A 72089-nucleotide genomic window follows, 5' to 3' on the forward strand; every position below is an offset into this window, starting at 1 on the left:
AGTGAGATGACGAACTTCGTAAGAAGGATTATGAGAAAAAGCCGAAGATACAAAGGAAAAGGTAAAACTAATGATCAAAATTTTGATAAATCTAATGTTATATGTTATGAGTGTAGCAAGAAAGGACACATTCGGAGCGAGTGTCCGAAATTAAAGAGGAAGGAGGAACGAGCCAAAAAGAAGGAGGAAAGAGTCAAGAAGAAGAAGGCTCTCAAGGCCACTTGGGATGAGTCCTCATCAAGCTCATCGGAGGAAGAAGAGAAGATGGAAAAGAGCACACGACAATTAGCACTCATGGCAAGGGAGGTTTCGGACTCCGGAAGTGAGGGAGATTTGAGCGACGCTTCAACCGCGGCTTCATCATCGTCGGATGATGAAGAGGTAACCTCTTCTCATATAGAAAAGTGTTATAAGACTATCACTCACTTATCTACATTGCTTAAAAAGTCAAAAACAGAAAATAAATTGTTAAAAGAAGAAGTAAAAACCTTAAGGACCCTTAGGGAAGATGAGGTCGATGACCTACATCTAGAAGTTCTTGAGGATGAGAACAAGGCTTTAAAGGGTGAGGTTGAGAAACTCAAGAAAATACTTGAGAAGTTCTCAACTAGCTCTAAGACTCTAGACATGATTCTAAATGCCCAAAGGGCAGTCTACAACAAGGCCGGGCTAGGGTATCAACCCAAGGAGTCGAGTTTCATTTCTCTAATGTCTAGAACTCAAAATAGTAGATCACATGTTTCTAGGGCTCATGGAACTAGGAAAGGTATGACCAAGGCATGAGTTCCTAGGTCTTTCGTTGTAGAAGCATTAGGTCCCAATATTTGGGTACCTAAAACCTCTATCTTCCGTGTCTTGTAGGCATTGGTCGAGGGGGAGCATCTATCAACTTGGTTTGTTGATAGTGGATGCTCCAAGCACATGACCGGGGACAAATCACTGTTTACAACCATTCAAAACAAAAGTAGAGGTAATGTGTCTTTTGGTAATAATGGTAGCCTTAAGGTTGTAGGAGTTGGAGACATTCATATATCTGAATGTCTCCATATCAAGAATGTCCTTCTAGTCAAGGGGATGACTTTTAATCTCCTAAGTGTCAGTCAATTGTGTGATACGGGTTACACAATTGAATTTCATTCAAGTCAATGTTTGGTTAAACACATTGACACACTTGACACGGTACTAGTAGGCACAAGGGTTGATAATATTTATCAAGTATCGTTTAAAAGTGCTACTAATGCTTTGATTAAGTGTTTCATGTCGAAAGAAGAAGAGTCTTGGCTATGGCATAGAAGGTTGGCACATGTAAACATGAAGAACATCCGGAAGTTGGCCAACCAAGGATTAGTGCGAGACTTACCCAACATCAAGTACCACAAGACCAAACTATGTGATGCATGTCAAAAGGGTAAGCAAACAAAAGTTGTTCATAAAGGTAAAAGCACCGTAAGTACATCTACTGCTTTAGATTTATTGCACATGGACCTATTTGATTGCAGTAGTGTAATATCATTGAATGGAAGTAGATATTGCTTGGTAATCGTTGATGATTTTACTAGATACACATGGACTTTCTTCTTGAAACATAAGGACCAAACTATAGATATTTTTATTTCTTTTTGTAGAAGAACTGAAAATGAAAAATCGACAACAATTAAAACCATTAGAAGTGATCATGGTGGGGAATTTCAAAATCATAGGTTTTTAGAGTTTTGTCAAGAAAAGGGATATAGGCATGAGTTCTCTACTCCAAGGACCCCACAGCAAAATGGGGTTGTGGAGAGAAAGAACCGAGTCCTACAAGAGGCTGCATGCTCAATGAGTACTCACTACCGAGCTACTTATGGGCTGAAGCTGTGAATACAGCTTGCTATGTGCAAAATCGAGTTTTAATACATAGGTTTTTAGGAAAGACTCCCCATGAACTTTGGTTTGGGAAACCGCCTACAATTAAACATCTTAAGGTGTTTGGTTATAAGGTGTTTATCTTGAACACCAAGGATCATCTTGGGAAGTTCACGGCTAAGGCTGATCAAGGGATACTGGTCGGGTACTCTCTTACCAGCAAAGCTTATCGAGTCTACAATGAGAGGACTAAATTGATTGAAGAGTCCTCGGATGTAGCTTTCGAAGAAATCCCTAATAATCAATCAAGGAATGTAGAAGAAATTCAATTCGAACTTAGAAGGCTAGGTTTGAATGATCCAAACATGGAAAGAGTCGAAATTGACTCTGATGATGATGAGCAAGGGCAACAAAGAACTCAGGCAACCCGTTGCCTGATACTGAGTCCTCGCCTGTGCCGAGTGAGACCACTCATGAGGCACCGCCAACACCAAGGCAGTCTAGGTTAGCCTCTAGTCATCCCCAAGACCAGATTGTGGGAGACATCCAACAAGGGGTTATGACTAGGTCATTCATTAGAAATGAGTCTAATGAAGTCGCATTGATTTCAGAGATTGAACCAAAAATAGTTGATGAGGCATTGCATGATCCTGATGTTGGTGCAACATCCCTCAGGTCAAGGTTGACCTGGTTGACCAAGCTGAGTCTTGGTTTGAGTTTAGATGTTTGACAATAAGAAATTGATTGAAGATGAGTCAAGTAGGTCAAGGTTGACCGGATACTTGACTGTGAAGTCCTAACTGGGATGTTAGGTAGAATGGAAGTCCTGGTGAGTGAAGCCAGGCAGAAGGAAAGTCCTGGTGAGTGAAGCCAGGTGAAAGCCCTAGTGAGTGAAGCTAGGCAGATGGAAAACCCTAGTGAGTGAAGCTAGGTGAAAGTCCTGGTGAGTGAAGCCAGGTGAAAGCCCTAGTGAGTGAAGCTAGGCAGATGGAAAACCCTAGTGAGTGAAGCTAGGTGAAAGTCCTGGTGAGTGAAGCCAGGCAAGGGAAAATCCAGATAGATCAAGGATGATCGGACATCTGGTGTTGGGAAGTCCAAGTAGGTCAAAGGATTGACTGGATACTTGGCACGAGGAAATACAGATAGGTCAAAGGGATTGACCAGACATCTGATGGAAGTCCAAGTAGGTCAAGGGAGTGACCAGATACTTGGCATCAATAGAAAAGTCCAAGTAGGTCAAGGAAGTGACCAGATACTTGGCATGAATAGAAAAGTCCAAGTGGGTCAAAGGGATTGACCAGACACTTGGTGGGAAGTCCTAGTAAGTCAAAGGAGTGACCAGATGCTAGGCATGATGTACCAAAAGGTCAAGGTTGACCGGATGTTGGTTTGAGAGGCTTGGGACTTGGTTTTGGGCAAAAACCAAGTGCTGGATCGATCAGTGGATCGATCCAGGAGATGGATCGATCAGTGGATCGATCCAGGAGATGGATCGATCAGTGGATCGATCCAGGCCTTTCCTAAGCGAACAGAGAGCCTCTGGATCGATCCGTGGATCGATCCAGATGTCCCAATCGATCAGTGGATCGATTGGGACGCGGCTGCTTCGCGCGATAAGCGCTGGATCGATCCATGGATCGATCCAGGCGTGTTTCCAGAGCACAGAGGCGCTCTGGATCGATCCGTGGATCGATCCAAAGCCTCCCCGATCGATTGGGAACATTCGAATCGATCGGGATCCGACCGTTGCGTCGGGTTTATAGCCGCAGGCGAACGTTATCTTCGGCATCTCTTCGCAGATTCACTTCAGATCTCTCGCCAACTCCTCCACAACGCTCTCAAAGATCAGATCGCCAGTTCTTGAAGGATCTTGGAAGCTTTCCAAGTCAAGAGGCGGATCAAAGGCAAGAAGAGAAGCTAGGGTTAGGGTTTTATGTACTCATTGTAAGCTTTACGCTTGTATTTTGTTTCCCTTTCCTTTCTTCTTGTACTGAGAGTCTTGTAGGGCTTCTCCGCCCTCGGTAGTTACCGAAAAGGAGTGTTTTCATAGTGGAGGGTGCGTGCGTGGTGTGGATCCTTGGACTAGTCACCTCTTGTGAGGTGGATACCAAGTAAACCAACCGTGTTAGCGTTGTGTGATTGTTTCTTTGTATTTCCGCTGCACATCTTTGAAGAAACAAGCACCGCCGAGCACCGAGCGAACGCGACGAGCTATTCACCCCCCCCCTCTAGCTACTTTTGGTCCTAATAAGTGGTATCAGAGCAAGGCCGCTCTTCACCGGAATCATCGCCGGAAGGGTCAAGCATAACAAGAAAAGCTAGAGGGTGAAGAATTTGGAGCAAATTTTTCAAGTTCAAGACTTTATCAAGCTCAACTTCAAGATGCAATTCCAAGATGGACTTGGATTTGACACAAGGGTGGCTCCACTTTACACATCCACAAGCTTCGATTCTTGGAAATCAAGAATCGAAAATTTTCTTATGATGGAGATAGAGCAATGGTTTGCTCTAATGGAAGGCTTCAAGGCTCCAAGAAATTCAAAGGGCAAAGTTCTCAAGAGGAGCAAGTGGAGCCAAGAGCAAGTCCAAAGGTGCGAGGCCAATGACAAAGTGACCAAGCTTTTGGTCAATTTATTGCCAAGCACCATCCTTTGCAAAATTGGAGAATTTGAAGATGCAAAGGAATTATGGAGCAAATTGGACAAGCTTCATGAAAAGATCCCCTCCACTGTACAAGATCATGAAGAATCCAGAGAGGGTGACTCTTTGGAGCAAGACCAAGAGGAGGACTCCGAGGTTGAGAGATGCTCAACCTTCGAAGAAGAGGAAATCCTAGAAGCTTCATCCTCAAGGGAATGCAACGAAGGGAACAAGGAGGGAGCATACTCCTTGTTTCATATTCAAGATGATGAAGCCTCCACCTCAAGGATTGAGGGGGAGCAATCCTTGGTGACGCCGGATCAAGAAGAAGGAGAAGCTTCTACATCCGGGTCAAGAGACGAAGAGGAGGAAGAAGATTCTACCTCCACAAGTCAAGAAAAATCAAATGGAGGAGAATCAAGGTCCGATCAAGAGGAAGCTTCTACCTCCGGATCCAAAGGAAAAGATGCCACCCCTACAAGCAAAGGTATAAATATTTCAATTAATAATAAAAATCATACTATATGCTTTGAGTGTAGGGAACATGGGCACTACAAGAGCAAGTGCCCTAAATTGGCCAAGAAGAAGGGCCAAGTGGCACAAAAAGGTAAGGTGAAGCCCAAGGAGACCATCCCCGGAACAAAGAAGAGCAAGGAGCACATTGTGTGTTTCTCTTGCAATCAAAAGGGGCATTATCGGAGTCAATGCCCTAAGGGGAAGAAGATGGTCAAGGCTCAAGGAGGAAGCTCAAGTCAAGGGGGAGCCTCTAAGGTAAAAAGGAAGGTAACTTTTATTGAGCCTACCCCGTTAAATTATGGTAAAAAGCATGATAGTTCTAACTTATATCATTTTAATGCTATTTACCATGAAAATAGAAAGCATGATAGTGTTAAGGAAAAACATATAGCTTTTCATGCTAAAACCACCACACCTAGGGCTAGGAATGTAGGTAAAAGTCTAGGCAAAAACTCTAAGGATTTTATCTACGAGCCTAAAAATAAAAATGCTCATAAATTTAATGGAAAACTAAAGACTAAGGACTTAATGATAGAAAATCAAGTCTTGAGGTCAAGGCTTGATAAAATGGAAAAGACCCTAAAAAGGATGAAAAATATCCTATTAGGGCAAAATGAGCATAACTTAGGGTTAGGAAAATCAAAGTCATCCAATAGCAATAGAGGTTTGGGATACAAACCAAAGGCTAAGAAGGATGTGCCTAGTTATCATAGGGTTCCATATAGTTATGGAACAAACCCTAGGTCTAGTGGGCAAGTCAAAAATACTAAGGAAGTCATCCCTAAGAGTGTTTTTGCAATAAATGTGGCTAAGGCTTCTAAGAAGTCTAAGAAAGTCACAAACAAGGTCACAAGGGAGGCTATCCCTAGAGTTGACCTAGAAAATGTGACCAAGGCTTCTAAGAAGCCCAACAAGGTCACTAGGAAGGTATCTAGGGAAGTTATCCCTAGTGAGTACCTAGAGCATCCAAGGAGCACCAATAGGTGTTGGGTTCCGAGGAGCATTTTCTCTACCCCATAAATGGGTTAGAGAGTGTCAACTCCAATTAGAAGGGTAGTTAACCCAACTTTGAGGAAATTGACACTCAAGGAGCATTTTCAAGGTTTTGTTAATCTTTGAAAATGAAATGGAATTATTATTTACTCCTTGAAAGAGTAAAATGTGCCTAATGGTGGAAGAATTGATTTTAATCTTAAATGACACATATTGGGAAATTCATAAGAACTACAAAGTTGGGATTTTGGTATGTTTTTAGGAAATTTAAGGCAATCCGGGCCTTAATTTAAAAGTGCTACTCTTGTGGAAAAATGAAATATGCCAACATTTGAGGATATGCTTACTTTCAATTGGCATACATTAATCAAGGGAATTAGAAATGCCAATTTAGGCTTTAGCATTTTCTTGAAGCACTTTAGGGCAATCTAGGTTAAAGTTGTAAGTTTAGCTAAGATTTTAAGGATACTTAGATAGTTAATCTAGGTATACTTTATTTATGCTAAATCTTGCCATGATTGTTTGCCCATCATATGCCATGACATCATGTCTATTTTTGCATTCATGTTTTATTATGCAAAATCCAAAAATACCATGTCATGACATTCATACATCATGTAGTTATAGGAATCTTTCTTTTGAAAGTTATTTTATTTTGATGTATGCCATAACATTGTCATGCATTAGTTTATTTCCTTGTAATTAAGGACAAATGGCATTTAACAACACTTATTAACAAGTAACATCCTAGGTGGATGTCTAATATCTTTAAAATGCCTAGATAGACATGCATGATCCCTAGATTAGGGCAAAACCAAAATCTACATCTCACAAAGACTATAAGGTGACTTGTATGTGCTTTAGTGCACATTAGATACAAGTGAGATGTTAGGAAGATGAACAAAACTCAAGATGTTGATTTAGTGCATTCTTTTGAGTTTTAGGTTCATCAAAACACATAGTTATGTGTTTTCCCATCATTGGGAAAGCTAATGTACAAGTCATGTGCATTATGCCCAAGGAATATGATGGGATATTGGTTTTAAAAATGTTTTTAAAATGCTTTTGGAAAACCATGGTGAAAGCTATCTTTTGATAGTAATCACCATTGAATAGTTAGACACAAACTTGAAGAAAACGCTAAAGTTTTAGCAAGTTTTCAAGCTTGTGTCAATTTTTGAAAATATGATGTATTTTCATAGAAAACTATTTTTCCATGATTAAGTATGCCCTAAATAATGTCTACACGAAATTTTATGATTTTTGGATTTTTGTAGAATTTTCTAGGGGTTTCTGAAATGGAATTTCAGCAACTATCAGAACTCCGATCGATCCATGGATCGATTGGAGTGCCTGAATCGATCCGTGGATCGATTCAAACGGTAATTCCCGCGAGCAGAAGCTCGCTGGATCGATCAGCCGATCGATCCAGGTAGTCTGAATCGATCAGTGGATCGATTCAGAAAGGTTCAATCGATTGGAACCCAACTCCAATCGATCCAAGTTGCTGATTTTGGCTGGGAAGGCCTGATTTCAGCATCTTTGAACCTCTGTGAGTCTAGGTAACCATTCCAAACCCCTAAAATACATTTGTATACATACAAAGGGTGTTTTCATGTGAAAACAAGGATGGATTGGTTAAGGAAGGCTTCATTGAAGTTTAGGTTGAGGTTTGCTTCAAATTTTGAGTATTTGAACCTCAAAACTTCTAAATTTGGGTTTCCTAAAGGGTTAGGGATTCCAAGTCATTGTTGGTGCAGTGACAGAAGTTACCACCATGTCTTTAGGGGGAGGGACTCTTTAAAGGCATGAAAATTATTTTTCATGAACCTTGGAAGGTGGTTAACCTTCTTTAAAGAAAATGCTCATGGATGAGCTTTTGAACTTGAAATGGGGAGTGGATATCCTCATTATTTCAAGTGGGAACTCAAGAGGTTAGAAAATGCTCAAGGTTGGGTATTTGTCTACATTGAGGAAGAAGTTAAGGATAAATGAAGGGTATGAGACCTTCATTATCGTGTTGGTTCAACGAGTGAAGTTGTAACCAATGATGAGCAACTCTTCAGGGGGAGAGTTTTCAACAAATGGATTTGTTGATGTATGCCCAAAGATGGGTTGATGTGTGCCAATAGGGGGAGAATGAAAGGACCTGTGAATGGGTGTAAGTTAGGCTTTCATTACCTAGAGGGAGTGTGCCCTCTTAGGGGGAGAATGAAGAGCTTAATTTATGTGTTCATTACCCAGTGCATGAAGATTGAGGCTATAGGATTAGCCTAACTTACATGTGGTATTGTAAGTGTTATTGTGGTATTGTCAAACATCAAAAAGGGGGAGATTGTTGGTGCAACATCCCTCAGGTCAAGGTTGACCTGGTTGACCAAGCTGAGTCTTGGTTTGAGTTTAGATGTTTGACAATAAGAAATTGATTGAAGATGAGTCAAGTAGGTCAAGGTTGACCGGATACTTGACTGGGAAGTCCTAACTGGGATGTTAGGTAGAATGGAAGTCCTGGTGAGTGAAGCCAGGCAGAAGGAAAGTCCTGGTGAGTGAAGCCAGGTGAAAGCCCTAGTGAGTGAAGCTAGGCAGATGGAAAACCCTAGTGAGTGAAGCTAGGTGAAAGTCCTGGTGAGTGAAGCCAGGTGAAAGCCCTAGTGAGTGAAGCTAGGCAGATGGAAAACCCTAGTGAGTGAAGCTAGGTGAAAGTCCTGGTGAGTGAAGCCAGGCAAGGGAAAATCCAGATAGATCAAGGATGATCGGACATCTGGTGTTGGGAAGTCCAAGTAGGTCAAAGGATTGACTGGATACTTGGCACGAGGAAATACAGATAGGTCAAAGGGATTGACCAGACATCTGATGGAAGTCCAAGTAGGTCAAGGGAGTGACCAGATACTTGGCATCAATAGAAAAGTCCAAGTAGGTCAAGGAAGTGACCAGATACTTGGCATGAATAGAAAAGTCCAAGTGGGTCAAAGGGATTGACCAGACACTTGGTGGGAAGTCCTAGTAAGTCAAAGGAGTGACCAGATGCTAGGCATGATGTACCAACAGGTCAAGGTTGACCGGATGTTGGTTTGAGAGGCTTGGGACTTGGTTTTGGGCAAAAACCAAGTGCTGGATCGATCAGTGGATCGATCCAGGAGATGGATCGATCAGTGGATCGATCCAGGCCTTTCCTAAGCGAAAAGAGAGCCTCTGGATCGATCCGTGGATCGATCCAGATGTCCCAATCGATCAGTGGATCGATTGGGACGCGGCTGCTTCGCGCGATAAGCGCTGGATCGATCCATGGATCGATCCAGGCGTTTTAGCCGCTGGATCGATCCGTGGATCGATCCAAAGCCTCCCCGATCGATTGGGAACATTCGAATCCATCGGGATCCGACCGTTGCGTCGGGTTTATAGCCGCAGGCGAACGTTGTCTTCGGCATCTCTTCGCAGATTCACTTCAGATCTCTCGCCAACTCCTCCACAGCGCTCTCAAAGATCAGATCGCCAGTTCTTGAAGGATCTTGGAAGCTTTCCAAGTCAAGAGGCGGATCAAAGGCAAGAAGAGAAGCTAGGGTTAGGGTTTTCTGTACTCATTGTAAGCTTTACGCTTGTATTTTGTTTCCCTTTCCTTTCTTCTTGTACTGAGAGTCTTGTAGGGCTTCTCCGCCCTCGGTAGTTACCGAAAAGGAGTGTTTTCATAGTGGAGGGTGCGTGCGTGGTGTGGATCCTTGGACTAGTCATCTCTTGTGAGGTGGATACCAAGTAAACCAACCGTGTTAGTGTTGTGTGATTGTTTCTTTGTATTTCCGCTGCATATCTTTGAAGAAATAAGCACCGCCGAGCACCGAGCGAACGCGACGAGCTATTCACCCCCCCCTCTAGCTACTTTTGGTCCTAACACCTGATTGGATCTTAGCTATGCAAGATGAGTTAGGTCAATTTGAAAGGAGCCAAGTGTGGGACTTAGTTCCTAGACCTAAGAAGACCACCATTATTAGAACTAAATGGGTTTTCAAAAATAAGTTAAATCAAAAGGGAGAAGTTGTAAGAAACAAGGCAAGACTTGTAGCCAAGGGCTATAGTCAAGTCGAAGGTCTCGATTATGATGAGACTTATGCTCCCGTGGCCCGATTAGAGTCCATTCGTTTGATGCTGGCTTTTGCTGCACATAGAGGTTTCAAGCTCTATCAAATGGATGTTAAATCTGCCTTCTTAAATGGCTTTATTAAAGAAGAAGTCTATGTTGAACAACCTCCGGGGTTTGTGAATACCGAAGCTCCAAACCACGTGTACAAGCTCAAGAAAGCTCTTTATGGGCTTAAACAAGCACCACGAGCTTGGTACGAAAGGCTGTCAACTTATTTACTAGAGAAGGGATTTGTAAGAGGTCAAATAGACCCAACACTATTTCTACGTAGAGATGGTGAAAACATTTTTGTAGCCCAAGTATATGTCGATGACATAATTTGTGGCTCAAATAACAAGGGCTATTTGAATGAATTCATTTCTCACATGGAAAGTGAGTTTGAGATGAGTCTAGTAGGAGAGTTGACATTCTTCCTCGGACTTGAAATCAAACAAACTCGAGATGGAATTTATGTCCATCAGACAAAATACACTCAAGAGATGCTTAGAAAATTCAATATGAGTGACTCTAAGGAAGTGTCCACTCCAATGGCGACAAACACTCGCCTTGACAATGATGAGAGTGGAAAACCAATTGATCTAACGCAATATAGAAGCATGATTGGTAGTCTTCTATATCTCACAGCTAGTCGACCGGACATACTCTTTGCTGTGGGCATGTGCGCTAGGTATCAAGTCTGTGCCAAGGAATCTCACTTAATTGCAGTTAAGAGAATTCTGAGATACCTTAAGGGCACAATTAGAGTAGGTCTTTGGTACCCTCGTACTGAGTCTTTTGACTTGATAGGTTATACCGACTCCAATTATGCTGGGTGCAAATTGGATCGAAAAAGCACTAGTGGGGGTTGCCAATTCTTAGGATCATCATTGGTTAGTTGGTCAAGTCGGAAGCAACATTATGTTGCTCTCTCCACAACCGAGGCTGAATACATTGCCATGGGAGAGAGTGTATCACAATTGTTGTGGATGATTCACACTCTAGAAGATTATGGACTTTCGTATAAGGGAGTGCAAGTGTTGTGTGACAACATTAGCACAATAAATCTAACGAAAAATCCAGTCCATCATTCTAGGACCAAACACATTGAAGTGCGTCATCACTTCATTAGAGATCACGTAGCTAGGGGAGACATTGCACTCACATATGTTGAGTCAAAGTCAAACCTAGCCGATATTTTCACCAAACCCCTTCCGGAAAATGAATTTAGTCATTTAAGGAGGGAATTGGGAATGTGTTTGTCTCAATAAGTCATTTTGACCACATCATGATCAATAAGGACCATTAAAATGACAAGAGAAATTGGGAAATTAATTTGGGCAACTTGGGAACATCTCACACAAACTATAAGGTTTAACAAAATATTTTTGTTTGCTAGAAATGGGGTGAGATGATAGGATCAACCAAATTATTCAAAATGTATCATGCATCTCTTGAATAATTAGGTTGAAGAGACATAAATTGAGTATGGGGAAGGTCATTACATAATTCATGTGTATTTGGCTCCTGGATCTTACTCATATATTCCAACCAAGGAATCTTGGTTGGACCTGTGTCTAGAAATCATCTAACCTTGTTGATGTGTTGATTGATACCCTTGATTGATACCTTCCTGATTTTGATTGAAAATAGGACAAGTTGGTGAAGAAATTTTGACATATTTTGACAAACTTGTAACTAATCATAGCAAGGATATATTTTGAACCGATAGCCTGAGTCAGATTGATTACCTTTGTTCACTATAGATCATAGTTTCAGCAAACAAACAGAACAAACTTCTCTGGTTTTGAAACTTTGAGAATCAACACATTTGTTTTGAAGTGTCTAAAACTTTCGAGCCCTAAATGATTCTAAATCATTAGAGCTCATCATTAGGGAATATTCATTGGTATCACTGAATATAATCTGTGGGCTCTTCAGATCCTAGGTTCTGAACTTGGAAGTTGTTGAAACAAGTTTCAGAGCTTTCGATACGAATTTCAGAGATTGAAATAACTAAATATCAGACACTGATCGGTCCAGGGACCGATCAGGATGATATCTGATCGGTCTCTACGACCGATCAGGAGAGTTCCAACTCTCTGTTCGATATCTGATCGGTCTGCAGACCGATCAGGGGTTCTGGCACGTATCAGTAGTTACTGATCGACCTCTGATCGGTCCGGGGACCGATCAGGAGGTTCCCTGATCGATCTCCACGACCGATCAGGGGCTCTGGCCTCTGATCCACCACTGATCGGTCCGGGGACCGATCAGGAGGCTCCCTGATCGGTCTCCACGATCGATCAGGACACTCCCTGACCGATCAGGACGTTCCCTGATCGGTAAGGATTTCTCCTGTTCGGACAGCCGTCCGATCATTTCATCAACTGTATACCCATCAGACCATTAAAACTTCCCGATCTCTTCTTTTCCTCTTTCACGCGGAACCCTAGCCGACTCCTTCCCTCACCTCACTCCTTCTCTTCTCCGTGCACGCGGACCACTAGCCGAACCCTAGCCGAAGCTCTAACCCTCGGAAGTCCTAGCCTAAAGTTCAATGGCACCAAGGTAACTTCTAACCTCTTTAGAACTTGGCATTTTGTTTTCATTTCTCACTGAATCTTCTGTTGTCTCGGTTCTTGATTGTTGGTGGCTCCGGTGCTCACTCATTGCCCCATTTTACCACATTGTTAACCCTTAGAAAGAAAGTAGTGGGTGAAGGGACCTCTAAATCTAAGTCACCTGAGAAATCGAAGCCTAGGGCTACTTCCCGACCTCAACCATCTGTCTCGGCTAGATTTCCAAACCAACATTATGAGGATGCCTTCAACCAAAGAACATTCAAATTACTTCCTTGTAGGTCCGTGGATCGAAAATTCATGGACGAATTTTGCCCACAAGTATCAGAAGTCATAGCCTACTACAAACTCGATTCACTAGTCTACTTGGAACGGGATATCAACTATGACTTGGTCTCTGAGTTCTATAATAACTTTCATCAGACTAATGATCTAGGTTATAAAACAAGAGTTGCTAAGCGGACTCTTGATTTCAATGTCTCATCATTCTTTGAGTATCTCGATTGTCGGAGGTGTACCGGTAATGTCTTTTCGATATTTCCTGACTTACCAGATCCTTTACTTCCACCTTTTGATATCTCACCTGATGATATTTATGAGTACTTCTTCAGACAGCCTAGACAAGGGCTAGATGAGTTAGATGTTGACTTCCCTACTTTTGCAGCCTTGAGTTTATCTCCTCAAGACTACATTCTTTTTAAGATTGTCACGAACTGCCTTCTACCTATCACATCTAAACCATTATCTGAGATCCGATCCTATCATTGTCTTATGCTTTATGGTTTGCGTCGGCGTCTCGATTTTGATATCATGTCGAGCATCTACTCCTCGATCATATCATATTTTCAGCCTAGCAGCTCCACTATTTATATGCCTTATGAGCATATAATTACTGATTGGCTCGAGACCCTTCAGGTTGATGTCTCTAAGGGTAGAATAGTCAAAATGGTCAGGCAAGATTGTCGACTTGGGAAACGGGCATTTTCCAAGTCTGGCATCATAGGACAAAATGGGGATGTTCGGTGGAAGGATGGGAGAGCTCTAGGAGAGTTACCACGGGCACTTCCTCGACAGGTTGTTGTGCCTCCTCCTGCTGCTGATGAGGCCGATCCTGATCTGCGCTGGCAGATCGCTGAGCTAGAGAGCCGCTTCGATCAGCATGATGAGCAGCTGGCTGCTGAGCTCCATGGACTGCGCCTTCGGATCGACCAGCGCTATGACGATCTACGCAGTCAGCAGCTGGTGACGCAGCAGCTACTCTTGGGTTGGATGGCCAACTACCCACCTCCGCAGCGATTCTCGGGCCATCCATCTTCGAGCTCCAGCATGCCGCCTCAGGATTACGTGCCTCCCGCAGATGATGATGATGTTCCTCATGTTGAGGACATTGATTGATACATTCATTTTGACTGTCTATGTTTTTGGATGCTGCTTGTTGGATATTTTATGTCTGACCTGGATGCTTGTTCATTTCATCTATGTATGCTATTTATTTTCTTTCTTTATGTCTTGCTCCTTATTGGTTTTTAATATGCTACTGATATGCCTTGTTTTGTATGTCTCTTATTCATTTATCACTGTCTCATAATACACTTAGAAGGAATTCTAGGGGGATTAAGCAGAAGACAGTATGGATTAAGGGGGAGCTCTTTAAGTTATCTTACCTTGTTCGCTCCTTTTCGGTGTTTGACAAAGGGGGAGAAGATAACTAAGTTTAGAAATGAATGAAAGGTTGATTTTAGGGGAGAGGATGACTTTGAGTCTTTTTGAATCCTCTTACCTAATTCGCACCTATTCGACTAAGTTAAGTTTAGTGATGAATTGACTTCATCGAGTCAATATGAAAAAGGGGGAGAAGATAACTAAGGTATATCCGTCTTAGGGGGAGGATCCTGATTTCCCTAAAAATTATGGGTATATGAGCATTTCTGATCTAAACTTAAATCGTGTTGTCAAACAACAAAAAGGGGGAGATTATTGATATAGTCTGACCTGGATGTTGTTTTGCTGTTGACACTAATTTAAGTTTGTATCAGATATTTAACTCAGATTAATTACTAATCTAGGTTGACTTGGTTGACCTGATTGAGAAAGTCCTAACTGGGATGTTAGGCAGTTGGAAAGTCCTGGTGAGTGAAGCCAGGCAGATTGGAAATCCTGGTGAGAGAAGCCAGGTGAAAACCCTAGTGAGTGAAGCTAGGTGCAAGTCTTGGTGAGTGAAGCCAGGCAAGGGAAAATCCAGATGGATCAAGGGTGATCGGACATCTGGTGTTGAAAAGTCTAAGAAGGAAGCTTGGCATACGAAGTCAGAGAGGGCTCGGTAGCTCGTTCTCTAGGACCAGATGAAGTCGGAGAGGGCTAGGGAACTCGTTTCTCCGGACTAGGTCAGAGAGGGCTCGACCCGGACTGAGTCAAGAAGCTGGATCGGTCGGCAGACCGATCCAGTGAAACCTTGGACACCTGATCGGTCTGGCGACCGATCAGGAATCGATCAGTGGCTACTGAGCGATTACTGATCGGTCTGCAGACCGATCAGAAATCGATCAGTAGTCTACTGTGATTTTACTAATCGGTCTGGAGACCGATCAGGAGGCTGTAAGCGTGTGGAAAGAGCAACATCTGATCGGTCCCCGGGACCGATCAGATTAGTGCCTGATCGGTCCGCAGACCGATTAGAAGTTGTGCGCATTTGGAAAGAGCGACATCTGATCGGTCTGCCAAACCGATCAGCGATGATCCAGAAAGCGTGGATCGGTCTGCAGACCGACCCACGGTATTGTTTGTTTTGCATGCACTTTTTCTGATTGTCGTATTTGTTTTCACCCATCTATTTTTAACCATCTGTTGTGAGTCTTTTTAGCTTGCAGGTTGCAGGTCACACTCTCATGGTTGAATTCAAATTAAGCTTCATTAAGAGAAGAAGACAAGTGCTCTTTTCACTGTGATTTGCTGCAACAGATGCATTTGAGGCATCAACGTTCACTGGCGAATCTGATTGCGATTGGGCTGCGCTCAGTTTGACCTCTACTTATTGGTTCGTATCCAGAGACGCCAGTGATTTCCATTGGCATGGGTTCAGAGAACCAGATGAGGAGGAGAGGTGATTGGCTACGCCTTGTTGGCAGCAGCGATTCTGCAGGCGGCGGTGATTCGAGCCAGTAAAGCAGAGAGACATGAGAAGGAAGAAGAGAGGTTCAAAGAAGAATTCTCTGTTTTCTTTTCGATCAATCCTTTGAGAAAGCAAGTTGGTGAAGCTGTGAGCTCCTTGCTAAGAAGGTCGTTGTGCGCTCTCTCCTCTATTTTTTTTTCTCCGCGTGGCTGTAAGCTCATCTGATTATTCTTCTCAGCCACTGTAAGTCTTGTGCTTAATTCTATAATCAACTGAGACTCTATTGAGAGGTTGCTCCACCGAGAAGGAGACATTTTTAGCCGGATTTTGTCCGGGGTGTGATCTACCGAAAGATCAAGGAGTCGTCTTCCTTACGGACACGCCGAGGAGTAGGGGCAAGTTATCCCCGAACCTCGTATATCCTTGTATCTGCTGTGTGTGTTTTTCTTCCTTCGTTTTAGTTTTCTACTTCCGCTGTGCTAACAAGTTTTTCTTTAAGAAAGATTGTGTTTAAGTTTTCAAAGAGGCTATTCAACCCCCCCCCCCTCTAGCCATCTAAGATCCCAACACGGTGTCCTTAGCCCGAGAGCTCCCCAATCTTATATGGTAGAGTGTGACCGGTGTCCTTAGTCCGAGAGCTCGCCAACCTTATGTGGTAGATTGTGACCAATGTCCTTAGTTCGGGAGTTCGCCAACCTTATGTGGTAGAGTGTGACCGGTGTTCTTAGTCCGGGAGCTCGCCAACCTTATGTGGCAGAGTGTGACCGGTGTCCTTAGCCCGGGAGCTCGCCAATCTTATGTGGTAGAGTGCGAGCGGTGTCCTTAGCCCGGGAGCTTACCAAACTATGTAGTTGAGTGTGATCGGTGCCCTTAGCCCGGAAGCTCACTAACTCTACGTGATTATGATCTTTTCCATGTTTATCTTATTTACGTGCTTATGCTTCTATTCATCCATAGTATGTACGTTTATGTCAGCTAGTATTCTTATGCCTATGTTTATATATATGCTCATGATTATATCTATTTCATGCTTAGTTTAATTACATGCTTATGCTTATGCTTCTGTTCATCCATAGTATGTACGTTTATGCTAGCTAGTATGCTTATGCCTATGTTTATTTACATGTTACTGGTTGTGTTTATTATATACTTAGCTTACGTACATGCTTAGGCTTATGTTTATGCTTGTATGCCTAAGTAGACGTCTATGCTCATGTCCACGATGTGCTAGTAAGTAAGACCTAAGTTACCTTTGATGTGATTTCCCTTGGTACACTAGACTATAGACGCTAATTAATGCATAACACTGTTTTGAACATGCTGAGTCTCTCACTTATAGTTTATAATTTTTTTCAGATAATGAGGCGAACGAGACAGGAGGCATTGACAGTGAGTCAACTCGGAACAGGGGCAGTACAACCCGAAGACCATACATTTTAAATTATGCATTTAGTTATGTTTTCTTTCAAATCGTCTATGTAATTTTATTGAAGTAAGGATCCATTATGGAAATATGAGTAAGTGACGTCTGTAGGTTATGTATTATATATATGTAAAAAAAAAAACTAGGGGTGTTACACTTCTCCACCTGAAGGAGAATTTGTGCGCTTTTCAACTTCCTTGGATTAATAACCTCCCCGGTTGTAACCAAGTAAAATCCTTTGTTCCTCTTCCTTTCTGTAATTAGTACTTAATTTTTATGCAAGTGTTTAATTAAGTTATAACATCCAAATAAGGTTCATTTTATTTTGCAGGGCTATTAACACCCCTCTAGTCGACTGTCACCGGTCCTAACATTTTTCTCTTCTTCCCTATCTCGATTATTTATTTATTGTTTAGATATTTAATTTCAATTGGTTTCTCTTTAATGTTTTCCCTCTTTGATTCATTATTTTTTTCTTCTACTTCATCGTTATTTTTTCCCTCTTTCATTTGTCCACTAGGGAAAACAGTGAGAAAAAAAAACTTATTAACCTCTTTAAGATGGAGTAAATATATTATTAAGAAAAAAAAATTAAATATGATATAATTTCTAATCTTATAAAATATACTGTAGGGGATCGGTGGTCGGCTTGAAGCGGGGTTGGATAGACGGCACCCCCAAATGCTCGCTTCTTCTTATACTTGTTAGCTTGTGCAGCGGAATACAAACAAAACAAACAAGAAAAAGACTAAAACTAAGAAAGGAAAGGCAAACCACTAATACGTTCGTTTAACGTGGTTCAGAGATTAGGGCTCTGACTCCACTACGTGTCCTTGAGGTGGGCGATCCCTATCCGTCGGTGGATTAGCCCCCGACAAACTCCGGCTATCTTAAGTAGCTCCTTGTGGGTGGAGGAACCTTACCACAACACTCACAAACACTTGAGAACAAGTAGACTACTAATTAGGGTTTTCCACCACTAATTTCATCAACTATAACCAAGCTCCCAAGCTTTAGTTATATAGGTCGCGGGTTGAAAACCCCGCCTACCAGTCGACTGCCAAAACATGCAGTCGACTGCCCTTTATGAAAATTCGACCGTTACATCCCAACGGCTCGATACCAGTCGACTCCTAAAACTTGTAGTCGATTGGTGCAGTCGACTGCTAAAACATGCAGTCAACTGATCCACACTGACCGAACGAACAGAACCATTCTATTTGCACCCAGTCGACTGTGCGGTCGACTGCACCAGTCGACTGTTAAAACATGCAGTCGACTGCTATAGTAAAATCCTAAAACTAGGATTTTACTCCGAGTACAATCTCTCGTGCACTCGTACCATCACCCTTATGACTCACTTGACGCTTCTTTGCAGCCTTGACCTCTTGCCTTCAAGTCTACTTCCTTTGGCTCTCGTTCCTCGGATGCATTCAAGCCCGCGACTCGTCCCCAATGTCATCCTTCGCGTATGCCTCGAAGTCACTTCCCTCGGCCCTTGTCCTCGCTGCCTTATCCACGGTCTCTCGGATGCTCTATCCTTCACCGAACCCGAAGCCATCAACCTGAGTCACATGTGTATCCTGCAGTCCTGCACAACTCAAGTACACATATCAAATAACAAGGATGAACCTAACTTAAACCCTTTGCCCAAACACCAAAACACATGGTCGCAGGGACCATTGGGATTGCTCCAACAATCACCCCCTTTTTGGTGTTTGGCAATACGTTTAAGTTAGGGAAAACAATAACAAATAAATATGCTAAAACAAATGGACTTACGTTGCCAAGGCTACACACTTGAACTTACACCGTCGAATGGACTTACGATGCTAAGGTTACACACTTGGACTTACAATGCCGAATGGACTTACAATGCCAAGGCTACACACTTGGATTTACAACGCCGAATGGACTTACGATGCTAAGGCTACACACTTGGACTTACAACGCCGAATGAACTTACGATGCCAAGGCTACACACTTGGACTTACAACGCTGAAATAAAAATGCACCATGCATTGGAACCTATGCCAAGGCTCCCCCTACACCTAGGCTCCCTATTGAGCTTGGAATTTTATCACAGGGTTATTTAAGAACCTATCCCAAGGCTCTTCCTACGCAAAGGCACTAAGGTTTTCTCAACTTAACCTTACTTCTCCCCCTTTACCTAACGTCCAAAAAGTTCTCCAATAATATCCCAATTGTTGAAAACTTGTTATCCAAATTGACCCTAAACTCATATATTAATCCCCCATGGATTTCATACACATATACAAGCTGACCCGGTCAAAATCTAGTGCTGAAAACACTTTCAGACTGGTATAAGTCGACTGCAAGAAGTACCAGTCGATTGCTCCCATGAAAACGAGCTTACAGAGATATTCTGTGCTCAAAAACACTGTTATCAGTCGACTGCTAACTGTACCCGTCGACCGGTACACTATTCATGCAAAAATCAGCCTTTTGACCAACTTCAAAAATGCGTCAGAAATTCCACAGACCTCTAAAAATTCTCAAATTTTATGGAGAGGTCTATTTTATCAATATCTACTTGGGAAAAATATATATATAAATATATTTATCTCAAATCCCAAGATTGACACAAAACACAAAACTAGCTAAAAAGTTCAATTGAACATTGACCTAAAGTCTTAGTTTTGGCTTCCTTTTGATGTATTTGCCCATACTAACCCACAATGCATCCCTAGCATTGGTCTATATGGCATCTATACATCCAAAACTAATTATCATGCTATATGACCCCCAATGTCATATTTCTAAGCATGAAACATAAACCAATTTTGCCAAATCCCTAGGTTTAAGACTCAAGTCCATCTCCAAACCACTTGGCACATTCCATGGCTCGTCTAGACTCCCAAGTAAAGCCCACCCGCGATCCATTGGCCATGGGTCCCAACTTGACTCTTTGAGCTCCCCCTAGAGCTCTTAACCTTAGCCACCTCCCTAGATGACTCATCCACAATTGCTAGGTCACATCGGTGCACCTTCGGTGACACTTGGCCTACAAACCTAACATTCTTAACCTTGGACACCTTATCCTTGGTTAATTTCTCCTTACCTTTAAATGACTTTCTTTTTCCATTTATTGGCTTCTCCTTGCTATAGTCATATGCAACCCTAGCATACGACTTTCCCTTAGCCTTGGAGACATTAGATCGGTATCCCAAACCCGATCTATCATTGTTGGGTCTTTGGCTACCCAACACCATACCTAAACCCTTAGATCCAACATTGAATCTTTCTAGGGTTTTCTCCAACTTATCAAGCTTTGCCTTCAAAGCTTGATTTTCCCTTTCTAGGTTCCTAAACCTAAAGTCAACATGCCCACCATGGGCATTCCTAGACCTACCCTTCCTAGGCATATGTCTCCCTTTCTTAGGATTAATGCCTTAGCTCTCCTTAGATCTAACATTTCTAGGTTTATCATGCATGAGTTTCCTAGGTTTTGATCTACATTAACCCTATTCCTATCATGATATTTGAAATCAAAATTTTTCATTGCTACATAATGATAATCATTATTTTTCCTAGCATGCTTGGAAGAATGAAAATTTGAATTACAATTCAAATTAGGGTATACCTCCCTTACCCTTGAAGCTCCCCCTTGATTTGAGCTTCAATTCTTTCTCCACTTCTTCTCCTCCTTCTTCAAATGCGTCAACTTTTTGATTTCTTTCTTCTTTGGGCATTTGGTGTGGTAATGACCCATTTCTCCACACGTGAAGCATCTAATATGCTTCTTCTTCTTCTTCTTCTTCTTCTTCCTACAACTCAAATTAGATTCTAAAGAAATTGAATTGAGTTTAGGAGATACCTTCTTCATAACCATTGGACATTTACTCTTGTAGTGCCCCTTTTCATTGCACCCGAAGCACACAATGTGGTCCTTTGAGTTTGCTTCGGTGGAGGTGCTCACTATGTTGACCTCTTCCAAGATTTCTTCTTCATTTGCCTTGGACTTTTCTTCAACCCTTGAGGATGTAGATGCTATATCTTCCTCATCCACACTTGCGGATGACCTTTCTTCATCCTTCTCCTCCTCAACTTGAACCATTAAGCCCATCTCCTTGGGCTCTTCTTCTTCTTGTGTAGGTATAGGTTCTTCCCATTGAACCTTCTTTATCTTGCTCCACAAATCATGGGTGTTCTTGTATTTACCTACACGGCTCATCACGTCATTAGGCAAAATATCAGTCAAAATAGATATTACCTTATCATTTGTCTTTGATTGTGAGGTTTGCTCTTCCGTCCAATGACGCGGTCGGAGTTTCTTCCCTTTCTTGTCCTTCGGGACTTCAAACGGTTCCTCTACCACCATCATGGTGTCCCAATCCGTTTTGAAAAAGACCTCTATCTTCATCATCCAATAGGTGATGTCCCATACGCCTCCGCCTTCGAACTTTGGAGGTTCTATCAAGTCAGTCATCTTGTGCTTCCTTGGCGGTTAGTCTAATGGAGAGCGTCCTCGCTCTGATACCACTTGTAGGGGATCGGTGGCCGGCTTGAAGGGGGTTGGATAGACGGTACCCCCAAATGATCGCTTCTTCCTACACTTGTTAGCTTGCACAGCGGAATACAAACAAAACAAACAAGCTAAAGACTAAAACTAAGAAAGGAAAGGCAAATCATTAACACGTTCATTTAATGTGGTTCGGAGATTAGGGCTCCTACTCCACGGCGTGTCCTTGAGGTGGACGATCCCGATCCGTCGGTGGATTAGCCCCCGACAAACTCCGGCTATCTCAAGTAGCTCCTTGTGGGTGGAGAAATCTCACCATAACACTTACAAACACTTGAGAACAAGTAGACTACTAATTATGGTTTTCCACCACTAATTTCGTCAACTATAACCAAGCTCCCAAGCTTTGGTTATATAGGTCGCGGGTTGAAAACCCCGCCTACCAGTCGACTGCCAAAACATGCAGTCGACTACCCTTTGTGGAAATTCGACCGTTACACCCCAACGGCTCGATACCAGTCGACTGCTAAAACTTGCAGTCGACTGCTAAAACTTGCAGTCGACTGGTGCAGTCGACTGCTAAAACATGCAGTCGACTGATCCACACTGATCGAACGAACAGAACTATTCTATTCGCACCCAGTCGATTGCGCGGTCGATTGCACCAGTTGACTGCTAAAACATGCAGTCGACTGCTACAGTAAAACTCTAAAACTAGGATTTTACTCCGAGTACAATCTCTTGTGCACTCGTACCCTTACCCTTATGACTCACTTGACGCTTTTTTGCAGCCTTGACCTCTTTCCTTCAAGCCTACTTCCTTTGACTCTCGTCTCTCGGATGCATTCAAGCCCGCGGCTCGTCCCCAATGTCATCCTTCGCGTATGCCTCAAAGTCACTTCCCTCGGCCCTTGTCCTCGTTGCCTTGTCCACGATCCCTCGGATGCTTCATCCTTCACCCGACCCGAAGCCGTCAACCTAAGTCACATGTGTATCCTGCAGTCCTGCACAACTCAAGTACACATATCAAATAACAAGGGTGAACCTAATTTAAACCCTTTGCCTAAACACCAAAACACATGGTCACACGGACCATTGGGATTGCTCCAACATATACTACTATTGATAAATTAAATTATTATATATATAAATTTGATTAATTTTAAACTGATCAAAATAAGTTTAAATTAAATTAAATGTACTTGATTCTGCTATCTACTTGGTGTGCTTCAATTAACCCTAAATTAACTTTTACTTAATAAGTATTAAACATTTGTAATATCAAAATTTAAATTCAATATTCAACATCTCAAATATAACTAATGGTAAACATCTAATATAATCATATATTAATAAAAATATTTTTAATTAATATATTTTATATTTTAAAAAAAATACTAAAACTGTATCAACGTAGTATGATATAGTGTCGATATTGTATTGTTCCCGTCATAATTAAAATTTTGATACGACTCAAAATTTCGAACCTTGCTGGAACCCATTTGATCCTGTCCGAAAGTCGGGGAGACGAATGCTAGAGACGTGGTGCTTCTGTTGACCTCTGATAGACTTCGCTCCCGCCTGCAACACAAGCAGCGTCAGTGCCAAGCCAGGGAAGGGGTCCTCGACAATGGCTCTCCGACACTCAAGTCAGTCTCCGATGAAGCAAGAAGCAAACAATTATAACACAATAATAGAAATCGCGAGAAAAGCATACCTTCGCCGATGCCTAGACCCCCCTTTATATAGGGTTCCTGTAGCGTATGTGCACGCTTCTTAAAGCGAGCATAATATCCCAAGCTTTCCCTGAAGAGACATATCGGTAAAATGTCCCTGACACAATACCTTAACGAGCTGGGCATATCTCTGAAGTGACAGTGGAAGCTTCCGCCGTATGATCCTTTGTTTGACCATGCCACCCGCCGACGACACTAACTCCCAAAAGGATGTCTAAGGATATTCTGCGATGTCTGTCACTCGGCCGAACGGAATAGCCACTTGGCTGAAAGTCCCCTGTCCTAGTGTCGTCTGTTGGTGGGCCGAGTGGGATGGCCGCTCGGCCTGAGTTTTAGTTGTCTGGCTGATGAATCTACTACTTCGTTGAGCGGGGTAGCCGCTCGACCGATGCTTCCATTGTTTGGTTACTGCACGTGTACCTTGACCGAACGGGATAGCCGCTCGGCTGTAGTAGCGTTGCCCGTGTGTGGTCTGCTCGACCATGACTCTACTTCGCTGATGTTCTGAGTATTGATGTAAGGCCGAGCGGGGTAGCCGCTCGACCTGCTTTTACAGATACTTGTCGTTCATTCCTATATTTGAGCTTCTTAGCTCAGTTGGGGGGCGAGCTAGTGATGATGTCGAATTGGGCTTTTCATATCTTGGTCGGGAGAATCATTTGCCTGTCCGGCCAGTGATAGTGGAGCGCTGACCGTCTTGACTTTGACCTCCACTGTGACGAAGACCTTTCTCAATGTGGGCCCCTCCTTATCACCGTATCACCATTTGTTTCATTTTTCATTATTATTTTTCATAACTTGTATTAATGTATTATGAATTAGTTATATTGATTAATGATAAATCCATTATTAATCTGATGTGGCTGTTTGCTAATTTCGTTATCAAGGCTTGCTTCTTGATATCTCTTGTTTTCTCTTTTTAATATTGTAAATTGTTTTTAGCTGATTGTTTTATATATGCTCATTAAGCACTGCGATATCACTAGCATGTCTCCGTGAAAATGATTGATGCACTCCTGCTCATGAATCATTGTGGCAATTGTGGTAAAAAGGTGAAACGCTCGTCTTTAGTATTTTCATCGTACACGACCTAAGGTTATTATGAGGGAGATAAATCACAATATCCAAATGGGCATATGACGGACAGGGTATAATACAATACTCCTACTCATGAATCATATAATGAGAAGGAGTGGTCTCCTCGGATGGATCTAGTGACTAGCGCATGAGGTGTTGTTATAATAAGGTTTGAGGTTCGAATCTCGACAAAGTCGAGGTAAATACCTCTCTTATGTGTTAGTCATTATTCCAAAGACTAGTATCCGTCCGTGATTTACCTTCTCCGTGTTAGCTCTGGGACGAATTGACGAGGATGTTAGGGACGAACGTATTTACTTTTTATCATAATATAATGAGGAGTGTAGTTGATGGTAGTTCTCCCTTAGTTGCAGATGGATTTGAGTTGCAGATGGATTTGAGTTTTAATTATGACATCTTGATATTCTTTGGTTTTCAGTACTATTCTTCTTTAGTTGATGTGAGCCTCTGTTAATCTTGTTATGATTGTTTTATTTTCCTTGCTTACATTTGATTCAAGCACTATCGCCTCTGAATTTATGTTGGATTGCATGAATTTGGTTATTGTTAGTATTGTGGTATTTCTATAATTTTATTTATTATTCTAGATAATTTCTCTTATTGGCTATTTTTTTTTCCTGGAGATGTCTTTTTAGATTTTGCCAAAAGCCTTTATTGATCTGATTTACAATTTAATTTATGGAGGGGTCTCAATCTAATGATAAAATTATTATTATGTAATTAAAAAATCATGGATTTAAATCCACGAAAGTTTCGTACATCGAGATATCCCTTTATTGACAATTTAATTTATCTGTATTCGTGGTAATTTCTGCATGCTTTCCACGGGAAACTAATTGACTTGAAGTTTTGTGATGGTAAGCTCTGGATATTAAAAGGAGATGGGCCAATGCTATATGGCCTCTCTCAGTGTGATTTTGAAACGTAAGAATAATTCTGCTCTTCTATTATTGACCTTGTGATTATTGTATATTAAATTTCTTCAGATTAATTTTGAGACAGATTGATTGGAATGCTAGGACGAATATATTTATTTTTTATCACAATTAAATAAATCTGGTAGCTTAGTCATCTGTACTTATAACGAGTAGTATTGATCTAGGTCCTCAGGATTATGGTATCACATTAGGATATCTAGATAGTTATCTAAGTATCCGTGATTTGAACCCTAGTTATAATATATTTGTCGGAATTTTTTCTCTAAATGGGGGGTACAATCAAAAGATGCTGGACTTCTGGACTGATCGTCGTGTGCTCTCCCGTTTATTCTGATGGTCGGTAGAATAATTTCCATGAGGTCAGACTGATCATCCCAAGGATAATCAATGAGGTTAATTGAGATTATTATTTTTTAAATAATATTATCTAGGAATAAATTGATGGAGATATTAGGAGTGAATTGATGAAATTATTGAAGGCAAGCGGATTATCTTTTGCCACGTTAAATGAATGTTGTATATGTCAAATTGTTAAATTTTCAAATTTTTATTTCACAGTTATGTTTTATGTTCATGCCTACCATTTCCCGTTCCTAATGCCATGTGAGCGGTAGTTACCGATTCAACCAGGGCAAGCGAATTTTTAACTTTGAGTTGTCTATGTCCGTGACGGAAAATCTCCGTCAAAACCTTCCCTTCACAGAAAATCTCCGAAGCCTCCAAAACTCCACGAAAAACGTCCGTCAAAACCCACCTCCTCGCCGCCCACTCTTTCCCACTCGAAGCACTGATTCAGGCTAGCGCCAGCCACAGCGCCTTCATCGCCATACCTTTACTGGGGCACTTCCTCCTCCCCATCCCAAACGGAATCATTCACTTCCCCTCCGCCTTCCCCTCCTCGAATCTCTCCGGTGCGAACACCTCCGGCGCCTCCCAGATCGTCGGATTTCTCTGGATCGAGTACGCATTCACCAGAAGAATGGTCCCCGGAGGCACGCGGGAGCCGACCACGAAGCACTTGCCCGAGGATTCGTGCGGCAGCAGCAGAGGCGCCGCAGGGTACATCCGCAGCATTTTGAACGACGCAGTTGAGGTAGGGAAGGTTCCGCAGTTGAGCCCTTCTAAGGTCGGCGGTGAGTCTTCGAAAGGATTCTACTTTATTTTGCGGAGCCTAATTTTTTTTTCCCAACGTTTAATGGATCATCGATGACGCCCATCGCTTTCTTGCAATCGTAGGCGATGGCCCGTATCATTCGCTTCAAGTAGAAGTTAGGAAAGAAAACGAATAAAGTAATCGGAGAAGGAATTGTTTATTTTCGCCAGAATCACCCGCTTTCGCTTCGAAGACGAGGTTTGGTACAAATCATCGGCAATTGGAAAGAAGGAAACAGAGGTGCGGATTGTCAAAAAAAAAAAAAAAATTCTTGCTTTTTATTGCCTAATATGTGCATGGTCATCAAGGGTGATAGGGTTTCGTGTGTGATCTTCTGCTTCTCATTCCGCCTCTTTGATATAAGTAAAGGTCTGATCTTTGTGGTGAATTGTGCCTGTGTTCGGTAGAAGATGCTGCTACAATTCATGATTAGGGATTTAATTCTGATCAGTGTGCTTAGACATGATCAATGGGTAAAATGACCAAATTTTTCTGACCAATTGTTACAATTTCTGATAATCAAATGCAAAATCAGCCCTTACATATGCTTCATTCAAATTTTGCCTCTTTTGTGTGAATGAATACATCTTTCTTTTGACGTGAGTAATATGAAGCCCTCCATGGTCCTTGTCAATTTTTTTTTTAAACTAGCTTGATTTCACCTTTTAGTTCATTCAAGTTCAGAACATCTTTGTCGATATTATGCTTCATATGGACGGGTAGAAATGGAACTACAACTGTGGCTTGTAATCTTTGGCTAATTATGCATAGACCATTGTCGTTGTGGTAAAGTATTGCTACAATTTATTTATTTACTTTCAAGAATTACTCATGTTTCTTCCGAAATGTTTCTTATGCATCTAGTTTTCTTTCTTAATTTTTTTAGATCATCTTGTATCACGGGCTGTTAATCGGAGAATGGAACAATTGCTTTTTCCAGCGTTTCGGACGATGTATTGTTTGTGTTTGTTTTGGGTGCCCTTCTTCCACGCTTGATTGGGTTTCCTTGTAGCTTGGAATGGAATTGGTAGATTATTGTGGGGTTCTCGGTTTACATGTCTGTTGATATTTTTCTTATGTTGTGTAGTGACACACTTGATAGATAGGGGCTTGTCAGTTTTGATTCAACTACAAGTTTATTGATTAGCATCTTTTACATGTATTCGTCTGTTTTTTTTATGTCGGGCTTTATGTTGTTGTAGATAAGTGGATTATCTGCTAAGTCACAACAAATTGATTGTTTTTCCGTGGTTGTCTTTGTCTAACAATTTTAGAGCACGTACAAAATAGAAGAAATTAGTGTCTGAATATGTTATCTAATAAGGTTGGGTCTTTGTGCTCTTTTGATGTTAGTTACAAGTAGAAATATTCAAACAAGATACTTATGAAAAACTTGATTCATGGATGGTCACTTAGGCAGGATCATTAATTGGAGTAACTAAGTGTATAATCTGGTTGAGGGCTGGCTGCAGTGTAGGACTCTAGATTCGTCTTCTTCGACTGAGCTTTAGTCACTGTTGAAGATGAAGAGGGCTTCTCTGATTGCTTCGGCAGTGAAGAGGGTTTCTCTTACTTTGGGTGCAGCAGAAGCCCTACGTATGTTCTGATATGCACATAACTGTGGTAATCTTAGCATTGGTGTCACAGTGAGAAGATTCGTCGGAGAGCAATGGAAGTGTGAGTTCCTTTTCTTTTCTCGTGTCTAATTTGGATTGCATTTTTGGGCTTCTGCATCTGTTTCGTCATTTGTCTTTTTCTCTGTTTCTCTAGGGTTGCTTTGGCTCATGGAAAGGTCTTGATCACAGGTGGCTACCTCATCTTGGAGCGGCCAAATGCTGGCATAGTTTTCACCACCACCCCTTGCTTCTATGCCATCGTCAAACCGCTGTAGAACGATATCAAACCTGATAGTTGGGTCTGGGTGAGTGGTGCCTTTCCCTTTGTTCTTTGATCACATTATCATATGATACAACTGAAAAAGATATATCCTTTATTCACCGATGGGATTTTTTTCAGTGAATAAGTGGAAAAGAAAATCTAAACATGAAATTATAAATAGCCATCAACAATATTGGTAATTATAAGTTTTCTTACTAATTTAGTTTGGGTGAAGAGAAGTGAGAATGCAATTGCATTGTGTTTGTGCCTTGAATTATATACCAAATTGAGCATTTTCCTTGTTGCAATTGTTTATAGTTTTCGACTGATGAGTGTGCTTCTTCAGTCATGGACAGATGTTAAAGTAACTTCCCCTCAGCTTTCTTGGGCGGCCACATACAAGTTGTCTTTGAAAAACACGTTCTTCAGTGCACTTCTTCAAGGCAAGTGCTTTCATGCCTCCTTATATGTAATGCATCAAATGCACCCGTTCGTGCAGTCAGAGGGCTAGTGAGACTTGATGCAGCCTTATCATTTTTGGTCCAAACATTGTGAAATTATTGGACACAGTAACGTATTGTTTTGTCATTGCTGTAGATTTAGTTGGTTCTGTAGTTTATAGTTCTACAAAAGAAAGGATTCAGTTGATTCTCAATGAAGGTTGATTCTTCGCACTCTGAAGATAATGATCAATGAATATTACAAAGGTTGCATAGAAATGAAACATTCTAATATAGGGTAACTTGCTTAGTTCTCTATCAACTCATGCTTTCAGGGACTCAATAAACCCCTTTGTGAAGCAAGCTGTGCAATATGCTATAGCTGCATTCAAGGTAATACTCTCTGAAAAGGAGAAATTACAAAAACTACTTCTACAAGGTAATCTATGTTTTTTTATTTATTTTTAGAGATTTAATTTAAACTTTATTAGCTCTTTTCTCTAATTTTTACACTTCTCCATGCAGGTCTTGATATTACAATCTTGGGAAGCAATGATTTCTATTCTTGCAGAGATCAGGTGACTCATCTTTCTGTTTGGAAGAAATCACTCAGGCAGGATCATTAATAATGCCCTCAATTTGATGTGTTCGAAATACCATTCTATTTTCCATCAGAAATCCAGCAAAAGACCTTCACAACAATGACTAACTAAGTGTATAATCTGTGACATATGCTGTGTATAATCTGTAAAAATTTTACAGGGTTGTTGTGTGGAGTACATAACTCTAGTGGGTGATAACTTGGCATCAATCTTCCCAGATGCAAGCTTGAACCCGTTGTTGTGTGGAGTACCACAGCCCTTGCTGTTCTTCCCACTGTTTGGCTCAAGGACCTTAGCTTACTATCCTACCTCTCAGGCCACACTACTGTTTGGCTCAAGAACCTTAGCTTAATATCTTACCTCTCATGTCACACTACAATTTGACTCAAGAACCTTGACATACATGTATTCATCTTTTTTATCTGAATTGTATGAAGTTTATATTTTGCTAAATAGTTGTTTTTGATAAAAGATTGTAGATACTCGTATTTTTTGTTCGTGCATACTCATATTTTATGTTTGTAAAGTTCGTGGATACTCATATTTTCTGTTTATAAATAGATTTATCTGTTTGTAGATACTCACTCATGCAACTTTCATATCTCATATTTTATGTTTTTAAAAAAGACAATATTTTTTTATCCATTAAAAAAATATTGTCTTTGTTAAAAAAGACAACGCTTTTTAAGCGTTATCTTAATCCGTTGTTTTTGCAAAAAAACGACAACGCTTTTTAAGCGTTGCAAAAGTGTTGTCTATGTAAAAAACGACAACACTTTTTAAGCGTTGCAAAAGCGTTGTCTTTGTAAACAAAGACAATGTGTAAAAAGTGTTGTCTAATTTTTTTCTTGTAGTGAATGCTTGCTATACAGATAAAGTTCCTGTATCTGCATTGTCACACACAGTGTATGGTTTTCTTACATGTGGAATTGTACATGCCTATTATAACAGACAAATTAAAATATCTTCCATCTCCCAGGCTTGTGGTGCTGTGTCATATGAAATTGATAATTGTTTTCTTGATGTTAGTTAATGTAACTTTTATCATTGGTTCTTTACTTTGGGTCCTGATTTTGTAGCAAATAATACTGTCATTTGTACTTGTTACACAATATTGTGTTGTCATCAGAACTAAATTTGGTTTCAGGGAAGATACATCTGTGTATGGTTTGTAAGAAGACTTTGTAGCTGAGCAGCTATTTCAGAGTTCTGAACATGCTTTAGATGATTTGCTATGGACTGATCATTCTGTTCTTTCTTCAATGAAGGTACTCAATCCTTCTACATCAAGACCTGCAATCTCGGGATTAATATGCCTGTTTCATTTAGTATTAGGTTGCAAAAATCCTTCTGATACATGCATGTTCTTTCACATAGATACCATATTAGCTTTAGTTAATGATGTAAATTGATAACCCTATTTAAAATAAAAACAGGTCTGAAAAAATAAGTCTGTTTTGGCCTAAATATAATGCTATTTTATTTAAGAGGGAGTAAAATTCTATTTATTTATTTATTTATATTTTTTTTATCAATTCTAGTACACCTAGTCTATTTATTCATTCGATGATTGATACAATTTTCACTCTCCAAATATTCATTAATCGTTTTAATTTTAAGTATATTTAATATTTGTTGATTATAGAAGAAGAATTTGTTGATTATAGAAGAAGCATGTCTCTTATGCATACTGGACCTAAATCTGAGGATATAACGTCGTTGTTAGGGCTCTTCTAGTGCAATTGGTTATTGTGATTGTGGGTTGATGTCTAACATCGAAATACTAATCTAATTTTTACAACTTGATAATAAATTTACTTCTACTTTCTTAGACTCGATTACATGTATTGACCAACAAAGGCATGGATCAACACGTTATTTTTCTTTTAAAAAAAATGTGAAAACCGTCATGAAAGGGTCTAAACCTAGTCCAAGCATGAGTCCCTAAGTCTAACTTGACTAATCAAGCTAGACCTAATTGGATCCCCAAGGATTAAATCCATTACCTTGATAGACCTTATTAAGGCTATGATCCAGAAGGAGCTAAAAGAAAGACCATCTTTATTGTTAGATAAATTTGCTTGATGCTTGATTTACCACTTTTAAATGCATGCTTAGTTTAATTCCTATTTAATTTAGAATGGTTAAATAAGGGCTTGTTTGACATTTGCTCAACCTAGTACCAGGGTAGAGCAAGATGATAGTACGATAGGGAAGCTTGGCCTAGGAGTCAGGTAGGGTAAGGTGTTCCCTATTTAGTCTACCTAGCTAAGTGGAAATAATCGAAGTTGCCTCGCCACATCCTAGATTAATTAGATCAAGGTTTTGCAATAAGAAAAATTAAATATACAATTTTTTAAAAAGACTTTTTCTAGAAGTGCTCATTGCTCCGATATCCAAGAAGGCCTTGTGCCTCGCTACATGTTGAAGCCAATTTTTGAAATGTGTATTTAATTAACTGACAGCTAAACTTGAATCTAACTCAAATGTCAATCAATCCTTATATTTCAAACTAAATTGAAGATAAAAATTCAAACATCTCACAAAAACCTATAAGATTCCCTGGTTGATAACTTAAAAAAGGGTGAGATGAAAATTAGGACTAATTAGTTTAATTAAACCTTAACTCAAACTTTATTTTTTAACTTTAATCAATTTCAAAACTTAATTATTTTCAATTTAAAAAAACTTAATTATTTTCAAACTTTAATCAATTTCAAAATCTTAATTTTTAATCAATTTCAAAAACTTAATTAATTCCAAACTTTAATCAAGTTTTAAATCTTAATAATTTTTAAAACTTAATTAATTTCAAAACTTAGCAATTTTCAAAACTTAATTAATTTCAAAACTTAATTATTTTCAAAACTTAATTAATTTCAAAACTTAATTATTTTCAAAACTTAACTCATTTTTCAAAACCTTAAAATTTTAAACTTTAATTAATATTTTTTTCAAAACTTTAATTAATCAACCTTTAAACTTTAACTAATCAAATTTTCAAACTTAGAATTAATTTTAACTGAAATCCATCTCACAAGCACTCATAAGACTTAATATGTTTTGTAACATAGAATGAGTGAGATGGAAAATAAGGAGCTAAAATTAATCTACCCAACCAAAAATCTTTTTAAGTTGGTTCCTAATCGAATATTTTATGTGTAGGGACATAATAATTTGGACCAATGAATACTGGATAGTGGGTGCTCTAGACACATGACTAGAGACAGAAGTTCACAAAACTAAAAATCAAGACTTAGGCTCTGTTGCTTTTGGCAACAATGGAAAACTTAAAGTAATTAGAACAGGTAATATTGAACTAAGTTCCAATTTGTTATTAGTAAAATTTTATTGGTTGATAAATTTAAGTTTAACCTACTTAGTATTAGTTAATTATGTAACTCTGGTTATCTAGTCACATTTTCAAACTTTGAATGTGTAATTAAAAATATTAAAAATTTTAAAATTACACTTAAGGAAATTAGGACAAATAATATTTACACAATTGACCTATCAGTTAAGTGTTTATTGACACAACAAAAAGAAACCAAGTTATAACACAAAAGACTTGGGTCGCACTCACACAAGACTCATTTTAAAAATAAGTCAAAATAGTTTAGTTAGAGGATTACCAAAAATAAGAAATTTAGAAAATACAATTTATGCTCCTTGTCAACAAGGAAAACAAACCAAATCAACCTACAAATTAACAAACCTAAATCAAACCAACTCAATACGAGCTCCTACATTTAGATCTTTTTGATTCACATGGAGCTAAGTTACTAAGCGAAAACTAATATTGCTAGTTGTTAGAATAAGTAAAAGGGTATTTGAGTCTTTTGGTATATATCTTCTTTTCTATATAAAGGCCTAACTCGTGGGGTTCCGATAACACGAGATTTTAGGTTTTGCTTTGAACATGGTATCAAAGCAAAAACCCTAATTTCTTTTTCTCTTCCCCGCGCCGAATTCCTGTTCTCTCGCGCCGCCTCCTTCCCCGCGCTGAATTCCTGTTCTCTCGCGTCGCCTCCTTCCTCGTTCCCCCCTTTTGAGAGACGATCGCCCTCGACACCGAAACCGCGTGGAGGTCGATCCTGGCCTCTTCTCCTTCGGTTTCCTTCAAGATCCGGGTTCTTCAATCCTCCAGAACGGCCTTTCCCGCCGCGTCCTCCTCTCGATTGGATTTGCCGCCGCCTCTGACTCCGACTCTGCCTCCGCCTCTGTTGCTGCCCTCGTCAGTGGAGTTAACCGCGTTGAGGAGGACGAGGAGAACATCGACCCGGCCCTCGGGCGCGCCTGCGCTGCTGACCACGCCCTCTTCTCAGGTACGGCTGTTCTGAATACCTTTGGTGGCAGAGTCGCTGAGGATCCCTTAGCCAGCGACGTGGTCTTCCTCCACGTCACTGCCGCCGTCGTTGCGAACTTGATCTCCTTCCGCCTCTTTGCGATCGTGATCTTGAGTTTCCTCTGCGCTCTCGTTATTGTGCTCACGACTCAGCTAGTAGGTGACATTCCGTGCGTGGTGCCTCGGCCTGGCGTCTTGCAGCCTCCTGCTTCCCAAGTGCCGACACACCGGCTGGAATCCAACTCCAGCTGATTTCCTCTGCGTCAGCAAACCTAACAGCACTCTTTATATCCGCATATCCGCTCCAAATTAGCTACTAATATCAGTTTCTATTCCTCCTCACTTCGTATATTCCAACAGCCGGGTTCACAGTTCTATTCATGGCTACATCTAGTGTCCCAAAACCAGATACCTCAATCTTTACCAACCATATCACTGCACCTCTCTTTTCCGAGCAGTTGGATGGTAAAAATTATATCTCTTGGGCATCTCACATTGAGCTTTGGCTTGTTGGACAGGGTTATGAGACACATCTCACTCAAACTGAAGAAGATGTTCAAGACGTCGATCGTCCTCTGTGGAAGAAGGTCAACGCTCAGTTATGTTGTATTATCCAAGCCACCATCCATCCATCTCTTAGGAATGTCTTCCGTACTCACAAAACCTGCAAAGCTGTTTGGACACAAGCCCAACAACTCTTTACAAACACCTCTCGGCGACTCTATCAAGTCTGTGAAGATCTCATGACCATCCTCAGCGCCAATCAGATTAAGGATTCAATGTCAACTTATCTGGGTTCAGTTTTTAGCCTTCTTTGTGACTTCAATGAACTGCTCCCACCTGCGGCCGATCCTGTTGAAGAGCTTGAAAATCGGAAGAAATTTTTTATGTCTTTGACTTTATATGGTTTGCCCACGGATTATTCTCATGTCCGTGACCAGATCCTGGGCAGCCCCACAGAAGCTACCATAGAAAATACCTGGGCGACTCTTCTCCGTGTCCCGGCCAAAGTCTTGACGATGCCTTCCTTTGTTCCTGTCGACTCGTCAGCTTTGGTCTCTCGACACAAAGGACCTCCACCTCGCAAGGGTGGCAAAGGACGTCCTTGGTGTGATCATTGCCACCGACTGGGACACACGATTGATAAATGCTGGAGTCTACATGGTCGTCCTCCTCGTGCTGATCAGATTGTTCAGAGTTCTGTTGCTCCTTCAACACCTTCCTATACTGACTTTCTGAAATGGTTTGAGGATCGACAGGCTTCGGGTTCCACTGCTACCATTACAGACGCTGGTACTTCCTTTGCTGGCATATCTCGTTCTTCGGGTCCTTGAGTTCTTGATTTTGGGGCCACCGATCATATCACTAGTAATAAATCTTTTTTTTCCTCTCTCACTACTTCTGGTAGTTTACCAATGGTCACCATGGCCAATGGTTCCCAAACTCAATCCCAGGGTATTGATATTGTTCATCCTTCATCTCTTTCAATTCATAATGTTCTTTATGTTCCCGGAGCTCCCTTTAATTTATTGTCGATAAGTCAACTTACTCGATCTCTTGATTGTGTCATTTCTTTTACTAACACGTTTGTTTCCTTACAGGACCGGAGTACGGGGAGGATGATTGGCTTCGGATGTGAATCTCATGGCCTATATCGGCTTCAACAACCCTCTTTTGTTGGTTCGGCGGCGACATCTCCACTTCTTATTCATGCTCAGTTGGGACATCCAGGTCTTAATAAGTTGAAACAGTTACATCTTAGTCTTTCTCACTTAGAGTCTTTATCTTGTGCGTCGTGTCAATTAGGTAAGCATGTTCGTAGTTCTTTTTCTCCTCGTATTGAGAGTCGGGCTATGTCTCCTTTTGCTTTGGTTCATTCTGATGTTTGGGTTCCGAGTCGTGTTTCTTCTACAATGGGGTCAAGGTATTTTGTTACTTTTATAGACGATTTTTCCCGTTGTACATGGTTATATTTAATGAAGGATCGTTCAGAATTGTTTTCTATTTTTGAATCCTTTTCCCTTGAAATAAAAACTCAATTTGGTACTTCCTTTCGAACTTTACAAAGTGATAATGCACGCGAGTATTTGTCTATTCAGTTCGTACCTTCTTGACATCTCATGGTGTGTTGCATCGCACGTCTTGCCCTCATGCCCCTCAACAGAATGGGGTTGCAGAACGCAAGAATCGTCATCTCCTTGAGACCACTCAGACTCTTCTTCTCCATTCTCATGTCCCTCATCAGTTTTGGGGTGATGCCGTACTTACTGCGTGTTATCTCATCAATCGCATGCCTTCATCCACTCTCCAAGGTAAAATACCTCATCAGGTACTTTATCCACATCAGTCCCTTCATCCTCTGCCACCTTGGGTCTTTGGTTCTATTTGTTTTGCTCATGCTTTTAATCCCGACATTGACAAACTATCTCCTCGGTCTCATAAGTGTGTCTTCCTTGGGTACCGACGGTCTCAGAAAGGGTACAAGTGTTATTCCCCTACTCTTCGTCGGTACTTCATCTCTGCTGATGTCACATTCTTTGAGTCAGTTTCTTTTTTTGGTTCTTCCGCTTCACAGGCCGAGGTTTCTCCCTCTCCACCTGCACCAGTGACTATCTTTGCAGGTTTATCAGCGTCGTCCTCGTTCTGATTTGCCGCTGACCAACACTGACATTGCTGTGGGCTCATCTTTGGAGCCAAGTCCTTCGTCGTTTCCTCCGGTCCCATCTCCTGACTCTGATGTTCCTATTGCACTTCGAAAGGGTATGCGTTCCACTCGTAATCCTTCTCCTCATTATGTTTCTTTAAGTTATCATCGTCTTTCCCCATCCTATTATTATTGTCTGTCTTCCTTGTCGTCTGTTTCTGTTCCAAAGACTGCAGGTGATGCCTTTGCCCATCCAGGATGGAAACAGGCTATGCTTGATGAAATGAGTGCCCTACAAAGCAGTGGGACTTGGGACCTCGTTCCTCTACCTCCTGGGAAGTCAGTGGTTGGTTGTCGATGGGTGTTTACGGTGAAAGTTGGTGTAGACGGCACGGTTGATCGGCTTAAGGCTCGTCTTGTCGCTAAAGGCTATACTCAGGTATTTGGATTGGATTATGGCGACTCCTTTTCTCCTGTTGCTAAGATGTCTTCTGTGCGTCTTTTTCTGTCTATTGCTGCAATTCGCCATTGGCCCCTTCATCAGTTGGATATCAAAAATGCATTCTTACATGGTGACCTGCTCGAGGAAGTCTTCTGGTCTTGTATGTCGCTTGCGGAAATCTTTATATAGTCTCAAGCAGTCACCCAGAGCATGGTTCAGTAGATTTAGTACCATAATTCAACAGTTTGGCATGACTCGAAGTGAGACTGATCATTCTGTTTTTTATCGCCACTCATCTACTGGTTGTATCTATATAGTGGTTTATGTTGATGATATTGTCATCACAGGTAATGATCATCTTGAAATTTCACAAGTAAAACAACATCTTTTCAAACATTTCAAGATAAAAGATCTTGGCAAACTCAAATATTTTCTAGGGATAGAAGTGGCACAGTCTAAAGATGGGATCATTATATCCCAAAGGAAGTATGCAATGGATATTCTGGAAGAAACAGGAATGTTAAACTCAAAGACAGTCGACAATCCCATGGATTCTAATGTCAAGCTCCTACCAAATCAGGGGGAGCCTCTTTCAGATCCTGAACGGTATAGGCGATTGGTAGGGAAACTAAGCTACTTTACTGTCACTCGTCCGGATATATCATTTGCAGTGAGTGTAGTAAGTCAGTTTCTTAGCTCTCTATGCAAAGAACATTGGGATGCAATAACTCGCATTGTTCGATATATCAGGGGTGCAACAGGAAAGAGTCTTTTATATGAAGACAAAGGACATACTTAAGTCGTAGGGTATTTTGATGCAGATTGGGCAGGATCTCCCTCTGATAGAAGGTCCACTTCTGGATTTTGTATATTTGTCGGAGGTAACCTTATTTCTTGGAAAAGCAAAAAACAGAATGTTGTGGCAAGATCCAGTGCAGAGGCAGAATATCGAGCTATGGCTATTGCTAGTCAAGAACTTATATGGTTAAAGCAGTTGCTTCAGGAACTAAGGTTTGGAGAGGTTACACAAATGTCACTCATATGTGACAACCAAGCCGCTATGCATATTGCCTCAAATCCAGTCTTCCATGAGAGAACAAAGCATATTGAAGTTGACTGTCACTTTGTTAGAGAGAAAGTCATATCTGGAGAAATATCTACTAGCTTTGTCAACTCAAATGATCAGCTAGCAGATATATTCACTAAATCACTTAGAGGTCCCCGGATTGACTACATATGTAACAAGCTTGGTGTATATAATCTATATTCTTAAGCTTGAGGGGGAGTGTTACGATAAGTAAAAGGGTATTTGAGTCTTTTGGTGTATATCTTCTTTTCTATATAAAGGCCTAACTCGTGGGGTTCCGATAACACGAGATTTTAGGTTTTGCTTTGAACACTAGTAATAACTGATGACTACTCAAAATTTACATGAGTAAAATTCTTAAAAACTAAAGAACAAACCTTTGAATTTTTTAATAATTTATGCAAATTACTAGAAAATGAAAAATATATAAAAATTAAAAGAATAAGTTGTGATAGGGGGGATTTGAAAATCATAGGTTTATCGAATTTTGCCAAATAAATGGATATCACCATGAATTTTTATGTCCTAGAACTCCCCAACAAAATGACCTAGTAGAACAAAAAAATAGAACATTACAAGAAGCTGGTAAAACCATGTTAAATGAATATAACTTAAGTAAGAAGCAATAAATACAACTTGTTATATTCAAAACAGAATTTTAATCAATGAATTTCACAAGAAAACCCTCTATGAAATATATTATAATAAAATGCCCAACTTAAGTTATCTAAAGGTATTTGGGTGTAAAGTCCACATATTAAACACTAAAGATTAATTAGGAAAATTTACATCCAAATCAACATCTTATATTTCTAGAGTACTCCACAACTAGTAGGGCCTATAAAGTTTATAATAAAAGCACCCTAAAAGTTGAAGAAATAACCAATGCAATCTTTGATGAAAAAAATAATCTACCCAACTTAATTGATAAAAATAATGTTTAAAATACTGGAAACACAGAAGATGATGAAATTAGATCTGACCCAAGTGAATCAGAAGAGCCAATTGATAACCCTAACACAAGAACACATAGGGTAAGATTCAACCACCCACCTGATCAAATTTTGGGTGACCCAAGCCTAGGAGTTCGAACTCGGTCATCCTATAGAAGCTTAAGTCAAATAGTCCTAATATCCAAAATTGAATTCAAGACTATAGAAGAGGCTCTACCAGACCCAGATTGGACAATTGTAATGTAGGAAGAATTTGCACAATTTGAAAGAAACCAAGTTTGGGAACTAGTACCTAACCTAACAATAAAACTATAATTGACACAAAATGGGTCTTTAGGAGTAAACTAGACGACAAAGGGGAAATTATAAGAAACAAAACTAGACTAGTAGCTAAGGGGTTCAGCCAAATAGAAGGACTAAATTATGATGAAGCTTATGCACCTGTGGCCAGACTTGAGTCTATGCTAGCCTACGCAGCTCATAAGGGATTTAAGTTATTTCAAATGATCGTAAAGTCTGCATTTCTTAACGGACTCATCAAAGAAGAAGTATATGTAAATCAACCATTAGGATTTGAGGACGTAGACCACCCAAACCATGTCCTTAGATTAAAGAAAGTACTATATGGGTTAAAACAAGACCCTAGAGTTTGGTATGAAAGATTGTCTACATACCTAATATTTAAAAGGTTTAACCAAGTCCAAATTGACTAACTTTATTTGTTAAAATCCTAGAAATAGACATCTTTCTAATCCAAATCTATGTAGATGACATAATTTTTGGATCAATTAATACAAATTTCTTAAAATATTTCATTAAATTAATGAAAAATGAATTTGAAATGAGTTTAGTAAGTGAAGTCAATTTTTTCTTAGGTTTACAAATAAAACAAACCAAAGAGGGTATTTATGTTTATCAAGCAAAATATGCTAAAGAATTAATTAAAAAATTTAGAATGAAAAATTCTAAAAATATTAATATCCTAATGGCAACTAATATAAAAATTGATTCTACTTAGAAGGAAAACCAGTAGACTTAAAGTATTATAGAAGTGCAATAGGAAGTCTATTATATTTAACTGTAAGTCGACTTGATATTTTATTTGCAGTTGGTATGTCTGCTCGGTACAAATCCTGTGCAAAAGAGTCACACTTAACAAATGTGAAAAGAATATTTAGGTATATTAAGGGCACACTAAGTGTAGGACTTTGGTATCCTAGGACTAGCACATTTGACTTAGTTTGGTATTCTGACTCAGATTACGTTGGGTGTAAACTAGATAGAAAAAGCATAAGTGAAAAGTTAATGTTTAGTAAGCTGGTATAGTAGAAAGCAACACTTTATTGCCTTATCCACTACTGAAGCAGAGTACATAACTATGGAAGAGTGTGTAGCTCAACTTTTATCAATGATGCACACTTTAAAAGATTATCAATTAGAATACAAAAATATAAAAGTCTTAATTGATAGAATAAGTTCAATCAACTTAACAAAAAATTCAATACACTACTCAAGAACTAAACACATAGAAGTCAAACATCACTTTGTAAGGGATATGTAGCCAGAATGACATTAATTGTACTAGTCAAACCTAGTAAATATTTTTACTAAACCCTTACTTGAACTTGAGTTTTGTACACTTAGAAGATAATTAAGAATGTGTTTAGTAGAATATATTTTATTTTAAAAAAAATTATGCCTTTTCAAAATCATATATTTTTTTTTTCAAAATTATACTCTTCCAAAATTATGTTTTTTTTTTTTCTAAAAAAAATTATGCTCCTTCAAAACTATGTTTTTCAAAACTCATATTTCAAAACCCAGGAAGGGGAGCCTTGGCGCAACGGTAAAATTGTTGCCATGTTACCAAAAGGTTACGGGTTCGAATCCTGGAAACAACCTCTTGTAAATAGCAGGGTAAGATTGTGTACAATGGATCCTTCCCCGAGACCCCGCATGGCGGGAGCTTCGTGCACCGGACTGCTCCCTCTTATATTTCAAAACCCACTTGGTTTTAAATTCTAGGTTAAATTATTATTATTTTTTTTTTCAAAACTCTAACTTTTACTAGTGATTTCAAATATTGGACTTACCCTAGGTTTTTTCCCCCTAAAAAGCATGTATCCATAAATTTCAACTAGAGCATCTCATAAGCATACTGGGATTACTTTGCTTGTGTATGAAAACACTAAGAATGGTGTGAGATGTATAGGATATTGTCTGGATTTTTAGATGCTTATGTAACATCAAATCTGGGCGGAAAATACCAATGTATATTAATCAAGCTAAGTAATCCTTCATAGTAAACAACTGGATACTCTACTTAATTTGACTACTGAGTGAACGCTACTATCTTCTGATAACTAGCTAGTAACTACGGGTTAGCCAACTTTTTAAGGAAAATAGATGAGTAACTGGATACCGTACTTAACTTGATTAACTAAGTGAACACTATTATCTTCTGATAACTAGCTAGTAACTAAGGGTTAGACAACTTTTTAAGGAAAATAGATGAGTATTTTAAACATATATATTTTTTAACAAAAACTACTTTTATTTTTTACCCGTGCTTGGACTCTATTCTTGCTATTCTCTTTACCAATTTCTTTTCATACTTGCATATTTTTCCTCAAAATAATTTCTTACTAAGACATTGATTGTGGGGGAGCTCATTTTTTTAAAAATAAATTTTTATTTTTGATATATGTCAAAGGGGGAGAACTAGATTAAAAGTTAAGTTTTTTTTTCTCCTTGTTTTTCCTCCTAACTACTTCTTGAAAACTAAGTTAAAGCTTTCTTTTGCAAAAGCTAAGTTAAAGCTAACTGCTTTTTGAAAACTAAGTTAAAGCTAAATTCTTTTTCAAAAGCTAACTTTTTTTTTTTTAAAAAAACTAAGGCTTTTTTCTAAAACTAAGTTAAAGCTAACTGCTTTTTAAAAACTAAGTCAAAGCTAAATTCTTTTTCAAAAAGCTAAGTTTTCTTAAAAGATCAGTTCTATTTTTCTAAAAGCTGGAGTTTAATAATTAAATGTTTTTTTAAAGGCTTTTCGAAAATTAAAGTGCTATTTTTTAGGGGAGCTTAAGTCTAAAATATTTTTTTTTGAAAACCTTGAAAAGTGCACTTAGAAAATTGTAAACCTTGAAACCAAAAATGCTTATGTGTTTATATTTTCAGTTATTCTTAACATATTATATTTTACTAAACTTTGAATTGTGCTGTTATAATAAAAAAGGAGAGGTTGTTGGGGCAGAAAGCACCAGATGATCAAACCTAAGTTTTGATAATGACAAAGGTTTCAAAGTTATGGGTTGTTGTACTAACAACTTTGACTGAGTGTACACGAAAGTTTTAAGTCAGCTTAGACAAGATAAAAGTCTTAGTGTATTCTAGGCAGGTAAAAAACCCTAGTTGTGGTTAGGCAATGAAGTCTCGATCTAAGGGACTGGACGGAAAGTCTTGGTAGGTCGAGAACATCAGGCGGGAAATCCTAGGGTCGAGGACATTAGGTGTAAGTCCTTGAGGTTGCAGACACCAGGCGGAAAATTCCTAGGGTCGAGGACACTAGGTGGAAGTCCTGAAGTCTCGAATGCTGAGCAAAAGTCCAAAAGGTCTGGAGGACTGGTTTGACAATAGTTAAACTCTCCTGTGAGGAGTAGGTGAGGATGCATGCGTCAATTCGACCTAGGGTTTCATGGGAAATCTTCAAGTCAGAATCAGACAATCCTAAGACTGTCAAAGTCAATAAATAATATATTATATATGCTGTACTAACTCTGTGGTGCAGGGAATCAAAGCTAGAAAGATCGCCGGAAATGAGGGGTTCTGGGCGCCCGGACCTCTAGGTGCTCGGACCTTTAGGCGCCTGGAGTTCAGGCTCCCAGATGGGTTTAGGCGCCTGGACATGGATAAAGTTTAGCAGATAACGTTTTGACGGGAGAGTGCCACATCAGCCTAGACGGGGGTGCCCGGACTAGGTCCAGGCACCCAGGAAGGTGCTATATAAAGGTGTTCGAACTAGCAACTTTGAATCATCATTCTCTACGATTTTCTCTCCTACGCGTTGCTCGAAAGACGACTCTACGACGCTCGAACGCTGCTTCGATGATGACTACGCTCAAGATCTTTCTTCTAAGTCGTCGGTATCGTTTACATTTCAGTTACTTGTATTTACTTTAAATTGCATCTGTAACTTCTTGAATTATTAGTGGATTTTCTAACGAAAGCTCTCACGTGCGAGCTTTGGAGTAGGAGTCGCCACAGGCTCCTAACAAAGTAAAAAACCTTAGTGTCTATGTTCTTTCTTTCCTTTCTTATCTTCCGTTGCGTTTCAACTCGATAAGTTTAACGAAAATTATGAAAAAGCCACGAGCGCTATTCACCCCCTCTAGTGCTTTTCAATCCAACAAGACCTGCTATGTTATATGGAGTTGAAGGTTGGGCTATGACTCGAGTACATGAGTATAAAATGAGAATTGCAAAGATGAAGATATTATGGTGGATGTGCGAATATACAAGGATGGATAGATAAGAAATGAAAATATTAGAGAGAAAGTCGGGTGCATTTATTAAGGAAACACTTCGGGAGGCACGAATGTACTTAGATGACTAATGAATATTCCAGTTAGACAATGTGAAACTATGGCAATAAAATGTGGAAGCAGAAGATCAAAAAAGACTTGGTTAGTAACAATAAACAAGATCAAATTTATTTAAATATAAATGATGATATAGTAGAGGTTAGAGCCTAATGTCTTAGAAGTATCCATATAGCCGGTCTTACTTAATTTAAATATAAACCTTGTCCCACAAGAAATTCAATATGGTCTACAACAATGCCAACTGCAACTGTATTTTTTTTTTTTGTATCTGCTTATAGTGATGATTTCTGAAACATGCATAAACAATTCTATCTTATTGCTATATATACTCGAGGCAGGATTTCCTATGCTTCTTTGGCACTCATCTTGAAGTCTTCATTTCATTTATTTTCTTTCAGATTTAATTCTTCTGAAATCATAAGAGCTTACTTTAATTTTCAGGATCAAGATGCTAATTTTGTTCATCAATCTTTTTGCGAAGGAAGGGGAGCCTTAGAGCAATGGTAAAGTTGTTGCCATGTGACCAAAAGGTCACGAGTTCAAATCCTGGAGACAGCCTCTTGTAAAAAGCAGGGTAAGACTACGTACAATGGATCCTTCTCTGGGACCCCGCGGGAACTTCGTGCACCGGACTGACCTTTTTTTTTTTTTTTTTTAATCTTTTTGCGAAGATTGCTGCAACCTGGCATTTGTCATACTTCTGCTCTGAGTGCCACTTTACTAGAGCACAAGAAATACATGTCTGAATTTGAGTTCCATTCTTGCACAAAAGGTTCTACTGCATAGCTTTCCTGACCAAGTGTGTGATCTGTTTCTTTTTTTGACATAGGGAACTGCTAACAACACAGTTGCTACAGTCCATTTCTGGAAGTCCTTTTGCACTCAATTTTTACACCACTTGTGTCAGTACAGTACACCAACGCTGCCTTCGTTGATGCTTCAATGGATGTAGTTGCTTTGATCAGGAAAAACTCAATTTATTCTGATCTTTGGAGGGAATTGAACAGCTTATATATGGTTGGTTACATGGTGTTTGAAATTTTGTCATGGTTTGCTTAATACTTGATCAGTTCTGATTATCATGTTTGTGATGAATTTCACAATTGACGAAGTTCTTGGACTCAAGACAAAGATATTGATTCTGAACTACTACTTGAAATGCTTAGATGCATGAGCCACATACGCCATCAATTAGGCAGAGCTGCTGGTGCATTATATTATGAATCTGTTGTCAATCCAGTCACCTCATCGGAAGATATAGTTTCTCAGCTATTAAAGATTATAGAATATGGATATTCTTCTTCAATGACACCTCTTATACAACAAATTGGAATTGATGCTACTTGGACAAAGCAACAAACAGCTCACAGAAGTCAGAGGAAATTTGCAGTTGATATGTTGATCTCTCTGAATTCATTATGTTCAAGAGCAACAAACTGGGCTGGGGTTTTAGATACCATAGAGAAGTTCCTGCCCTATCTGGACCTGCATAGTAACATTAAGACAGTTGATTCAAAATCCATCTACAATGTCAATTCTGTCCTATTGATCCAGGCTAACATCACAAGTTGCAAGAGTAATGTTTGAGACTGCATTTGATTCACTGTTACTGCTTCGCTACACTAGACTGCTTGTGAGATTATTCTCCAATTGTGAGTGACAAGGATAAACCCATTCTAACAATGCAGTTATATAGATTCAAACTCCTGCACTTACCCATTCTAACAATGCGGTTATATAAATTCAAACTCCTGTACTTTGGTGGAAGGACCTTCGGACTTAGTTCACTTACCACTAGAGCAAATAATCATGAAGCTTTATCTTTATTGCTCTTTATTGCTGCCTTTTTAGTTTTTTGTACAATGCATTATTGATTGTTACTTGTTTGTGTAGTGGTGATCTAGATATTTTAATATGGCAGACTTGGTCGCCACTTGTAATTTTTATGTCTGCATAGCTTTAGGACGTATGGAAAGATATCATATAACTGCAGTCTTTCTTAGGTGTTCCATTCTTTGTTTCAGCAAGATGTTGGTCGAATGGCCATGGTATACTCAAGGTTTTAAAATTCACTAGGCGCTAGTCGGGTGCCAAACTAGCGCCTAGTGCCTAAGCGGATTCGACGGTATCAACATAAATTTCATAATAAATTATATTCTATAATTTTAATATAATAACATCAATTTTAAAATGAGTTCAAAATTATACAACTAATAATATATGTATATATATATATATATATATATATATATATATATATATATATATATATATATATATATATATAAAAGGATAGCTCGGTGCACGAAGATCCCGTCATGCGGGGTCCCGGGGAAGGATCCATTGTACGCAGCATTACCCTGCTTTTTGCAAGAGACTATTTCTAGGATTTGAACCTGTGACCTTTTGGTCACATCGGACACAACTAATAAAATATCACAAATTTATTTTACTTCTTCTTCTCCATAAGTTTTAACAACTTATTTTTCATCGGACACGAACTTAATATCATCATCGGACACAAACTTAAGGTTACATTTCAATTTTTTTTAATTGGGATTTAAATTTAAAAGCCCAAATTAAAAAAAAATCATGAAAATCTTGTACTATTTCTGCGGTGCCTAGACGATTGGACCAATTAGTAAGCACCTAGGGGTGCCTAGTATTGGATAATCCAGCCTAGGTGCCAAGGCTGCCTACTCTGGTTGACTAGCATGTTTTCGGTGTGGTTGATTTGAGCTTAGGCAGCCACCTAAGTTGATTTTTAGAACACTGGGTATATTTCATATGGTGTGCTCTATAAAGGTTGAACTGTGCAGGATTATTTGAATTTACTTGTCCTACATAAGTTCCATTGATTCTATTTGCAATCTGTTTATGCAGGTAAATCTACCACAGATGGACAAAAGGTAGAATAAAGGTCAAATTAATTCCAGCAATTCAGGAAGTAATTACTAAATGGCTAGTGATCCATTTTAAGCGAACTGTACCAACTACACAGCAGTCTTTGGAGGATTTTGGTTCTCCTCTTTCTTTACTGAATATAGGTATGTGCCTATTTGCCTCTTTTTCCCTCCTTATTTGCCTTTGCTTGTTTGAAAGTTGCATTACATGGAGATACATTGCAAACTGCAATTAATTCCCCATCTAGTTTTTCATACTGCAAGATGCATTCATCCATTGACTCTGTAACTGCAGTTGGATTTCTAAGACTTGGTTATCCAAACTCAAAATTTTCAAGGTTGTTTTCTATACCTTCCCTTTTGTTGGTGATCATGCCTTTGCCGTAGCTTTACTCATCCAACCACGATGTTACTTAATGTGATGTGTAGCAATCGTCATTCTAGATACCCTAACCAATTTGGATCCACTCAAGTGAATCCATGTAGTAACTCAGTTTCACTCGTGAGGCTGGATGAATCAGGCTCATATAGATCTACAGACTACAGTTCACATGAGTCCATCTAAAAAAAATCTGTTACTATGCAATGAATCCCATCACTTTTTGGATCCATTCCAAACTAAAGTGAAAATTACAAGGAATTGCCCGATCAATTCATGGAGATTTCAACAATGCATGAACAAGAATTGAAATTATTTAGTTTAATTTTGTTGGTTTTGTTAATTTTCTACATTAACAAGTTTTTCTATTTCTTTAGAAAAGAAAATCATTTCCTTAGCCTCTTGTTTGTTCTGTTGTTACTCTAATTCTTTCTTCCTCCCTCCTAGATTTGTATGTAAGGATTAAAATATTGTTCTATGCTGGTTGACACTGATTGGCATTGTCGGCCAATTTGTGGAATTGGCTGATACAAATGAAATAATGAATGGACCTACTATGGAACTTGAGCAAACTTGCACGAAAAGCGAACCTGTCATGGGCATCTCCTTTGCCTAGGGTTGGCGCTTGACCTGCCTGCCAATTCTAGATGATTGGAAACTCTTCGTGACTTCTTCCGCAATGTGACGAGGGACAATGAGGCGATAATGAGGGCTTCCACATTGTTGATAGAGAAGACAAAAGCATTGCAAAGGAGACGAATCTTGTCATTAAGGAGATTTATCCATAATGCGAGACGATGAGTTAATGAATCAGGGCTTCCAATGGCTTCTATGGTCACACAATTCATCCTCCTCCCTCTTTAGCTCTCCTTTACCTCCTTCACTTATTGGCGTAGGCATAATCACAAAGAGAGATACCCAACACATTTCATTCCAAATTAGGATTATTGTTGTCAAAAGCATGAGGCGCAAAAAAGCGCTCAAGGGTCTTGGGGCTTAAAGTGTACACTTTACAGAACAAAACATAATAAACAAAAAGATTATTATATCTTTGAAAATTCAAATGACCATAAACAAAATATTCTTTGATGAAGTAGTAGATTATTCAAAAAATTAAAAATAAATCAAAAGTCTTTGAAAATACAATAATTCATATAAATATGATTTCTATAAATTAATAAAAAAATTTAGACTTTTTTTTAAATTTTAAATATAAAATTATTAAAATATAAATCAGATTTATATAAATTAATAAAATTTATTATTATTATATATATATATATTTATATATTTTATTGGGATAATTTAATTATAATGTATAAAAACCTATTCGAACAATCCCATTTAAATTGGGAGTTGATTAAATTAATCAAATGCATACTCCTAAGTTGACTTAGATCGTCCATAGTTATTGCAGAACCGCGGGCATCGCAATGCCTCTAGCGGTGCCGGAAGCGTCCTGCAACGCTTGCACTTTTGTGCGAAGCTCTTGCTTTAGAGACCTCGTGCGTTTTTGAGGTTTCTGAAGTGCAAGGCTTGCGCTAGCTTGCGCTTTGTTGGGCTTCACGCTTAAACAAGCGAAGCGCTAGCTTTTAACAACCATGTTCAAGATCAAACCTGACTTTAGTTGAGATATTTTACTTGGAACAATACAAACTTAAATTACTTGTTGAATAATAAATGTGTGGAGATAGTAAAACAATAAAATTAAAATACAACATAACAAACTTTCTTAGGTCGACCAATTTTTAAGATGACAGATGGAGTCTCAATGTTCAAAAACTCCGAATGTTGCTTGACCAATAAATAATGTTATGCAACCCTAAATTCCAGAACAAGAATTTAGTTGACGAAATATAGAGTTTGGTCGACCAAAGTCTGGTTGATCAAAGCTTACAGTTGACCACAAATTGACACAACCTTTTAGATATCCTCTAAGAACAAGGATGAAACACTCTATATAACAAACTCTACCTAAAACCAAAATCTCATTACAGTTGATTCAAACAAACCCAAAGGATTACAATCAACACATGGGTGTTTGGGTCCTTCAAGCTAAACGACCATCCATGAGATCAAACTTCTATCCAACTTTACACTCGATCCATGAAATCCATCATCTAAGCTTCATCATCTTAATGTTTATAATCACATAAGGAGTGCTGCATTACACACATCTAACTGAAGACATCGTGACAAACCATTAAAACACCATAGTTAGACTTAACCATAAGGTATGAACTAGTGATCTAATAATCTCACTTTTTGATTTTTAACAATCAGTTTAGTTAGGGGCATCAAAAACCAATAATAATACATAAAAGCAATGGGAAACTAAATCTTCGTAATAGTAGCTTTTCCCTTAATCTAGGCATCCAATGAAACCCCACACCCTCGAATCAATGAATTGGAAAATATATCATAGAAGCATGTTAAATATGTAAGTGTGGAATTCTTCCCATAAGATTCATGCATATACTTACTATCCCCTTCAAAACAATCATGGAAAATATAAATTTTTTAATTTAAGCATGGGAAAATATGTAGGTCAAAAATGATAATAAAAATCAAGTTTGTCCCAAAACCTTTCCATGAATGTTAAAAATATGCGTTTTGGGTTTTCTGCAGAAGTTGGGTCCATAATTTCTTACAAAAGTTGAGTGTTGATGTGACGTCCTTAGTTTTTTTATCCATTTAATTTATAAACATATATAGCTGCGGACATCATTGGCACATATTTCTCAAAATGGGTTCTTAATTCAACTAAGATACATAAACATTTCTTAAAACATAAATTACTAGCGAGCTCAAAATTTATTCTTCAAAGGAAACACCTAACTAAAGTGGAAACTAAACTAGAAGGTCTTCGGGTTGTACTGCCATGGTCCCGAGTTGGCTCACTGGTCATCGCCTCCTGCCTCATTCGTCTCATTTTCTTGAAAAAAAGTTATAATCTGTGAGTCGAAAGACTCAGCATATTCTGAACCGTGTTATGCAATAGGTAGCGCCCATAATCTAGTGTACTTAAGGGGTACCTAAGCTAGGTAACTTAGTACTTACCTATTGGCATATTATGGGCATGAGCATAGGCGTTGACATAGGCATACATGCATACACATATGCATAAGCATGTAAATAACTAAGCATGAAATTGACATAATCATGAGCATGTATATAAACATAGGCATAAGCATACTTGCATGACATAAACGTACATATTATAGATGAACAGATGAAATAGACATAATCATGAGCATGTATATAAACATAGACATAAACATACTTGCATGACATAAATGTACATCGATGAATGACCAGATGAAATAGACATAGTCATGAGTATACATATAAACATAGGCATAAGGATACTTGTATGACATAAACGTACATACTATGGAGGAACATAAACATAAGCATAAGCATGTAAGTCAACTAAGCAAGAGAATCAACATAATCACATAGGGTTAGTGAGCTCCCGGGCTAAGGTCACCGTTCACACTTAACTACATAGCTTGGTGACCTCCTGGGCTTATCGGTCACACTCAACCACATAGATTTTGGTGAACTCCCTCGGGTTAAGAACACCGGTCGCACTCGACCACGTAGATTTGGTGAGCTCCCGGGCTAAGGACACCGGTCACACTCGACCATGTAGCTTTGGTGAGCTTCCGAGTTAAGGACATCGGTCGCACTCGACCACGTAAAATTTGGTCCTTGTGTTGTTTTTAAAGTCTTGGTTTGACATTTGGTAATCAAAGATAGGTTTCCTTTTCCTTAGATTTTTGATGTGTATCTCAATTCGACTTCACTATAGCTTGTTCTTTAACTCTCTATGACCATATAATGTACTTAAAGCCATGAGAAAAGTATTTTTCATCTCATCTCATTGAAATTTTAAGTTTCATTTTCTGGTTCTACTTTTTCAACCCTAGAATCATGTTTGTTCATCAATAGTAAAAAGGAAATCTATCTAGTGTTTTCAATTCTTTTTCTAGGCTTGGCCTTATGAATTTTGTTATTGCTTAATACTTCATCTATTACCTTAAGCAATTGATCATAATGTAAATCTTTTACCTTATTTTCACTCTTCTACTTGAAGCTCTTCCTTGAGCTTCCATTCTCTTTACTCATTGTGGCTTAGGTTGTCATGCATGAATACTTTTTGAGTAGACTCCTCATCCAATGTGTCTGAGTCACTTCACATAACCTTGAGTGCCTAGTTCTTTTTTCCTTTTTCTTCTTCCCTTTCTTTTCTGTAATTCTAAGCAACACTCTTGATATGCCCTTTCTTAATTTATTTGAATCACGTGGTGCTTTACTTTTCTTTTTCTCTTGATCATCCTCTTCATATCACTTTTTCTTACACCCCCCTCCTCATCACAAAAGCTATTTCCTTCTTACTTGGCTTTATGTCAATGTGGGGAGGACTTTGTGTCGTTCCATTGTAGAGAACATGCTCTCCAATTTACAAACTCCTAAATCCTTGGACATTGAAAATGCACCCACTATTGATGTCTATAGAGTACTCTTCAGAACCCATTGAGAACTTAAGGAGTTCATATTTGGTCACTTCTCTAATCATCATAAGCCCATTGAGAATTTCCTTGTACCCAGAGTGCATTTGGGCTTTAATCTCTCCAATTTTTCATCTTCAATGTGTTGAGTTGTGGTCTTAGGAGATCTCACTTTGCTAGCTTCTTATTATATGTGCCATGTAAATGACATTCTTGTACTGACTTAACTCTTCTTTCAGATAGCCATAAATCAAACTATATGTTGCTCTTCGTAGGTCATGCGTTCTTGCTTTACTCTTATCTACTCATCTCAGTGAGATCCCCATCTTTATCTCTTGGTTTTTCATCTCTCTTTTTCTAAGCTAACATCACATCAAAGCCCAATCACTATATCCTAAAAGGGCAGCTTGACCCACGAAGTTCTCATCAATGCGGGGTCCTGGCCCTCGGGCCCTGCATTACAAGAGACTGATTCTGCCACTCGAACCCATGACCTTCAGGTCAACTACTAAAAAAATTAATGGTTAATGATTGGTAGATAAACCCAAGGTTTAAAATCTCGACCCGTGCCGAGGTTTCGGTCCCGGACCGGAATGATATAGTTTCGGTATCGTATCGTGCCGTGCCGATACTGTTTCGGTATTTTTTTATTTATATATAGTAATTATTAGATAAATATGTTTATTATGTATAATTTAAAAATAAGTTGTATATTAATTTTATATAAATTCTTAATTATTGAACAACTTAATATGGTTAGAAAAAATAATTGAATATAGTTTTCTTTAAAAAAAGTTGATGTAGGAATAACTTGAATTAAAATTGATACATCATAATATGTTACCTTATTAATATCAAAAGGAGTAGCGTGAATCAGATGGAAGCATTGGTTCATGCGACATTCTGCTTAGGTCAACTCCATAGTTCTCCAATGACCAGATTAAATAAGCATCCCATGACATGCAATATTGATATTGATTTCTCCACATGTTCATCAGCGTGTCTTGATTCATCACTGGATGTTGGATTTGAACTGACACCACTGAAATCGGAACGGGTACAAGTACAGGCACAGGATAAGGATAAGGATAAGCATACGTCCCCGAGCTCTGGTTTGACGTATCACCATATGATGCATCAGAGTTATAATAAGAAGGTTGCGAGTATGATGAACTTCGACTAGAATCAATCTCAGCTAAACTCTCCCGCATATCTTGATAATTATGAGCTTTCTTTTGTTTGTCACCCTTATATCGACGTTGATATTGAATAGTACTACCTCTAGCTCCATGATCATCATCTTGAGTTGCATGTGTGTAATCTATCTCACATGTCCATGGCTCTGGTGCTAGAGTAGGGGGGACATAATTTTTACCATTAGATGCATCACCATTGTCATCACTTCCATGAGTACTTGCACTGCTATCAACATCACTATCCTCATTTCGAATTTCTCGTCGGACTACAGTGTCAGAAGGTGATGATGTTTCTTCACTGTCATCATGTTCTTGCTCATCAATTGCATCGAGTGGATTGTCTTTAATTCTAAATGGACCACTTCCCATAAAAGTAGGAGGTTTGCCTTTTTCTTTATTTTTAGTAAAAATTGCAGGAGCCTTTGCCTTTGCCTTTATCTATGGATTTTGGTTGGGTTTGTGATGTTTGAGAACGCCTAGACCAAGATCCAGAAAATCGAAATTCTTGATCAAAAGCTTCATCATCTTCTTCCTCGCAGATATCTCCTCTAGCTTGTATTTTTTCAATCTGTTGAGTAAGAAATTGAGATGGTCGTGGTGGGTCTCCTGCTTCATCAAGTAATGGATTCTCAGCCTCAACAGCGCTCCACCAATCCATCATTGGATCATTCTCAGTCTGGACAAATCCAATATCAAATGAGTCTACATCACCAGACTCCTGTTCTTCATTCTCTTCTGTTATTGCTCTTAGTTGAAGACGCATATTATAATGAACGTAGACCATCTTCTCCAAGCGACGATAAGAAAGACGATTTCGTACTTTTGTATGAATGAGGGAGAAAGTTGACCAATTTCTTTCACAACCGCTTGAAGACGATGTCTGTGAGAGAATTCGTACTACAATCTTTTTCAAATTTGGAGCTGATCCTCCATATTGTAACCACCACTCAGCTGTAAGATAAATAAGAACAAAATTAAAATAATTATTTATATTTGTTGACAATAATTAGTAATAATTTTTACTATATTTACCTGTATCCATTTTATATCTGTATGAAACTGCAATAGGATCGCTAAAAGAACCATATGTCTCTCGAAATAATCGACTTTCATTAATAGTCTCAGCAATTGATTCTATGTTTGTATGCATTCTTGATATTACATGTCTGAGGGCCACTAATAAATCATCATTTGTGCCAAGATTATAACGATATTGATATGCCGGATTGAGATAATAGCCTATAATAATTAAACATATATAATTATTAATAACAATATTAAAAATTTGTTATTATTAAAAAATATGTACCGGCCAAATGAATAGGTTTTCCCATTTGATCATCCCATCTTTTAGTGATTATATCAATGTAATGTTGATACTTGGTCGGTGATTGTAGACACCTCTTAATTTCCTCTTTTGCTTCATGAATTAGGCGGTAAACGTTGCCCATTTGTGGCTTCTTGTCCATATCAACTTTACGTAGAACAACGTACAATGGTTCTACTGCTATAAGAATATCTGCGATATAGTCCCAAAATCTGACAGACATAATAATTTTTTGCACCTCCTTACCTTCAGTCGTGTTAAAATATCGAGAGGCTTCCCAATCCTCAGAAGAGAAAATGACCTTTAATCCGACTTTTTTCTGATTCAACGATTTTAATAGTAGAAAGTGTCACGCCCCGGAGGAGTCTCTGTCCGAAGAAATTTCGGCAGCATCTCCCCTGTACGGCGGACAATCTAAAACTTTCTACATCACCATATACCTCAGCCACATGTAGCTGGAATAATAATAATAATAAACAACCACAACATATAGACATCCACGCAGTTTAGTAAGCAATGATAATAAACTGTAACAGTGAATATATGACTAAAAACCAACCCTACTCAACTACACTCATAAATCTCAAATCCGACAATAAGATCAACTTACCTCTTCTACCGTCTAGGCAGGCATGTAGTAAAACAAATTCAAATTCAAACCCATCGATAAGTAAACAATCCATACACACGATCCAAGTATCAAAACGTAACAAGTCTAAATACAGTCTAATAAAGAAAACCACAAGATCAACGCTCATCCTCGTGGACTGCAGGGGACTAGCAACTGGAACTCTCTCCTGACAGCATCAACCTGAAATAGTAAATATCCACGGGGTGAGTCAACTCCTCAGCGCGGGTAACAACTGATATACATAGTAAGGAAATAACATCTAGCACATGCGTACAGTTTCCTGACGTAATAAAGGTAAATGCAAACAGAAATAAACAGGAGAATACTGTACTAACCAGGACCTGGTACAGGGATAAATAGTCCGAGAGGTATAGAAATCATGTATGCATGTTAAACATGACATCCAACCAATATGCAACAAATAAATGCAGCAAACACAATCACAAGAAATAAATGCATCAATGCGTATGATGCCAATGATGCGTCCTGGTCACCCCTGACGCCAGTCAACCATCTCACACACAATAGTGAGACAGAGTGGGTAGGGCTGTGACAACCGTGCACTTTGTCGTCACTGCTCCTGATGAGTGACCGAGTGGACGGGATGCTGTCGGAGTACACCTATCCTCCTACCCCAAATCATAAATGGGGGAGCGCAATGCTCTCAACTCCCGGTACACGATGTCAGGGAGGAATCCCTGCCAGCTACCACGTTGTATCACACTACCCATTAGCGGACCAACGGAGCCAAACAAAGTCCCTGCTGCAACACACTCTGCCTGAATCGACTACTAACCCATGAGTGGTGGTGTGTGCAGATCCATGTAACTGGCGATGTGCTCAACAATAATGGAGTGGACTATCGCACAACATGCAATCATGCAAATGGTGTATGTCAACAACCACAAAATATCCTGAACTAATCCATATACATACATAAGGTGCACCATAAGTCAATGAATCAAACAACGGTACACAGATCAGATAAGGTATACAACCTAGGTCCTGAACATGGTGAAACATGGTATGTCACTACCCCCTATAAGCATGTATAAGCAGGTAAGGAATACATGAGATGCAAAACAAGCAATTAACCAAGCATGTAATAAGTATTAGGTAGTGACTAACCGAAACAAATGAGAAACATAATTATTGCAATTTGTTAAAATCACTACTATGTATATCAAACGACATAAAGTCAGAAGTACCCGCCTCCAATAGAAATGTCAAAATCCGACATCGAGATACTCGTCTCGCGTCAAAGTCCTGTATCCAATAGATATACGATTATTTAGCTAAATTCCTATAAATAGTTACATAAATTCTTTAACCCTAAATTTGGACAAAACCCTAATTTCAAAAACACATAAACCTAATCAATATACACATGATCGTCTAACCAAATCCTCCAATTCAGAACATGATCTACAACAAGTATTCAAATACATCTAATCCTTACCCTAATTCACAATCCAAGTGATAGCAAGCAGGAGGATCACTGATCAGATCAAACATAGAGACCAAGAACTCAAATCCACAGCTTGATAAATCACCTACCTTAAGGACCACTGTTAGGGCACGACTTTGTCATCACTCATCACACGACTGATCGGAGCTGTTAGAAAAGAGAGCTAGGGCACGGTGGCGCAAGGGAAGGACTCGGGTGTCGGCGCTCAAGTGCCGGCGAGGAGGAAACAGCGGTGGTGAGCGACGCACAGAGGAGTCGGCCAGAGAACTAGGACTGAGGTGCGACACCCGGCGGTGCTAGGGTATAGGCGACGGCGGCCGGCGCTAGGGCAGAGGGTAGGCGTCGGTTGTGGGGGGTCGATGGCAGCACAAAAGGGAGAAGGACATCGGCGGCGGTGACTAGAAGAAGTGAGGGTTCGGGAGGAAAGGGTGAAATAGAAGGAGAGGAAGGTAACCGCCGCCGGTTAGGGCACGTCGTCGGGCGCGAGGGGGAGAGGATCGCAGGCGAAGGGTTCGGCAGGATCAGCGTCTCGGGGAAAAAGAAAGAAACGGAGAAATAAAAGAAAAATAAAGGAAAAAAGAAATATAAATATAAACATTTCCTCGCTTAAATGGGGTAGCCTAAACAGGCTTTCCCAACCCCGTTTTTATCCCCGTAAACTCGTCCATACGAGCTCCAAAATTTTTTTGAAAAATTTCCAAAAATTTTGAAAAATTCCTTTATTAATATTCACATATTTTCGGTATTTTACATTCTCCCCCACTAATAAAAATTTGGTCCCCAAATTTCGTTATCTACCATCAGCAAGTACTAACAATAGATAAAGAGTATAAATGCTGAACGGTAAATTAAATCACATACCTCAAGTGAAAAGATGGAGATATCGAGCTCGGATTAAAAATAGATTACAACATTGTCAACAAGGACAATGGAAACCGATCCAAACAACCTAGGAATACCGAAATCATCGAGTCCATGAAAATCATCTAGGGCTTTGTAAGCCTAAATGGTAAAACCTAGAACTCATAATGCCCGTACAACGGACATACTCAACTATAAAATCCCCGACAACAAGTCTGAAATCTGATCCCTAGCTACAAATCACTAGAGAAATAGATCATCAAATGTGAGAGCAACGCTCTATCACAAGAAATACTACATATGTGGGAGCAACGCTCTACCACCAACAATCCATAAATACTGTTAGAGCATTGGTAAGCCCAAATGGCATTACTCAAAAACTCATAGTGGCCAGAATGTGACCACCCTCGATTAGCAATCAACAGTGGCATGATATGCGGACAAACCATCTATGCCAAGAATAATATCAAGGTCGACCATTTCCAATACTAACAGATCTACCGTAAGTATCATGTTGCCAAAATCTAACGGCAACTCTGACCTCCTACTGACGTCCAATGTATCACCGGACTGTAGAAAGACGATCATTCGCTGGGTCTGAGAGTGGGTAATTTACCAATCTCTCGTATAAAAGTACGAGATATAAAAGAATGTGAGCTATCAGTATCTATTAGTATATCTGCAGATAAGGCATAAATATAAATCGTACCGCGAAAAATGGATCCGTCGGCTCGCTGCGCATCCTCTCTGGTAATCGCATGAATACGTCCAGACTCTGGCGGAGGAGGAGGTGGTAACGTTGCCAGCGGCTGCTGCGGCTGGGCAGAAGCCTGCCACTGAGGTGGTACTGGATACTACGCCAGAGAAGTTTGAGAGGGTGGCGACTGATACTGTACCGATGGCTGGGACTGCGTCTGATACTGAGTCAGATAATGAGGTCCCAGAACGGAGCTCTGGGGTACTATGGGAGTATTGGAGTACTCCTGTCCAAGCATGCCAAATGCCGCTGCTGCAGGTGAAGCTATCCCCTGCTGACGATGTGAATATTGGGCTTTCTGCCCTCCTCGATATACCCCCGTCTGACTAGACTGTCCCCTCTGACCCGACTCTCCGAAAGCCGTGTGCTGAGCCTTCAGCTGACAATCTCGGCTCTGGTGCCCAGGCTGTTTGCAATAAAAGCAAACTGGCTGTCCCAAAGAGCAGGCTGGGGTGATGTGATCTCTGGATCCACATCTGAAACAGCGAATGTCGCTGTCGGGTCGTTTCCAGTTCTGCTGCTGTGTAGCCGGTGGCTGCTGGATCTGTCTAGATGTCTGACCCGTATGCTTCCTCTTCCTGTCCGGAAATGCTCTCTGCTGAGCTAACTCTATCATCAAGGCTCGATTCAGTGCATCTGAGTAAGATGCGATCCCTAAACGGCAAGCCTTACTTGCAGATGACCATCCATTCCCTGTATAAACTGCATCATGTGGGATCTGTCCTCCGCAACTAACTCTTGACAAAACCTAGCCAACCGGTTGAATTCAATATTATACTCTGTCACCGAGCAATTGTTCTGCCGTAGACTCATGAAATCCTACCGGCGAGCCATCTGATATGCTAGTGGAAAGAAACGGCTCTCAAAAACCTCTTTGAACCTGGCCCAAGTAATGCTCCACTCGCCGATGATGGAACGCTGAGTAATCCACCAGGCGTTAGCCTCATCCCGTAAATGGAAAGCAGCCAGCTCTGCTTTCTCCCACTCGGAGCAAGCCATATAAAAGGAGGTCTGCTCTATAGTCTCTATCCATGATAGAGTCATACTCGGGTCAAGGTCTCCTCGGAAGAGTGTGAATCGACTCTTCATCGACTCTGCTAATACTGGAATCCTAGCTCGTGCCGCGACAATGTCAGTGAGGTGTGTCGGGACGGCTGTAGGAACTGGCGGAACTACTGGATCTGGTGCTACAGGTGGTACCGCTGAATAAACCGGAGGAGGTACTCCCGGTGATGCTGTATAAACTGGAGCATAAGCCGTCGGTGGCACTACAGGGTCAGCGTAAGTGGTCGCGGCTGGATGTACTGTAGGTAGTGGTACCAGATGTGGAGCAACCGGTATCGCTGATGCAGGTGCTGCTGGGTGCACCGTATGTATTGGGGGCACAGGTGCCACTGGTGTCGGGTACACTATAGGTCCAGGGGGCGGTGGTGCCGAGTACGCCGTAGGCTGGATCGGAGCAGGTGCGGGGTATGCCGGTAGTACCCCTGGTGGTACCGAAAATACCGTAGGGATAGGTACACTTGGCACAGTCGAGGTAGGTACCTCTATAGGAGCCATCGGGGTCTGAGAGCCCGACGCGCCCGCGATATGCTGAGTCTGTCCCTGACTGACAGGCTCAGCCCCAGTAGGCATCTCTGGGGAATCCAGAGATCCCAAAGTCCTCGTACGTGGTCGTCCAGCACCACGTCTCGCAGCAACACGTGTAGATCTCCTCATATCTGTTAAATTATATCACATATATTACTACAAGTATAAACAATTACAAAATAACGTCATACCTAATTGCTGTCTGGAGATGTTCCGTCGCTGTCCAGTCCCCATACTGACCTCGGAATTCCGAACGAGTAAATCGCCGGGAATCTATACAAAATTCGAAACGGAAGTCCGAAACATAATCATAACGGAAATCCGTACAAACTGAAATAGATATCCAAATATCCAGAACACCAAAAGCAAGTATCATAACCCGCTCTGATACCACTAAATTGGTATCAGATAAATCTCGAAAATCCAACACATGGAAATCAAAACAAGTATTGTCAAACCTTGGTGCTCTGATACCAAATAAATTGGTATCAGGTTATCCCAAATATCCAAAATACGAAAACAAAGATCATAAAACTTAAGCTCTGATACCACTAAATTGTCACGCCCCGGAGGAGTCTCTGTCTGAAGAAATTTCGGCAGCATCTCCCCTGTACGGCGGACAATCTAAAACTTTCTACATCACCATATACCTCAGTCACATGCGGCTGGAATAATAAAAATAATAAACAACCACAACATATAGACATTCACACAGTTTAGTAAGCAATGATAATAAACTGTAACAGTGAATATATGACTCAAAACCAACTCTACTCAACTACACTCATAAAGCTCAAATCCGACAATAAGATCAACTTACCTCTTCTGCCGTCTAGGCAGACATGTAGTAAAACAAATTCAAATTCAAACCCATCGATAAGTAAACAATCCATACACACGATCCAAGTATCAAAACGTAACAAGTCTAAATACAGTCTAATAAAGAAAACCACAAGATCAACGCTCATCCTCGTGGACTGCAGAGGACTAGCAACTGGAACTCTCTCCTGACAGCATCAACCTGAAATAGTAAACATCCACGGGGTGAGTCAACTCCTCAGCGGGTAACAACTGATATACATAGTAAGGAAATAACATCTAGCACTAATCATGCGTACAGTCTCCTGACGTAATGAAGGTAAATGCAAACAGAAATAAACAAGAGACTACTGTACTAACCAGGATCTGGTACAGGGATAAACAGTCCGAGAGGTATAGAAATCCTGTATGCATGTCAAACATGGCATCCAACCAATATGCAACAAATAAATGCAGCAAACACAATCACAAGAAATAAATGCATCAATGAGTATGATGCCAATGATGCGTCCTGGTCACCCCTGACGCCAGTCAACCATCTCACACACAATAGTGAGACAGAGTGGGTAGGGCTGTGACAACCGTGCACTCTGTCGTCACTACTCCTGATGAGTGACCGAGTGGACGGGATGCTGTCGGAGTGCACCTATCCTCCTACCCCAAATCATAAATGGGGGAGCGCAATGCTCTCAACTCTCGGTACACGATGACAGGGAGGAATCCCTACCGGCTACCACGTTGTGTCACACTACCCATTAGCGGACCAACGGAGCCAAACAAAGTCCCTGCTGCAACACACTCTGCCTGAATCGACTACTAACCCATGAGTGGTGGTGTGTGTAGATCCATGTAACTGACGATGTGCTCAACAATAATGGAGCGGACTATCGCACAGCATACAATCATGCAAATGGTGTATGTCAACAACCACAAAATATCCTGAACTAATCCATATACATACATAAGGTGCACCATAAGTCAATGAATCAAACAACGGTACACAGATCAGATAAGGTATACAACCTAGGTCTTGAACATGGTGAAGCATGGTATGTCACTACCCCCTATAAGCATGTATAAGTAGGTAAGGAATACATGAGATGCAAAACAAGCAATCAACCAAGCATGTAATAAGTATTGGGTAGTGACTAACCAAAACAAATGAGAAACATAATTATTGTAATTTGTTAAAATCACTACTATGTATATCAAACGACATAAAGTCAGAAGTACCCGCTTCCATTAGAAATGTCCAAATCCGACATCGAGATACTCGTCTCGCGTCAAAGTCCTGTATCCAATAGATATACGATTATTTAGCTAAATTCCTATAAATAATTACATAAATTCTTTAACCCTAAATTAGGGCAAAACCCTAATTTCAAAAACACATAAACCTAATCAACATACACATGATCGTCTAACCAAATCCTCCAATTCAGAACATGATCTACAACAAGTATTCAAATACACCTAATCCTTACCCTAATTCACAATCCAAGTGATAGCAAGCAGGAGGATCACTGATCAGATCAAACATAGAGACCAAGAACTCAAATCCACAGCTTGATAAATCACCTACCTTTAGGACCACTGTTAGGGCACGGCTTTGTCATCACACGACTGATCGGAGCCGTCAGAAAAGAGAGCTAGGGCACGGTGGTGCAAGGGAAGGACTCGGGTGTTGGCGCTCAAGTGCCGGCGAGGAGGAAACAGTGGTGGTGAGCGGCGCACAGAGGAGTCGACCGGAGAACTTGGACTGAGGTGCGACACCCGGCGGTGCTAGGGTATAGGTGACGGCGGCCGGCGCTAGGGCAGAGGGTAGGCGTCGGTTGTGGGGGGTCGATGGCAGCACAGAGGGGAGAAGGACATCAACGGCGGCGACTAGAAGAAGTGAGGGTTCGGGAGGAAAGGGTGAAATAGAAGGAGAGGAAGGTAACCGCCGCCGGTTAGGGCACGATGTCGGGCGCGAGGGGGGAGAGGATCGCAGGCGAGGGGTTCGGCAGGATCGGCGTCTCGGGGAAAAAGAAAGAAACGGAAAAATAAAAGAAAAATAAAGTAAAAAAGAAATATAAATATAAACATTTCCTCGCTTAAATGGGGTAGCCTAAACATGCTTTTCCCATCCCCGTTTTTATCTCTGTAAACTCGTCCATACGAGCTCCGAAAAATTCTCGAAAAATTTCCAAAAATTCCGGAAAATTCCCTTATTAATATTCACATATTTTCAGTATTTTACAGAAAGTGAGTGGAAAATCTAGTCGCTCCTGGTCGCAGAATCTCCCCATCAATAAATTTCCTCATTAATCCATGAACCCAATGATGATTATAGATGGATTTTGTTAAAGATTGGCCTTTATTTACTACCTTCTTCACTATATCGAGCTTACCGATATCTGCCATCATCAAATCGATACAGTGTGCTGCGCATGGTGTCCAAAATAATGTTTGATACCTTTGCTCCAACATCTCTCCAGCCCTTTTAAAGTTGGCACCATTATCTGTAATCACCTGTACTATATGTTCTGCACCTATCTCGTGAACTACACTATCCATCAAACGAAATATGTAGGGTGCATCATGATAGTCTGTAGTTGCATCAATAGATTTATGAAATATCACCTTTCTATTGCAGTATAGTAGAAAGTTGATGATGCTCATCCGTGTAGGTCCTGTCCAGCCATCACACATCAACGTAACCCCATATAAGCTCCATTGTTTCTTGCATGATAGGATCCAAGTCTTGATCTCCTCCACTTGTTCATCTAAATATGGACCGGCAATTTCATATGCAGTCGGAGGTTGAATACCAGGACCAGATTTTTGGATGTTGGACACCATGCTACGGTAGTATGTGTTGTTTGCTGCATTTGGGGGAATATGATTAAAATGGAAAAATTTAGCAATACTTTTACCGATGGATTTATTCTTCTCTTTTGAATATGCATCATCAATCCTAGTCTGTTTGCTAGCTTGGTCTGGAAATGCTAGTGGATCAATATCAGCAATATTAACTGCACGTCTTCGTCCCATAGAAGAAAAAAATGACCAATACCACCTTGTGTTGAAGTAATACGAACACTTGCACTCTTTCCTAATGTTGATGCAGTAGTTGAGCCACTTCCACTAGCACCAGAGTCACTTCTATGTTGCATATTTTGCTCATAGTCATATTGAGTTCGAGAGGCACTGAGAGCTGTTAAAAAGTCTTCGTCATTTGGAACTTCACCACGACCTTTCATTTCATCATAGATTGGTTCTTTAGAGCTTCGACTATTAACAAGTTCACGTTCTCGTTGTTGTTTATATTTTAATGCTTTTCTGCCATCAAGTTCCTCTTTCATTGCACGACGAATTTCTTGAGAAACTTTTGGACAATTAGAAACATCCGGATATCCACCAGCAAGATGTTTTAAGCGTGTGACCCCGCCATCGCGTCCAATCATATCGCAATGCAAACATTACCAATGAAATCGATTTTCTAATAGACGTGCGTGTCTCCAAGCTGGATCATGAGATTGTTGTTTTGGTGTCATTACCTATGCATTATACAAAAAGTAAAAGTAAGGATAATATACATTTCTAGGTAATGATCATCATTTTATAATGTCAAAAATGTATTTATCATTGTAAATTTACAAATTAAGTATATAAACTATAAACATCAACTTCTGAAATTTGAAACAATCTTCTGAAAATATTAATTCATCTTTCTCAATTTAGATTGATCAGAATTGCAAATAGTGTTTTATTAGGAATCATAAACATAACAACACTTTTATCAAAATTTTTAAAATAAAAGACTTGTAATATTTCTAAACATATTACAAAAGTACAAAAGTTAATATTTATGGATCCAAATTTTAAATTAATTCTAAGATAAAAAATATTATCTATAATAAATATATAAATTAGCATAAAGATGTTATTTTATATATAATAATTATACAAATTAATTAATTAATTAATTATTATTTTAAAAATATAAAATAATAAAAATATCAAAATATAAATTTAATTTATTAGTTTTTTTAGAATTTTTAATTTTTAGAATATTAGAATATAAATCTGAATTTTTATTATTTTAAAAAAAAATTAATTTTTAAATAAAAAATATTATAATATATATCTGAATTTTTATAATTTTTTAAAATTTTAAACAGATTTATTATAATTTTTTTAAAAAATTTTAAATACAATTTAAAACATTAAAAATTAATTTTTCAGAATATTAATTAAATTTTGATTTTAAAATATATTTTTTATATTTTTAAATTTTTATTAAGAAAATTTAATTAGGATTTATAAATAAAATCGCTCGGGCACGCACGAGGCGCACCCTGGATCGCAGGGTCTGGCGGCGCCGACGCAGATCTCTTCCCTTAGTATTATTGCTATATTCCAATTTTTTCTCGTTCGTATCGATTTCGCTCAAGGTTGGTGCAACACCACTCGAGTTAGTTTTTTTTTTTTAATTCATACCGCACTGCTAATCCAGGATCAAGTCCTGGTACATTTTTTTTTCTCTTCTTCTTTGTGTGCAAGTTTTTAATGGCCCTTCAAGAAGGCTCGAGCACTACCCGCCCCCCGCTCTTCTCCGGCGAAGACTTTGCCTATTGGAAGAACTGGATGATCTACCATCTCAAGATACAAGTTAAGATGTGGATCATCATCCAGACCGGTCTCGAGCTACCACGTGATGGCACCGGAGAATTGGTTTCCTGCACCAACTGGGACGCCAGCATCAGGAAGAAGGTGGAAGCAGATGCCAAAGCCACTTGCATGCTACAATGCGGGTTGACAAAAGAAGAACTGAATAGAGTCGGACCATTTTCAAGTGCGAAGGAGCTGTGGAACAAACTAATCGAGCTGCACGAGAGCATGTCAGACGCTAAAGTAAGTAAGCGTGATTTAATTTTAAATAAATTGTATAATAATAAAATGCAGGAAGGTGAGACGGCGAACCAGTTTCACGCACGCATCCAGGACCTACTCAACGGACTTCATGCGATCAGCCAAAGGGTGGAAAACCGCGACGTAATAAAATACGCCCTAAGCGCTTTTCCGAGGAACGCTTTGTGGGCATCCATGGTGGATGCTTACAAAGTTTCCAAGGATTTATCTTCAATAAAACTAGATGAATTATTTTCCGAATTAGAATTGCATGAGCAGACTAATGCACGCTCGGTCGAGAAAGGTGTTACTTTGGTTGCAGGTACCAACAAAACGCGCGAACCGACGACGAGGCGCAAATCCAAGTCCAAAGACGAATCGGACACAGACAATGAAGACGAAGTTATTTCCAAACTGATAAAGCTCGTGCGGAAAATATGCAAGTCAAAAAGGGAAACTCAAACAACCAAGAAGGACAAGACTGGAGTCACCTGCTACGGATGCAACCAGAAGGGGCACTACAAACCAGACTGTCCAAACAAGAAGAAAAGAAAGAAGGCGTTGAAGGCAACCTGGTCCGAGTCGTCAGAAGAATCCGAGTCCGACAAAGAAGAACCGACAAGCTTCCTCGCATTGCCAGTACAAGTAGACATTGACGAAACCGAGTCCGAATTTGAGTCTGAAACCGAGAGCGAGTCGGAAGTCGAGTCCGAGCAAAGCCACGAATCCGCATTCGTTTCCAAAGGACCAAATCCCACTGTAAGTTCACTACTCGTAGAATTTCAATTAGATAACTTGCATGAATTATTACCTTACTTAGTAAAAAAGTTGGCTAAATCCAACATCCGGGTTAAGTCGCTCCAAAAGGAGGAAACAACCCTTAAGGAAGCGACTGACTTGAGCTCTTTAACTGAGTCAGTTCAAATTGGAAACTCAACTCAAGTCCAACAACTTGAGGAAGAAAATTCTAATCTGAAAGCTCAAATTAAAAAACTCAAGAACACGTTGGAACGGTTCACCTTGGGTTCCAAGAATTTGGATCTGATTCTTAGAAAACAGCGAGTCGTGTAGAACAAATCCAGACTTGGATTCAGAACCAAAAGTAAGTATAAATCATATCTATCTTTAATAAATAGAAATAATAGAAGCATGATTTAAGTATGGGTCCCCAAGTCAAATTTGGTTAATCAAGTTGGACCTGGTCACTATTGGGTCCCCAAGGATCAGATCCATTTCCTTGATAGACCATATCGAGGCTATGATCCAGGGGGAGCCAATAGAAAAACCATCTCAATAAATATATAAATTGATTGATGCTTGTTTATTTATTTTCTTACAATATACATGCTTAGACTAGGATAGCTTAAGGATCTAGGCATAATTTACACTTGCTAGTTAAATCTAGGAGTTTCAAAAATAAAATTAAATATATATTTTCCTTGAACGGTTCTGTCTAGGAAGGGGTGGATGATCTCATACCCAAGAAGGCCTAGAGTCTCGCCCTGACCTGGGAACCAATCATTGAAATGTATATTTAATTGACTAATTGAAAAACCTAAGTTTAACTCAAATGTAAATTAATCCTTAGACATAATCTAAATCAAAGATTAATCATCTCACAAAACTATTTAAGATTACCTGATTGATAATTTAGGATCGAGTGAGATGGATCTAGGTTGAACTTAGTTTAATTCAACTGAATCTAATTCGAATTAAACTTAAATAAGTAACTTAACTAATTAATCAAAATAATTTATTTAATCAAATAAATTAAACGAAATATTCGATTTACCTTTTAAAAATTCTTTTAAAAAACCTTTTAAAAATTATTTCAAAATTATTTTAAAAATTATTTCAAAATCCTTTTAAAAATTATTTCAAAATCCTTTGAAAAATATTTGAAAAACTTATTCAAAATCTTTTGAAAAATATTTGAAAAATTTATCAAAAATCTTTTGAAAAATATTTGAAAAACTTATTCAAAATATTTTGAAAAATATTTGAAAAACTTATTGAAAATCCTTTGAAAAATATTTTGAAACTCATTTTGAAACCCTTTAAAATTGATGTTGAAAATCATTTCAAAATCTGTTCCAAAAACTGAAAAATACACTTAAGCTTTAAATATTTACAAGAAATTTAATTTAAGTGTTTACTACTATATTGATTTCTCTCTTAGTTATTTTGATATATGGCAAAGGGGGAGAGTATAAGGAAATTCAAAGGAATTAAAGGAAATCAAAGAAAGTTCAAAAGAGAGATTTTTTTAAAGGGGAGCTTCTAGTAAGGGGGAGCTTTGTATGTACTTATGCCTTATTTATGCCTGTGCTTACTTATGCCTATATGTTTTGCATCTTTTCGCTTAACTTTGAATTTCGGTTGCCATAATCAAAAAGGGGGAGATTGTTGGTGTAGGAAGCATCCGACGATCGAACCTAAGTTTTGATAATGACAAAGGGTTCAAAGTTAAACTTATTTGTTATCTAATGTATTTGATTGAGTGTTTCAGGAAAGTCCTAACTGCGGTTAGGCAGGTGAAACCCCCTAGGGGGTGGTAACCCTAGGTCATAGGGGGTAGTGACCCTATGCGGAAAGTCTTGGCGGGTCGAAGCTTCGGGCAAAAATCCTAGGGGGTGGTAACCCTAGGTTAAAATCCTGGTGTCGTGAACCGGGTAGAAGTCTGGAAGGGTCGAGGACCAGACATCCAGCACGAAGACCGGAAGCAACGGACGTTGAGCAAAAGTCCAGTCGGTCTGGAGGACCGAACTGGCAAAAGGTAAATCTCCTAAGTGGAGTAGGTGAGGACGCGTTCCCCGTAGAGGGAACAATAGGCGTCGGGTCGACCTAAGGTTTCCGGTCGGAAATCCAAAGTCAGACCTGGACAGTCCGGAGACTGTCATAATATTCTATTATTATATTTACTGTTGTTTTGTGCTAACTTTAGTTTGCAGGGTATGTGTTTGGGACTAACACTCTTGCAGGTACCAAAAACACAAAGTACACCTCGGATGAACAGTGTCCAAGGCGCCTCCATGGGGCTTGGAGGCGCCTTGGGTGCAAAGCTGGAGCTGGCTGCGAAGCACCCTGGAGGCGCCTTGAAGGAGTCATAAGGCGCCTTGAACCAGTTGCTTAAGGCGCCTTGAATGAGGCATAAGGCACCTTGAAGAGATAAAATTCGACCAGTTCAAGCTTGATCCACGCGGGCGACTCGGCAGCATGGAGGCGCCTTGAATGGCTTTCAAGGCGCCTTGAACACCCTTTATAAGGGGGTTTCGACCAGCAGCTCTCTATAATTCACTCCAAGCAATCCTTCTGCGACTAGCTGCTAACGACATGATCCCGAAGTGCTCCAACGACCCCCCGACTACCCGGAGCTCCGAATCTTCAGTTATTGATATTGTCGTGGGTATAATTTAATTATTTCTTATTGTTATACTTCACTTGTAATTCTATTCGAGCTTATAGTTGTTGCCCACGGAAAGCGATCAAGGATCGTGGGCCTTCGAGTAGGAGTCGATCTAGGCTTCGAACGAAGTAAAATCCCTTGTGTCTCTGTTTTTGTTTCTTTATTCCGCTGCGTGTTCTAACTCCGATAGTTTTACGAATCGAACAAAATAGCCACGAGCGCTATTCACCCCCCCCCTCTAGCGCTTTTGATCCAACAGATTAGGCGTACCTCAGTCTCACCAGGTCTTACAGGAGCTACTTCAGGAGGCTCATCATTCTCGATTTGCGATCCACCCAGGCAGTACTCGTATGTACCGAGATATGAGGCGTTCCTAGTGGTGGAACGGTATGAAGAAAGATATCACGGAATTTGTAGCGAGATGTCTTGTCTGTCAACAGGTGAAGGCCGAGCACCAGAGACCTGCCGGATTACTTCGGCGAATTCCTATTCCTTAGTGGAAATGGGAACACATCACCATGGATTTTGTGGTGGGTTTGTCGAGGACACGACGAAACTAAGACGCGATTTGGCTAATCGTTGATCGATTAACCAAATCGGCGCACTTCTTAGCGATCCGGAAGACTGATTCCATGGATCGATTGGCAGATCTGTATTGCCGAGAGATCATCATATTACATGGTGTCATGTTGACTATTATTTCGGATAGAGACCCCCGGTTCACGTCTCGATTCTGACAGAGTCTGCAGCAGGCCTTGGGCACTCAGCTCTGATTCAGTACAATTTTCTATCCGCAGATAGATGGACAGTCAGAGCGGACCATTTAGACTCTAGAGGACTTGCGGAGGTCTTGTGTATTGGATTTTGGAGGCAGTTGGGAGGACCATTTGCCATTGTTAGAGTTCGCCTACAACAACAGCTTTCATTCGGCTATCCAGATGACACCGTTTGAAGCGTTGTATGGTAGGCCTTGTCGGACACCCACCCTCTGCGATGAGATTGGGGAGGCCTAGTTGTTGGGACCTCATAGAGCTCAGCATGAGGCAGATTTGGCCCGTACTATCAGACGGAGGATGTCAGAAGCGCAAGACCGCCAAAAGAGTTATGTTGATCGGAGACGCAGACCCCTAGAGTTCTCTATTGGCGACCATGTTTTCTGTGAGTTTCACCCACGAAAGGGGTGAAAAGATTTGACCTCAGAGGTAAGATACCTCCACGATACATTGGACCGCTCCAGATCTTGGAGAGAATTGGAGTGGTAGCTTATCGTCTGGCGCTAGCATCGGCTCTGGCAGGCGTCCACGACGTATTCCACATATCTATGTTGAGGAGATACATACCCGACCTGATACATGTGCTGATAGATATCCAGTTCCCGTTCAGCCTGACGTCACTTATGAGGAAGTTCCGGTACGAATTTTGGATCAGAAAGAGCGTCAGCTGCGGAACAGGACAATCCGACTGGTTAAAGTCGAATGACAGCATCATTCCGACGAGGAGGCTACCTGGGAGCTCGAGGATACTATCCGAGCTCGATACCCCACCTTTTTACTTGAGGTGTGTGAGTTATTTTTTGTTCAGCATTTATACTTTCTACCTGTTGTTAGTATTTGCTGATGGTAGATAGCGAAATTTGGGGACCAAATTTTTATTAGTGGGGGAGAATGTAAAATACAAAAAAATGACGAATAATGATGAGGGAATTTTCCAGAGTTTTTGGAAATTTTTCTGAAATTTTTCGGAGACCGTATGGACGAGTTTACGGGGATAAATTTAGGCCCTGGAAAGGCCTGTTTAAGGTACCCCATTTAAATGAGGAAAAGTTTATTTTTCTTTTCCTTTCTATTTGATTTTTCTTTCTCCCAGACGCCATTTCCTCGCGCCGAGCCTCCTTCTTCTGATCCGTGCCCTAACCGCATGAGACGGCTCTCCTCCTCTCCTCGTCTTCTCTCCCGAGCCTCAGCCGAAGTCGCTCTCCCTAAGCCCTACTGTCCTCTCCCTTTTCTCTCCTCTACCGCCATCCAAGCTTCGTCCTCCCTCGGAGTTATCTTCGGCCAAGGAGAGGTTTTTGGTGCCGAGCCTCCACCTTTCGTCTCCACCTCGACGTCGACGCCATTGGATCGATTCGGTGCAAATCAGATCGCCAGCCGCCCTCCTCTCCTCTTTCTTAACCGTGCCCTATGTTCATTGCCGGCTTGGGGTCTACTGTGTCGTGCCCTAGCTTCGGGCTTCACCTCCTCTTCACAGTAGTGGCATTAGGCGATCAATAGAAGGGAAGCAACGGATTTCTGTGGATTCTTCTTGTTGCCGAATCACTGCTTTTTCTTTTCTTGAAGCTGTGGAGGTCTCGGAGTAAGTGTTCTTGGTGTCGGCAGCAACCCATCCATCAGTGAGGAGAAATTTCCAAAGATGTCTTGTTGTGGTGTTCTTTGATCCAGCATCGATTCCTTATGTGGATCAACAGAGGGGAGGGTTGTGGATTAAGGTAAGAAGTAGGGAAATTGATTTGTATTATTGATGAATTAGGTATATGTTGAATTGGAGATGATATGAATTACTAGATGGTTAGTATATCACTAGTTGATACATGATTAGAATGATTGAATAGTTAAATGTAGGTTTGATCTTAGATGTAGATCATGGTTGGATTTGATTATTTTAGATGGTTATGCATGTTGTAGTAGGTTGATAAATAGGAGGTTAATCAATAGTCGTATTCGATTATGATTATCCTAAATAGGTTTGAGGATTTGCTTTAGCTAATTAATTTATATGTAATTAGCTAAATCTGTATATCATGTATTACAGGACTCTGATTCGAGGCGAGCATCTCGACGTTGGATTTGACTGGATTGGACCTACTATTTGAGGCGGGTACCTTGACTTATCTTTGATAATGTCATGTTGATATGTTTAGTAGGTTATAGCCTTTAGTAATGATTATGTTTGTCTTGCTTCGGTTGGTCACTACCCGATACCTGTTACATGCTTGTTTCGTTTGCTTATTATGCACTTCATGATAGTACCTACTTGATTATACATGTTTATAGGGGTAGTGACACAACCATGTGTTTATTATGTTCAGGATCTAGGTTTTTATACCTTATCTAGTCTGTGTACCTTTGATTTGGTTCATTGTCCTATGGTACACATTTTATATATATATGGATATTGCTATGCTGTTCAGGATTCTGTCATGCTTAGTGTCATGCATCATTCGCATGATTGCATGCTGCGCGATAGTCTGTTCCATTATTGTTGAGCACATCGCCAGTTTCATCTCTGTCGGTGCTCCGCTGGTTCGCTTATGGGTAGCGTGACGCAGCGTGGTAGCACGTCAGATTTGCTCAGTGGTGCTCCGTTGGTCCGCTCATAGGTAGTGTGATGCAGCGTGGTAGCATGCCGGGATCCCTCCCCGTCATCGTGTACCGGGAGATGAGAGCATTGAGCTCCCCTACTTATGATTTAGGGTAGGAGGATAGGTGTACTCCGACAGCATCCCGTCCACTCGGTCACTCATCAGGAGCAGTGACGTCAGAGTGCACGATTGTCACAGCCCTACCCACTCGGTCTCACCATTGTGGGTGAGATGGTTGACTGGTGTCAGGGGTGACCATGTCATTGGCATCATATGCATTTATGCATTTACTGATTGTGTTTGTTGCATTTATATGCTGCATTTGGATGAATGCATATGTTTGACATGCATACAGGATTTATGATACTCTC

The 72089-nt window shown here is 39.9% G+C and overlaps 2 long non-coding RNA genes across 8 annotated transcripts; both read left to right on the forward strand.

The window, feature by feature from the left end:
- Positions 1–26132: 26132 nt before the first annotated feature.
- On the forward strand, positions 26133–28916 carry LOC121976104. Of its 3 annotated transcripts, none has more exons than XR_006110544.1 (5): positions 26133–26607; positions 26711–26867; positions 28044–28304; positions 28398–28548; positions 28852–28916. It is a non-coding gene; the product is annotated as an uncharacterized LOC121976104 (long non-coding RNA). The 3 variants fall into 3 exon arrangements; XR_006110545.1 differs by having other exon boundaries at positions 28048–28304; XR_006110543.1 differs by having other exon boundaries at positions 26137–26607; positions 28100–28304.
- Positions 28917–29102: 186 nt separating this feature from the next.
- LOC121976103 lies at positions 29103–45591 on the forward strand. 5 transcript variants are annotated; one of them, XR_006110542.1, is made up of 6 exons: positions 29103–29384; positions 29471–29523; positions 30695–30815; positions 44058–44190; positions 44288–44356; positions 44446–45591. It is a non-coding gene; the product is annotated as an uncharacterized LOC121976103 (long non-coding RNA). The 5 variants fall into 5 exon arrangements; XR_006110541.1 differs by having other exon boundaries at positions 29103–29212; positions 29281–29384; positions 44288–45591; XR_006110540.1 differs by having other exon boundaries at positions 29103–29165; positions 29281–29384; positions 44288–45591.
- The last annotated feature ends 26498 nt before the right edge of the window (positions 45592–72089 follow it).

This window comes from Zingiber officinale, chromosome 4B, assembly GCF_018446385.1.
Source record: "Zingiber officinale cultivar Zhangliang chromosome 4B, Zo_v1.1, whole genome shotgun sequence".
NCBI lineage: Eukaryota > Viridiplantae > Streptophyta > Magnoliopsida > Zingiberales > Zingiberaceae > Zingiber > Zingiber officinale.